This window comes from Peromyscus eremicus, chromosome 11, assembly GCF_949786415.1.
Source record: "Peromyscus eremicus chromosome 11, PerEre_H2_v1, whole genome shotgun sequence".
Lineage (NCBI taxonomy): Eukaryota > Metazoa > Chordata > Mammalia > Rodentia > Cricetidae > Peromyscus > Peromyscus eremicus.
This window is the reverse complement of record NC_081427.1, coordinates 75402936-75475024: the sequence shown is the minus strand read 5'-3', so window position 1 is coordinate 75475024 and position 72089 is coordinate 75402936. Positions and strand designations below refer to the sequence as shown.

Sequence of the window (72089 nt, the reverse complement as noted above, 5' to 3'; positions counted from 1 at the left end):
GTGATATTATTCAGTCACACACAGAATCACAATCAACTGGTTCTAATATCAAGAGATAAGGTGGCAGGAGAAGCACAGTATGAATTAAACCCTACCTCCCACCACTATTTTCTTTGTGTGCTTCACCATCTGTGACCACCACTCTTGAATGTAAATACTCTGACATCCGTCTTGTCTTCCCACTTCATATATTCCCAGCATCCTGACAATATGCAACAAAAGTTGCATCTGAGTGGGCTTAGATCAAGCAGCATTTTGGGGGTTCCACTATTCTTAATCCCATTCAGAAATCAAATGCCAAGTGTTCAAAAAGAGAAGATCTTGGACCACGTGTATGGGCAAATAGATGCCTTTATACTCTGCATGTCAGTATATTCAGGAAATGAGGAAACAGATGTGAAAGTGATGTTCCAAAGCTAGCCACACAACTAGGGGAGTAAAATTATTTCCACACTGAAAATGCTTCTGCAACCACACAATATTTTCTATTCTAGGACCTGAAAAATTCTTGTGTAAAAAAAAAAAAATTATGATGTAATAAAAGATCTATTTCTCAGTAAAAATAATAATTATTTTATTTGCTAGTGCTGAACCAAGGTTATAAGTATACTATGTGTAATAACTCCATCGGGTAATTAACTATTACACCTCACGTTATAAATGAAGAAAGTAAAGCACAGAAGTATTGAAATGATGACTGAATATTGCCAAAAAGGAAGTAACAGAGCTGTAAATCAGACCCTTGTGGTCTGTGCATTTGCTCTTATCCATGTGCCTATTGCTTTTGAAATGGTGTTTAGGTAGAGTTTTGGCAATATTTATTGAATGGTGTCAGCTTTTCTATTGATTCTCACCTGGTTCTGCATACAAAATTATAGCCACTGTCTTTTCTTTGCCTAGAAACAGAGAAAAAGAAAAGAAACTGGATCACCAGCCACTGCATTCCATGTATTCTTCGACATCAGTTTGTTTTTTTCCTGTGTTTCTAATGCCAGTACCTAAATTTCTGCCAGGTGTTGGTACAGTGCCAACCTAGACATCTGGTTGAGGCCAAAGTGCCAGAACATGAGTAGGTATAACATGTCCACTCATTCTGCCTCTTCCCAATCCATGAACAGATCCATCTCTTTCTCATTCATACATTCACCTTAAGTACACTTACTTGTGCTGTAGTGCCTGCTGCTTTTTGTCTCTCTTTCTTGCTGTGAGTAAAGAGCTAAGGCTGCAGTGGCCTGATATGAATAGTATAGGGAAGAGTCTAGAAGTAGCTCCAGGAGATATCTGCATACATAGATGCTCACAGGAGACAAAGGGACAACATTATGAAACAGATAAGTCAAGTATGAAAGAAAAAGTTCTCCATACACTTGATTTTTGCTACTATATTTCTACTTTTGACAGATGAATGTTCCTGAACTTCTACAGTGAGGGAAAAAAGGAAGGTAAACATAACTGAAAAGATTAGCACTATATATCACTGTCTGGACCCCAGTTACAGACCCATATTCTCTAATTTAAAAAAAATCCAGAAAACCAGAATTGTATGTATCTCTCCTTAATTTAAGTATAAACTAACTTAGAATTTCAAAGTTACTGTTCAGTGGATTGACTCAGCCTAGAACTGTTATTTTCTTCATTTAGTTTTCATGATCAGTGAGGCTCAGGAGGGGACAGATGCAAGTGGCTGAGAACCAGCTTGCCTGGGCTGGAGTGTGAGGTAACCATGTTTTCTCCTTAGCAGTAACTGTGGGATTGGTCTCTTCAGGCATCTTACTGGCAGATAACCATCCACTGAGGAGAATCATGAATGGAATATAACATCACTTTGTTTCTCACCTTCCTCTAGTGAATTTTGAAAATAATTGCTTATTGTTTAAATAAATGTTATCCTTGAAAAATTACATTGAAGCAGCTGTAAACAAACTGGGAAGAATGGGCCTTCAGTAACTGCCTCTAATTGTGGTTAAAACAGTGTTCTAACCTTGATACCAGGCATAACAAATAAGAAATACAACCAATAGGAGAAAATCATGAAGGAAAAGATGGTATGTCATGAACACAAATCTTTTCACTTTCTCCCCCAAACCACACTTGGAGAATACTACTTTCCTGTGGCATTTCCAGTGGTCTTGAAAATGATTTTGAAGTTGAAATGTTCTTTTTTAAATAATAACTTTACAGTACATAAACCTGGTCAATATCATCTCAACAAAGTGATCAAATGTAGTATAGCATCACAAGTAATTAGATGTATTGATTTCACATGCCTTCTGAAACAAGGTACCGACAAATAGCATGACATCATTTTTTTTGATGGAACTACTTAGCTCTAACTTGATCATGAGACCATATCAAATTAACCAAAATTGAGGAATGATAACTAATTAATACTTCTCAAAGTTTCAAGGTTCTGAAAGACAAAGAGGAAATGTCTTGGATAAGGGAATACATAACAACAAACTACAATGAGACATATCAACTGATTATCAGATAATAAAATAAGTAGGTAGAACAGTTGGAAACATTGGAAAAGATCTGTAGTTTAATTAACAGTATTACACTCATATTAATGTCCTGTTTCAGCTAATTTTTATGTTAGTCCCATAAAATATACCTTTAGGAAAGCTAAGTGAAAGATATAGAAATGTTCTGGGAACTAATTTTGAAGCTTTTTTGAAAGTCTAAAATCATAGCAAAATAGAGGCCTCAACCCTACACAAAAACTCCAGGTAACTAAAGAATGCTGAGAGTGGGAGAAATAAACTTCCCCAGGTAAGAGCACACCAATTTGTTATTCAATACTAAATGGTCAATTCTAAAAATATATACATACAAGTAACATTTGTTGTGAGATATTTGCACACTGTGTAAAGATGTATTGCTGTGATTGGTGTAAAAAAATGAATGGCCAGTAACTAGGCAGGAGGTATAGGCAGGACTTCCTCACAGGGAGAGATAGGAGGAGGAATCTAGGTGGGTGAGAGAAACACAGATACACATAGGAAGCAGGATGGGTCATATGTAACAGAATATAGATTAATAGAAATGTGTTAATTTAAGTTATAAAAGCTAGTTAAAATCTTTTAAGATTTATGCTACATGTAGTGCTGAATGTGGCACAAATTCATAGAAAAGCCACTTGCCTGTGGCCTTACAGGACCCAGCTCAGTCCTGAGCTGCACATGGACGGGAGTCCCTAACCAGCTGGATCCAAGTGGCTGGGTCTTTCACTTTTTTCTCTCCTGGTGTGTTGTGGGCTCTCCCTGGACCCCCATCTCGAGCTGCTACCACACTAGGTAGCTGCCTTGAAACCCACTTGGTTTTCTACTCTTCTATGCAGTTGACAGAGTTGGTAAGTCAATTAAGATTTCTTAAAGGGAGAAATTAGTTGTTTGATAACATATTAGGTGATCTGAAAATGGAACAACTAAATGAGAGGATAATTAATGTTGATGAGATAGATGTAATGTCAATTATAAATATTATTTGTTTGATCATTTCTATTTTATCATTTAAAAAGTTGGTTAATGTGAGTGCCAAGATAAAAATTTTAGAAATACTTGTTAAAATGGATTATAGAGAAATTCAGACCCAGACAGAGGAATTTAAAGGTGAACCAATCTCAGCATTACATTATATGGTTACAGAAAAACAGCCTTAAGGTTTTCAAATAGCCAACTTTAATCTATTGTACATATAGGAACTGCCAAATGCTCAAGGCTGTGAATGAGCTGATTGGATTCCTGTGCAAATGTTAGATTTGAGACGACACAAAGAAGATTCAAAGAAGTGTTATATGGTATGCATTCTCTGTTTGTGAAGTAAATGTTAAATTGTGGTCAACTTGTAATAGAATTATCCCTCAAGACTGAAAAGATTTGATTACAGTGGTCATAGAGGCTGGTCCCCAGTTACAATGGAGAACCTGGTGGAAAGATGAGGCTAAGACCATTGAACAATGATGTAAAGCTAGAGATATGGAAATTTCCCAAGATCAACTTCTTGGAGAAGGCAATTATGCTGATATACAAAGATAATCTTTATATTATGACCATACCCTAATTCTATGCCATGTGGCAGCCATGAATGCTTGGGATGGAATTGAAGAAGTAGGAAAGAAAATTGAGTTATTTACAAAAGTTATACAGGGCCCAAAAAAAACCTTCATGGATTTCTTACAAAGGCTGTCTTCAACAGTGAGTAGAATGATACCAAATTCAGAAGCTAGACAGATAATAATTGAATCTCTGGCTTTTGAGAATGATAATGCAAAAGGATAATTAGGCTGTTAAAGGCAAGATCAGCACACTTGGAGAAAAGGATCTGAGATACAATTAATATTGAATATCATGACCATGATGATACTTGGATAGGAGAGGTGATTTCCAGAGGTCTGAAGAAAAATAATAGTGTAAGATGCTTTAATTGTGGTAAACAAGGTCACCTAAAAAGAGATTGTAAACAGGGTAATCCTAGATACAATGTTTCTTCAAGAAACAATGGCAATAGGATGCCCTCCCTTCTGGATTATGCAGAAGGTGTGGTAAAGGCAAACGTTGGACTAACAAACGTAGATCATTAAGGGACAGACAAGGTAATTCTTTGCCTTTGCCATTGGTAAACTCCCTGAGAGGCCTCTTGTAGGCCCCCATGACAAATTTGGTTCAGTCCTTTCCTGCCATCATAGAATCTGCAAACGCTTCCCAGAGCAATTAAAGAACCTAATGCCTATTGTAAAAAAAACCATACTGCTTGAGGTGATAGAACAGCTATAGAAGAGAGAACAAAAATTTGGGAGAAACCAGAAAGTAAAATTTTTTTTTGGCAAACTTCTATAAATGAACAAAGACCAAAATTAAAAATATGAATAAACAACATTCTCTTGAAGGTCTTGTAGAAACACGTATGGATGTAACAATAATTGCACCAGAATCTTCGCATCCAAATTGGCCTCTTCAGGAGGAAAACGTTCAGTTTTTAGGGATTGGAACATTATCACAAGTGAAATGGAGCACAAGATGGGTTGAATGTATGGGGCTAGAAGGATAGAGAGGAAAATTAAAGCCATATGTGGCTAATGTAGCTATGAATTTATGGGGTCATGATCTATTGCGACAATGGAATAGCCATATTAACATTCCTTCAACCTCAGAAACAATCCATAAACTAACACATGTTTCTGAGAGAAATATTAGAGGATATTATAAAGAACAGTCACCAACCATCCAGACTGTACAAGAACAGGGCACAACAACTGCTGATCTTCCAAAGATACCAACAGCTCTACCTTTAAAATGGTTAACAGACAAGCCTGTACGGGTTCAGCAATGGCCTTTAACAAAAGAGAAACTACAGGCCTTAGAACAGCTGGTATAAGAGAAGTTAAATGCTCAGCATATTAAAGAATCAACCAGCCTTTGGAATTCTCTTGTATTTGTTATTAAAAAGAAATCTGGTAAGTGGAAAATGGGTAACAGATCTAAGAGGTATTAAGAAGGTAATTTAGCCAATATGATCTCTACAATCTAGAATTCCTTTGACTACTCTGTTACCTAAAGGATGGCCTCTTATAGTTATCAATTTAAAAGACTGTTTCTTCTCAATACAAGAAAAAGATAGAAGAAAATTGCCTTCACAGTACCTACTTATAATAATTCCCAGCCAGTCAGGAGATACCAATGGAAGGTTCTCCCACAGGGAATGCTATAGCCCAACTCTGTGCCAATATTTTGTAGAACATCCATTGGAAGTAATACATTAACAATATCCTAAATCTATAAGTTATCATTACACAGACAATATTTTACTAGCTGATTCAAATGTGGATACTTTAGAAAGACTGTTTGAAGTAGTAAAGAAAATTTTGCCTTGTTGGGGATTACAAATTGATCCTGAAAAGATACAAATAGGAAATTCCATTAATTATTCAGGATATAAAATAGGTCTACAAAAAATTAAACCCCCAAAAGTACAAATCAGGAGAGACTGATTATAGACTCTTAATGACTTTCAAAGATTATTCAAAGATATTTCTAATCTATGGACCACTAATTGGGGTAAAAAAAATGATGAAACGAATAATTTGTTCAAAACCATAAAGGCTGACAAGGACTTAAATAGTTCAAAAGAATTACCAGCTGAAGCTGAAAAGAATTGGCTTTGGTGGAAAATAAAACACAAGATGCACATATGGATCATGTGGATCCAAAGCTTGATTGCATTTTGGTTATTTTACCCTCTAAGCATTCTCCTACAGGAATTTTAATTCAGAAGGAAGATATTATATTGTAATAGATATTTCTACAAAATAAACAGAGTTAAAAATTAAAAATTTATGTGGAAAAGATCTCTGAGTTGATTTTAAGAGGAAAATTAAGACTTTGTCAATTAGCAGGAATAGACCCAGCAGAAATTGTAGTACCTTTAACTAATGATCTAATTGACAAATTATGGGCAGAAAATGAATCTTGGCAAAGAGTTCGCAGTAATTTTTTTTGGTGAGATTAACAACAAATATCCCGAAAGTGATAGAATTCAACTTATAAAGAGAACTATCTGGATATTGCCTCACATTGTATGGGAAACACCAATATCTAAAGCCCCTACATTTTATACAGACATTAACAAACAAGAAAAAGCAGGTTACAAGTCAGAAAATTTAGGTAAAGTGGTTCGAAGTACTTATAATTCTGTCCAAAAATCAGAATTATATGCCATTCTGATTATATTAATGGATTTTTTGGAACATCTCAACGTAATTACTGACTCTAAGTATGCTGAAAAAATGTTCTTACATATTGAAACTGCTGAATTTATCTCTGATGAGTCAGAATTAACTTAACTATTTATTCAGTTACAAGAAATAATCAGGAATAGGAATCATTCCTTATGTATAGCTCACATCTGATCCCATATGGGTCTGACAGGCCCTCTAACACAAGGTCATGAGAAGATTGGTAAACTGTTGAGAGAAAATGTGCTGGAAGCCTCAGAGTTTCATTAAAAAAAATCATGTCAATAGTAAAGATTTAAAAAAGGATTTTTCCATAACTTGGCAACAAGCCAAGGAAATTGTAAGGAAATGTCCTACTTGTTCTTTTTATAAACAGACTCTACTACCAGCAGGATGTAACCCAAAGGGTACTCAGAGGAAAGAAATCTGGCAGATGGATGTGTTTTGTTTTGTAGAACTTGGAAAATTGAAATACGTACATCACACCATTGATACCTATAAAGGATTTCAATGGGCAACTTCTTTGAGTTCCGAGAAGGCTGATTTTGTAATCACACATTTTCTAGAAGTTATGGTCATTATAAGTATAACTGTACAAATTAAAACTAACAGTGCTCCAGCATATGTCTCTGGTAAAATGAAACAGTATTTTTGTTTTTGTTTTTGTTTTTCTTATTACAATATAAAGCATATTACAGGTATACCACACAATCCTATGGGCCAAGCAGTCATAGAAAGTTCAAACCAAATTCTAAAGTATATGCTAAATAAAAAGGAGTAACAAAAAACCCCAGAAATAGATTACATAATATTCTATTAGTTTTGAATTTTCTCATTGCTAATGAGAAAGGAACAACAGCTGGGGAGAGACACTGGATAATAGGAAAAAACTACAGAATTAAATCAGCCTATATACTTTAAAGATGCACTGACCTCAGAATGGAAACCAGGATATGTATTATGTTGGGGATGAGGTTTTGCTTTTGTTTCTACAGGAGAAGAAAAGCTATGGATACCATCAAAATTGATAAAGGTTCAATTTGACTAAGAGAGAACACTTAATTAGAAAAGGTAATAGTTCATCAACCAGCATGACCATTCAGTTTAAACTAACTTATACCACTAACAAATGCTTTTCATTTAATCAGACATAACTTTCCAAAAGGGAACTTCCCCAGAGTTAGGCTTGGGGAAGAGTTTTTGTTTTTGGCTTTCAGGAGAATGAAGGCTAGGGAATCTGAAGAACACTGGGCAAATGAAACATCTGAAAAAAAAAGGACAAATCATCCAGAAAAAAAATGTCCCAAATAAAAGAGTAAATTAGCTAATTGGTATATCATGTATTTAACAGGACAAAATTTCATAAATCTTCCTAAATGTTTGTTGCTGCTGTTCTCTGCAGACATATAATTCAAATGGTCTTTATGTAGTCCTAGTTCAATTAAAAATTAAAGCTGGCTTTAGAGCTGGAGCACGGTTCTCTTTTTCTCTAAATCCAAACATGCTTCTTAAAAGAAAATGCAAAAATCTCTGTATCATGTCAGAAAAGCCACCTGATATAGGACAGAGGAAAAAACAAAATTAAGGGACTATTCTATTGCCACTATTCTCATAATTCTTTGGTTTTATTTTGACTCTTTAACACTTTTCTTAAGGTATAAATTTTATATCAAAATTTATTATATATATATTTTAATATTTGTCATGATGTTAATGGTCATATAGAGTACTAGCTAATCCTAGAAAAAAGGCTTTATCTAGCTTCCTGTACATGATTTTGGGTTTGAATGTCTTTCAGTTTTCTGTAGGGAACCATGACCATGCCTAACAGTGACTTTGAGGTCTCCAAAAATATGATGGGGCCCCACAATGATAATTTCATCAGGATGATGATAATACCACTAAGCTGACAAACATCACCCAAAGCTGGACTATAAACTACTCAGGATAGTTTTGAGATGGCTAGCTGAGATGATTCATCCTCAGAGACTATTTGAGCAGGGATTTGGGACAAGCCCTGCATTTTCCCATTATGTAGAGACTGTACAAAATATGATACAACTACCTCTCCTAGGACTTGACAATTAACCCAAAATTTTTCTTTTCAGGATCTCCTAAACATGCTGTTGCCTTCAGACAACAGGAAGTAATTTTAAGAAAATGATGCCCATGTTCCCAAGAGGTAGGGTGAGTGGTTTTTGGTTATTCAGTGGGTTTATGGATAATTGTCATTGTTTAGGATGGTTGGTTATTGTTAATAGGAAAAAAAGCTAAGCAAGGAGATTAGATTTAGGGTTCTTGTTTGAAAAAAGAAAGAAAAGAAAAAAGAAGATATAAATAAAAGGTAGACTATTGGATCTACTCTAAAAATGTAGAAATGATAGGATGGGGGTAGATTATTGAATCTATACTGAAAAGGGGAGGATATAGATATAAGATAAAAAGGTAGATTATTGAATCTACTTTTAAAAAAGTAATTACTAGTTTTAAATATTTTACATTGAATTGAATTTTTGTATATTTTATATAAATTTTGTACATTGATGCAAATTTGAGATTAATTTTGTTAGAAAATACTATACATACATTTCTAATCTTGTTCAAGATATTGTACCTCTACAGCTCATTTAACAATGTAATGCAAATTGCTCATCCTTGAAAGTTATTACCAACTAATTAGGATATAAGAAATGCATGTTAATAGTCATTACAATCAAACTTGTAGTCATATTAGGTATGTTTTCAAGGTCAAACAGATATATTTCAGATATACAGGTCATCTTCAAACACTTCAGAGATCTACACAATATGTCATTTAAGATGTTTTAATAACATAGATTTTTTTAGACTATGTCTGCTCCTGGCAGCACCAATCTACTTCAGAAAAGATGATGGGCATTGAAGAAACTCCAAATGGAGTTTACTTTCTTTGTGGCAAAAGTTAGCCACTGGGCACGAAAGTACCCTTACTTCAACTGCTGACAGTATGCTCTCCAAAATGGGCAAGAAGGACACAAAAGAAAGGACTGCTGATCCTTGCCAAGACTGAGTGGGAAGGCTCTTTAGAAAATCCTGCTTCACAGAAAAGTCTGTCAGGTATGCTAGGCCTTTAGGCTGAAGATGGATTCCCCAATGTTACAGAGGAACAATTGGTGACTGTCCAGGCAGCCAGCTGTTTCTGTCATTCCTCACATGTCTGTGGGAGTTGAAGATTAAATAGTTATAGATTTTCTTGTTAACAAATTCAGAAAAGGATCTCACTACAGAGGTGTAAAGTGTATAACTTCAAAAGACATCAAAAGATAGTTTTGGATTGATAATGCAAATTAGGATAGAAGGTAAATTAGATACAATCCTTTGGATTCACAAAGATAGGATAGATAATGGAGTATTTTATCTGAATTTGTCAAATGCAAATGGATTATACATTGCTGATGTATTTATTGCCTGTATATATTGTATATATTTATTGTACTTATTGTATATAGTTTTTCTTATATTAGTTATAACCTTTTTTCATTATTTTAGACAAAAAGGGGAAAATATGGTGTTATATTCTGTTCCCCAATAAAATGTACCTAGGGATCAGAGGATAGAGCCAGCCACTAAATTAGACATTGAAGTCAGGCAGTGGTGGTACACAATTTTAATCCTATCACTCAGGAGGCTCAGATCTGTCTGGATCTCTGTGAGTTCATGGCCACACTGGGCTACATGAGGGAAACAGAACCAGGTAGTGGTACACTTTTAATCCTAGGAAGTAATATGGCAGAACACAGAAACGTTTATAAGGTGTGAGTGAAGAAACAGGAACTTGCTTTCTTGAGGCTGAGGTTTTAGTAGAGGTAAGCTAGAGGCTGGCTGTTCTGCTTCTCTGATTTTTCAGCTTTCACTCCAATATCTGGTTCTGGGGTTTTTATTTTAAGACCTTTTAAGATTCATGTTGCAGAGTCCTATACACTAAGTACTCAAATTTCTTCAAGTTTGTCTCAATGTGCCACATTAATATTGTTTTGTAGGTTGAGAAAACCACTAAATGTTGCCTCTAGTATACATTCTCTACCAAAACACCTTCTACTTTAATTATGAACTCAACATGCAATTGTGATTATCCATAGCAAACTGTTATGTCTAAATAATGACTGGGAAATATTAAACTAAGTTATTTCATTGCCATCCCTTTTTATTTGTAAATAACGCCCTATTTTCTACACAGGCTCAGCTGAAGGAATCCTCCCCCCCCCAACATTCTTAATACTTTCTGAAAACCTTGGAATAGTATTATATAAAGCTGGAAATGTTCTTTTTGGTTGTTCAGTTTGCAGTAAATTTTTATGCAATTTGTATAATATTGCACATATTTAATGTTACAGTAATATAAATTTCTAAGGCCAAATAAATGTGGTGGTCTGTACAAACCTATTCTTTCTTTCATACTAACCTTGTTTTTATTATTTTCCCAAACATCTAATAAGTTGTTAACTGAATCATTGGACATTGGGAGCAGTCACAACAAGCATGCCATAATAGAAACACGATTCTGCTCAGTGTCTGAATCATTCCCTTCTTTATAAAAACTAGTAAGATCAAAATGTTATTAAAAAACAATTTTAGGGCTGGAGAGACATCTGATGTGCCACACAAATAAGAACCTGAGTTTAGATCCCAGCAACCATGATAGTGTGTGTGTGTATGTGTGTGTGTGTGTGTGTGTGTGTGTGTGTGTGTATGCCCAGTTTAACCTTGCACTGTGAAGGGCAGAAACCAGAGGATCACTGGGGCTTGCTGACTGCCTGCCTAGCCCCAGACTCAGTGAGAGACTTCATCTCAGGGGAAATAATGCAGAAACGGATAGAGCAGGACACCCAGCATTGAGTTCCAGCCTCTGAGCATACACACAGAAATGCATAAACATGCAGTGCACATGTACCCCACATACACCTTAGCACCACCAAAGCTGCATCCTCCATCAAGTCTTGCCTCCTTTGCTTATAGTGGAGAGAGCATCTCTTGCTTCCTTTCTCTGCTTGTTCTAAAGTATTTTCCTACTATCCTCCCTTTTGTTTCTTCATGCTGCACACACACACAACACACACACACACAACTATACATACAAACATAACACACACACAACACACATTACACACACAACATGCACCCAAACACATAACACACACATACACACACAACACATACACACATAACACACACACGACACACACCATGCACACACACACACACAACACACACATAACATACACACAACACACACACCTTAGGATGTTGAAGAATGTTTTTAAGAAGAAATACACTCTCTCATTTCCTTTTCCTTGAAATTTTAATTTGGGCAGAGTCCAAAGAATTCCCACAAACAAGACGTACACAGTAGGCGTCACGAACCTCATCACACTCCCACTTAGCCCAGCTTCCTGTTTTGTTGTTCGAAGATGGGGAAGATGCAAGTCAAAGAGGAAGCCGCTGAGAGCTGGCCAGGGGCAGCAAAGCAGAGACCGTTTCTGCACAGAAGGCGGAGCACTTCTACAGCATTGTGACTGTCGCTGTCCAGACCTCGGTGCTGAATCTTAAAGGCTGGGCTTGCTTTCGCCAGTTCAATCCCTCCGAATCCACATGTTCTCTTATTCTCTCTCTAAGGAAAAGCTGTCTTTCACAAAGATACACAGTGTATTTAATGTGAACGTAGTGAAACAGCTTCAGGTCAGCGCCCAAAGTGAAATTTCTAAGTGAGGGAAAAATAGAAAAGTTCTGGGGGTTATGAAACTTACTCCTCCCTTTCCTGAGTCAATACAAAAATCTTTGGAGCCTTGAACCTTCTTATTGAAAATTCAATACATTTTTCTATTTTGAAAACTCATGTTGCTAATAAATTACACACACACACACCACAACGTAAATACTGCAATGATGGTGGCGGTGAGCTTCAAATGGTCTCGGGTAGAATTTTAGATATTGCTTTCTTTAGCGGGGCCAGAAACAAGAGAGAAGGAATTACGAGTGATTTAAAACATACTTTGAAAACGTTTTAATACCGTCTTATAGAAGCGCTCATTTTCTTAGATGATTTGGGATAGAAGGAACGCAGCAGGTAGCTTCCCTCCTGAGCTTCAGCCTCTGTCAGATTTGAAAGATCTAACTAAGCTCGAGTCCTGTTTTTTTGTCGGTTTGTTTTAAAGCAAATGCTGATATTCAAGGGCCATTAGAATCCTATCTTCACTCCCCATCCCCAGGCACATAGGAGACAATAAAGTAACACAGAGAAAATAGATGGGGGAGGGTGTGCTTCCTGCCTTACGATCTTGGTAGTTGTATTCAAATGGAGCGCTTCTCTTTGAAGAACGGAGATGTTTCTCGTAGCTACAGTATTTATGGGCAGACAGCAGAATTGACGGATCCCACTAAACAGTCCTTTCCTTTTCTTAATCCTTCCCTGCTTATTTTAGTCGTTTCTCCACCCCGCCGGGAATACCATCCAGTTCTCAGTCCAGGTAGATCTGACGTCAAGAGATGGCTTTCGTAGATTTGACGTGTAAACACTCATTTCTATTCTGGCTGGGAAGGCTGGGGCTCCACTCAGCCGGCAGATTGAAGCGCTTCAGTGAGCGCTCGCTCGCCGCCGCCCAGCCTCTCCCAGAGCGCCTGCTAGCCTTAGCGGAGCAACCCCGAGCCTTGTGTGGTTCAGAGCGGTAGGGTGGAAAGGTCGGGTCTAGCTGGTGTTTCTCCTGTCTGGCTTCTTTTCTCTTTTCTTGCTTGTGTGAGAGCAAGGGTGTGAGACATGGAGCAAAGAGGATGGTCTTTGCACTGTACAGCTTTCGCCCTCTTTTGCGCTTGGTGTGCTCTTAACAGTGTAAAAGCCAAGAGGCAATTTGTCAATGAATGGGCAGCGGAGATCCCCGGAGGGCCAGAGGCTGCCTCTGCCATCGCCGAGGAGCTGGGCTATGACCTCTTGGGTCAGGTAAGAGTTTCCACTTTCGAGAAACTTTGTGGAGCTTGAGGACACTGGTGGGGCTGGAGCAGTCTCCTGAGTGGGATCCGCAGATTGCATTACCCTGCTCTCAGTGTCACAAACAGCTAGGATCATCCCCTTTGCCCCCGCACCCCCTGCGCGCTTTCAGAGGGAAAACGCTTGCATTATTTATTGTTTGGGCTGGGCGCCGCCAAGCAAGTGGAAGCTGTGGCGGCTTAGCAGACCCTGATCTCTCTGTTGTCCGCTCTAGACTTGAAATCCGCACCCACGAGGTTTGGAAAATAAAAACCCAAACGTTTGTTCGGGGAACTTGAGGTGTACACAGGCTCTCGCCTTCTCTGGGAGAGCCAGTGCGCTCGGTCCCCCCCCCCCCGCCCCCACCCCGGACGCAGGCGGCCTGCGTCCAGAGCTGGCGCTTTGCTTCCTTTCAATATGGCAGCACCAGCTCCCAGTCCTGAAGCCAGGGGCCAGGCAGGCTAGGAGATGCCCGCGTGTAGGGGCGCGCCCAGAGCTCGCAGAGAGCGCCAGCTGCTGGGACTAGCGACTCCGGGTTTGGGGTTGGTGTCGGTGGTGCAGAGTGGTGGGGGAAGCTGAAAGGGGACGAGGTAAAGGAAGATGTCCGAGCATCCCTTACGGGGGAGTTTAAGGTTTTATCAATAACTTGTGAAGTCCGAGCTTCCTAACTTTGCATCGCCAATGTCTCAGGGTCTAGCTGCAGAAACGACTGGGGGAAAGATCTCTTTCTGTCTTGTTCCTCGGCCAAGTGCAAAATCATTTCCTAGGGGGTGTCAGATTATGAGATAAACTGGTGTCTGTCCAAACGCGTGCTGAATTAACAGGCAGGCAGGGAGGGGCGCATTAAGTGCGAGCCTGTTTGGCAGAGGGATCCCAAAGGGGAATCCAGAGGGTGTAATTTCTAATCTGAGCTTTCTTTTTCCTTGACGTAGAGTCAAATCCTCGACCCTTGCTGGGAAATAGTCCACAGTTAAGCGGGGGAGGGGGGAGTTGTAAAACATTTTGGCGCGTTTTCTATTCCGGAGGTGGTGATTGAGACTCTGAAGTCACAGATGAGTAATCGGCGTGGGCGGTGTCGATTCCATGCATCAAATCCACTAGGAAATACGCCTTCTCTAGCCAGAGGCTTCCTTCTCTCTCTAATTTTGTGAGGCAAATGGTCTTTGAAAGGCCCAGCATGAAACTCAGTAAATTCCCTGTGCCTTTTTGAACAGTCCCTTAGGGACTGGGGACTAAAAAGGAGGAAAAGACATGCTCTCAGTGGAATTCAGATCTAGAGGACAGTGGATTAGAAATAAATAATGGCACCTGAATGTAATTTGTGTAAGAGAAGTTGCAGTTGGTGGTTTAAGGCAGCATTTTTATTTTTATTTTTATTTTTGATAGAAGGGAGAAAGAGTAAAAGGGTATTTGGGAGGCAGGTAAGAAAGCTACTGAAAATATCTACTATGCAGGGTTGGAAATAAGAGTCAGAGACTGCCTGGAGAACACGTGAGGCTGGAGAAGCACTCCAGCATGGAAAACAGCTTGCAGGGAAACAGAGACACTATAGCTTCAGAATAAGTTTGTTTATTGTGTGCAATTCTTGAGCATTTGGGGACCAAAAGAGAGTATCAGAAGGAATTATTCTGGTGGGTACTATAAGCACAGTGGAAATTTGTTTGTCCTGGGGACGTGGAGGTAGTATTTAGTCAGCTGCTTGGTGTTTTTGATTGGGAAAGAAAACACATAAAACTCTTTTTTCCTCCCTTGCACATAAGCCCCAGACACATATCCAAACCTAGACCACTCTGTATGAAAATAATTTTTCAAAATAAACTAGCTTCCTTCTACTCATTTTAAGTTAAAATGCCGTATTCAGTAACAAAACTTCAGAAAATAATAATTTGCTTTCCTGGTTCTGCTTACATCCCATTTTGTTTAGCATTTCTAAAACCATACTAATTTAAGACAAATATCCTAACATTACAGCCTCATGAAAAAGCTAGGAATAGAGTAGAGACAAGGAGCAAAGCAATTGACAATAGTTTTCTTATGGCTTTTGATATCTCTTCCCAGTTCCATCTACAGCTCACAGTAGATTCACTGCCTGTGGCTCTGTTTTGCAGCTAAGCCTCAGCATTTCCACTAAAAGCAATTGTCTGGGTAATAAGAACCACCAACATAAAGAACATACTTCTTTTGAAACAACACAATTGTTTGTCTCTTAATTTTTTTAAAAATCAGGCATCTAAAGGATTTAGTCAATTCACATTTTGTATTTGTTAATGTAAAAGGACATTAGCTCAAAGAGTGTTAAGCATAGTTCTAAATGATCCAGAGGGTATTGATAGCTACCAAAGAAATATCCTGAGGTGGGGCACATGTCTTAAATGTGTACTGATACTTCATGGAAGCACTGAACTAATGAAGAACTGAACCACCAATGATGTCTGGTAACATTTATCACAATTGATTCTTTATACCTACAATATTTTATTTTAACTGAATGTGGCAGTAATCACTAATAAATCCTAAGGAATTTTCTTGTGTTACATAAATACTGTTTGAGAAATATCTACATATACATTTTGTTTCATCAACAAAATACCAAGTTACTCCTCTAAAATAAAAAGCATCTTATTGCTATGTGAAACAGAAGCATCCCTATTCTTGAGTACTGAGGGTCATCTCAAAACTTCTGTGCCTTCCTCGTGAAGAAAAAGTTAACTTCAGTGGGTTTAATAAAATATATTTTTATTACTAAAAGCCAAGTAACTGTGTTAGTTGATTTTTTAACTAGTCTGTATATACATTCTGAAGAAAGTGGATTGTTGTTTTGATTTTTTTTAATAGATTGGATCACTTGAAAATCACTACTTATTCAAACACAAAAACCATCCTCGAAGGTCTCGAAGAAGTGCTCTTCATATCACTAAGAGGTTATCTGATGATGATCGTGTAAGTGTGCATTTGTCCTAAAACTCACAGTCTGACTAACTGCTCCCTAGATAACTCCCAACAGGAGCAAAAGCATTTTACATTTGATCCTTTTGTCTTATGATCGTGATTGCTTCTCTATATTGCTTATTATTTCTTTCTGTAGAATTATCATTGCTCATAATATGTTTGGATTAGATTAAGCTAACATTAATTTTATGCATAGCTTAGTTATATGTGATAAATATTTATACAGCTAGAGTTGAGTTTTGAGTGTTGAAAATCAAGGGGAAATTTTAACGAAATAATTGACACTGTAGTCAGTCAACAGCCTTTTATATGGTATGTGGCAAATATGAAATGTTCCTTCTTGAAATTCTTGAACTCAGAAAATGTAAAGATAATTTTAATACAAACCCAGTGGTGCCAAAGAAATGTGTAGACCTGGCTTTTAATAACACTTCAGTATAACTGAAAAGCGTTTTACCACTTGCACTGTTAAAATGTATTAGTGTTTATGAGAAAGCTTCTAATCCACTTCTTTATGAGGTAAGTGTTTCTAAGCATGTTATGTTCTTTGTCCCAAACTGTCCCAGCTCTTTCCAACCTTGTTTGTATACCAAGTCATGATCATTTGGCAATAACAAGGAATATCTAGGACCAATATGGATAAACAGTGTGAGGACAATTTGAATGCATATTTAATTATACCTATTGGTTTGTGGATCTATTTTTCAAGGTCAGAAGTTATGCTAACAAAAGGCTGAATTAATACATTAGGGGTACTGAAATACATATACACAATGTTGCCTTCTCTTCTGACCCTGGTGTTCCTAGGGAAATGCATGCTGGTTGGTCTGATGTCTGTATACATGACTGATGTTTCTTAGGACAGACTGAGAGTTACTGTGAGAAACAGAGAGTGTTGTCTCAACTTGGGGAGGGAGGAGAAGCTAAGTGACAGAAAAGTGATAGTAACATACCAGTTGAAAGAAGGAATATAGGAATCCTATGAATTACATTGTGGTTTGGTTTGCTCCTTAATTGATTTCTTTAAAATAAAACAAATTATAAGGAGAAACAATTGTTGGGTCTTAGGCTGCAGGGCTCAAAAGCAGTAGAACGTCCCACATTAATGCTGCTTTATGAGGACCAAGAGCCACAAGCCTACAGCTCATTCTTTGTGTCAATGTATGTCTACATGTGTTAGACCAAATTGGATACCAGCAACCTTGCTTAAAAAGTTTTCTTGCCTAGTGAGATCTTTTCTTATGCTCCCCACCAAAGTAGATGGCTTCTTGTATGTGGGCTCCAAAAAAACAGACCAGCTTCTGGTAACCTGACTAGGCTTAGTCCTTGGGCAAAGCAGGAGAAAGAATTCCTTCTCTTTCTAAATACATGTCCAACATTAATGTGTGAGGAAGTCAAATTGAAATCCCTTCCCATCTTCATGGAAGAAACTGGACAGGTATTCTTACTCGGTGTAGCTGATACAAATGAACAGATGGTTTAATTCTCCTCTTCAACTATCTCAGTAATTTTTAAGGAAATCCCAATTCTGATAACAAAAGGTTAATAATTACTCATTAATGAAAGTTAATTAAAAAGGAATTAATCCCATGAAAAATTAACCTCAGGATAATTTTAGTTTAGGAAATACCCTAAAGTCATAGGAGATTGCAGTGGACAAGATGGTATTTAGTTATCTTCGAAGATCCGAAGTGTTATTTACAGTGAAGTGCATGATAACTATTATACACATAGTAGGAAGGCACTGCCAATATTCTCTATTCCATTTAGTCTGCTCTTCTGGAGATTAAATGCAATTCTAGTTTATGACATTAATCATAGCATGGTTTGCTACAATTGGATGTTTATCTGATCAGATGGCAAAGTGGTTCTTCTCATACGCTAGTCTTAAAAATTGCTCTTGGTTTTTTGGCTGCTCTTCTTTAATTGGGGAAATATTCTTTCAAATAAACCCCATGAAATGTATCATGATGCCTATTTTTACAGACTGATGAAATTCTCAATTTTAAGTGGTCCCCTCCCACAGAGATTTCCATGTATCTCCTAGCACCCAGCTTCCAAAGACCAAGCTAGATGACAGGCAGTGTATTCTAAGTAGTGTGGTATTTTAAGCCAAAATGATTGGATTTGAAAATACAAGCACTTTAAAATAAATTATAGTGACTAATTGCTGGCTCTCCAGTTCCTCCCAGTGTTTCTAACAGGCTTGCAATATACTTTCTAATTGAAAATTCAAGGCATTCCTAGTGGATGTCTTTGGCCTTCAGCTGGAAATTATTTTTCAGTTTCTATTTTTGGATTTCACCCATGGAAATTCTCATTTTAAACATATCCCTCCTCACAGTGAAATGTTACTACATACACAACAGAAAAACTGTGTTTGGAACAGAAAATAGTCATGTTTCCCATCAAAACAAGTATATAGTATTATCTCATAATGATAATACCTACAAGACAGCCCTGCATTCTCTCAGGGCCTCAAGTATAATAAGATTATGCTAGAGATGTGAGCCAGATAATTTTTATACTGTCAGATCTGTTTGCATAATGCATGAGGCTGAATTAATGACAGGTGTGCCTGGCCAGTAATGCTCATTGATCACCTCAGGTCTTGAATCTGTTTCTCATATTACGTACTCCTAGGCAGGAGCTAGAAACACAAGGGAGCCAAAGTGTCAGATTTGCACACACAGCACCACTCTTGCAAACACTTGCAATCTTTACCTTTGGATGTGAAGAGAGAGATGAAGCAGCAAGAGTGTTATAACAACAGTCCCTGAGGACCCATAGATGTTGACTTTTTCTGTGAAAATGGGCAAATTTTCAGTCTCGAGGCCCTGGAACTTCAGTGTGGAAATGTATATTGTGGCCTGATTTCTGATGGCAGCAGCCTGCACTTCTATTCCCACTGTAAACACAGTGTAAATAATCTGAAGGACTCAGTCCTTTACTTACTGCTTCTCCTCCCTCTAAGAGTACTCCTTACTGTAATGCAGGGAACCCTTGCCTCCTCAATGAGCAATCTTTTCTTCTCTCTGGTCTGTGAGTTTCAGCTGTGGTCAGGCAAAAACATCACTGAGCTATGTAAGTTTTGGTGGGAGGGTCTTAGAGGTAGAGCGAAGATGATTATACCCAGGTGGAAGCTTGATTTTGATTTCTTACTATAAAAATATTTGTAGGTGATATGGGCTGAACAACAGTATCAAAAAGAGAGAAGCAAACGCTCAGTTCAAAAAGACTCAGCATTGAACTTCTTCAATGATCCAATGTGGAATCAGCAGTGGTACTTGGTAAGTACTGAAAGGACTGTGTAGGATCTAGGTTCTTACACTGCTACATCATCTACATGGTAGATCTGTCTGTATATGTTTTTATGTGTATTAGTTGAGGTTTCTAAAGGAAAAAACTTACAGAATAAATCTATCTATCATCTATCTATATGTCTATATATAGATGTATAGAAAGGGATTTATTAAAATGACTTATGGGCTGTGGTTCAGATTGTCCAAAAATGGCTGGCTAGCAACAGAAGGTCCAAGAATCCAGTAGCTGTTCAGTCCACAATGTTAGATGTCTCATCTGGTCTTCTGTATATGCTGGAATCTTTAATGCCAGGGAAGAAATGGACTTGCTAGCAAGAGCAAACAGGCAAAGAGAGAGCCAGCTTCCTTCTTCCATTCTTCCATGTCCTTTATATAAGGTGAAAGCAGAAGGTGTGATCTGGATTAAAGGTGGATCTTCCCACCTCCAAAGATCTGGATTAGAAGTGGATCTTCCCACTTCAAATGACTTAATTAAAAAAAAGCCAATCACAAGTGTGCTCTGCCATTTGGGGTTTGATTAATTTCAAATGTGGTCAAGATGATAACCAAGAATAGCCATCACAATATTTAATACAGAATTTGGGAGAAGACAATGCCTTTAGAATGCAGGATTGATAGAACTTTCCTGACATGAACCTTTTGTTTTGCTAAATGTCTAAAAGAAATCCGTCTGTTGATGCTTCTTGTCTTTGTAGATACTTCATAAGTGTAAATGATGTAAATGCAGAAGAATCATGTCCTGGCAGGAAAGAATGATAAGATCACTGTGGTGGAATTTACTCTCTAGAATCCTCTAAGTCATGCATAGACCATAGACAACACAATATGCAGTCCAAACTGACAGTTCTTAGACGTAGAATCTCTGAGTGAGGCAAAAGGAAGGAATGCTAGGAAAGTTTATTTACAAATAACTAGCCTTGTAAATTATTGTTTCTGTAAGATGTTTACTAAGCCTTTATTGGTGTATGGACATGCTGCTGCTTGGCTTGAAGGTGTTCTCTTTGTTGTGATGTCAAGCTTCTATAATAGAGACACAGGCTGCTAATAGAGGAAAGGTGTTGCTGGAAATAGCATAAAAGATAATTTTCCCAAACACAGACTGAGGTTTTTGTTCCTATATTACATAGGGAAGGTCATTAATTCCTCATGCCATTCTTTTAAATTAAGCAATACTTCTGATTCCAGTAGAAGACATGTCCACCAACACCTGTTGTATATTGACTATTTTAAAGAAATCTAAGTTCTATTCTAAGTGTTTGATATTAGTAACTCATTTTATCTCAGAACTAGCTTAAGATAGAATTACTAATTATAACCATTTCACTGATAAAGAAACAGAGGCATTGCCAAGTTGAATAGTTTATTTAAATTGCATGGCCACTAGTGGCAGGGCCATGAATTTAGATCTAAATAAATTGACATTTATGGTCCCACAGGCCATATTCCTTTTTTTTTTAATTCTCTCATACATTACATCCCTACCACAGTTTCCCCTCCCTCCTCTCCTCCCAGTCCCATCCCCCACCTCTCCTCTGTAACCAGCCCCCCATCCAATCCTCCTCTGTTTTATTCAGAAAAGGGCAGGACTCCCATGGATTTTAACAAAACCTGGCATATCAAGTTGCAGTAAGACTAAGCACCTCCCCTCATATTAAGGCTGCACAAGGCAACCCAGTATGAGGAATAGGGTCCCAAACGCCAGCAAAAGAGTTTGAGATAGCCCCTGCTCCCATTGTTAGGAGCCCCACAAGAAGACTGAGCTACACAACTGTAACTTATATGCAGAAGGCCTAGGTCAGTCCCTGGTTGTCTATTCAGTCCTGTGAGCCCAGGTTAGTTGATTCTGTGGATTTTTTTGTGGTATCCTTGACCCCTCTGGCTCCTACAATCCTTTCTATCTCACCTCTTGCAGGATTCCCTGAGCTCTGCCTAATGTTTGGCTATGGGTTTTTGCACCTGTTTCCACCCATTGCTGAATGAAGCCTCTCTGATGACAACTGAGCTAGGCACCAGTCTATGAGTATAGCAGAGTATCATTAGGAATCATTACATTGACTTTTTTTTTGCCAGTCGTGTTTGGTTCTATTCTAGGTCTCTGGGCCATCCAGGCTCTAGGTCCTGGCACTCCAGGCAGTGTCAGGGGTGGGCTCACTCTCACAGCATGGATCTCAGGCTGGAACAGTCATTGCTTGGCACTCCCACAATTTCTGGGCCACTGTACCCGAGTATATCTTGTAGGCAGGAAAAATTGTAGGTCAAAGGTTATGTGGCTAGGTTGGTGTACCAGTCCATCCACTGGAAATCTTGAGAGGCCATATTCTTTTTTTTTAAATTTTATTTTATAATTTAATTTAATTTTACATATCAGCCACGGATTCCCTTGTTCTCCCCCTCCCTGCCTCCCCCCAGCCCACCCCCCATTCCCATCTCCTCCATGGCAAAGACTCCCCTGAGAATTGAGTTCAACTTGGTAGATTCAGTCCAGGCAGGTCCAATCCCCTCCTCCCAGGCTGAGCCAAGTGTCCCTGTATAAGCCCCAGGTTCCAAACAGCCAGCTCATGCACTGAGGACAGGTTCCGGTCCCACTGCCTGGATGCCTCCCAAACAGATCAAGCTCATCAACTGTCTGAGAGGCCATATTCTTAATGACTATACACTATAACTACTCTTGCAACTCACATGGGGGCCTTCTTTTCTACTGTAGGCCATTGAAAAGGTTATGCATTTCCAACTCTTGTGATTCAGCCTCACAATCACCTGGTGAACCTTCCCCCTTACTGCATTTTAATAGGGAGCATCAACAAGGGGACAGCTCATTCATGGCTCTTTATTGTGGTTACTTACATATTGCTTGCTGACTCTATCACCAGGTACCTGCTACTCCTTTACTGCAGTTTTCATCTGCTCAGAAATGTGTTTTGATCTGTGTTACCTTGTTTCCCAGCTCTTCTATACAGCCATACACACTGTAAATATCAGAAAAATTACCCAAAAGGAAAGAAAGTATTCCTTAAATTACATATAAACAGAAAAGGGCTATTAAGTAGCAATTTCTAGTGAGGCTACAGTCTCCTTAGGATTTCCAGGTGCTTATTTTTCTCTTAGGAGAATATTTCTACCATAACCACACATGATGAGAACTCAGTGTGGCAAGGAAGGCTCAGAACTTTGGCAAGATAAAAACACATACCACCAAATAAAGCCTCAGCATGAGGAAAGCTTGAGCTTGTTAATATAACTGGGAAAAGAATATGTGTAGTTAAGAGGCCAAAGATAATTCAGCTCTTGTGATTTTTTTTTTCATTAGGACAACTAGAAGAGTAACATAAACGGGTTATTTGGCTTGTACTCTCAACTTTATGTTTTCATTTTACCCAATTGCCTTCTCTTTATTACCCAAGGAAAAAGAAAAAAATGGCCTTAAGTTCCTGATTAAGCAAGAAAATCATAATTTCACCAATGTTTCTTCGTTTTTTCTTCACTAGCAAGACACCAGGATGACTGCAGCTCTGCCCAAGCTGGATCTTCATGTGATACCAGTTTGGCAAAAGGGCATTACAGGCAAAGGAGTTGTTATTACTGTACTGGATGATGGCTTGGAGTGGAACCACACAGACATATATGCCAATTATGTGAGTCTGAGCTGTCCTGTGTTTGTCACTTGGGGAGCCATCTCTGCAGACATGCAGGGCTTTTCTTTCCTTGAAGAAAGGTGGGTTGCCTGGGTGTCAGTCTCGGGGCCCTGATACTAGCCTGAACCAAGAGGCGTAAGAAGAGTCCAGTAAAATAAAAGATGACTGCTAACAACCTGCGTTAGGAAGTGGGATGAGGGGGACTCACACTAATGGAATTGTTAAAATCCTTCAGACCACAAGCCACTCTGCATGTAGAGCAGTAAAGCTTTAGGATCAAGCTAGCTACCTGCTATAATTTTATTGATGATTTTCTCAAATGCCTTCTGGGTCAGTATTCCTTCTTACATGAATACAATTCCCACTATGCAAAATCAAGGTGAGTACCGCAGTAAAAATGCAAAGCCAAGAAGGGAAAAGAGTTTACTAGAAGTGGAAAGACAAATAATTGTCAATGAAGTTCCTATTAGACCATGGACTCCAGTTATGGATCTATTGCCTTTAGAACAAGATGCTGAATATTTCATCTATCAAATTATCCTTTATCATTTTCTTTTACTTTTCACTCATCTAAAACTCCCCAGCCATAATTCAAAGCTAGGACAGGGACTGTAGGGAAGAGATTTAAAAAATAGCCCAGAGTAGAAATCAAGAATTTTTAAAAGATAGAGAAATAGTAATAGTATTAGTAATAGTAATAGCAATAGACAGAGTATTCAAGTTGGAGATGTCTAAATGCAGCAGTAAGACTGGAAAAGAAAACAGGCAAGTTAAGCTTGCTTGAGTTTCAAGTAAATTTTCAGTAATTAAGTTTCATTACTTCTTACTGTGCCTAGGAAGGCTGAGGGAAAGCATCATAAAAATCAATCCACCCCACAGCTATCTCTTTGCATCTTGGTTATGAAAGGATGCATGTTGCCACATCAATAATTAGCTTGTGGCCTTAATAAGTCACTAACGTCTCTTGGTCTCACTATTTGTTTCTGAAAAATGAGACAGCTTAACCCATGGAATGCTGGCCTTTTACAGCTTTCTAAGCATCTGTGGAATATGAGTTTGGTACAGTCACTGAGTGTCGGGTGCTTCGCTCATCACTGCTGCTGGCTTGTGGGTATAATACATGCTCAGTCAGGCTAGAAGCTCTAAAATTCACTCTTTGGAGCTGTCTGCCAGGATGGAAAAGGTTCCAGAAGTGCTGCCTTTTATGACACTATGTTGCTATTTTCATTGTCTCTTTAGGATCCAGAGGCTAGCTATGATTTTAATGATAATGATCATGATCCATTTCCCCGATATGATCCCACAAATGAAAACAAGTGAGTAAATCTGCGTTTTGGAAGAATAAAGTTATGCACAATGCTTTTATCTTCTTTGAGAGACTTATGTTATAAATTTGGTCCATTTTCAAGTCTTAGTAAATGTTACTACACACTCTCCATACCATATTTCATTGTTTTTTAAAGTAGAAACAAAAACCTGTTTTCATATTCTTTTTAGTTAATAGAAGCATATTTAGTTAAATTTCTTATATTATAAAATTGCCATTCTTATATCATGAAATTAGTCCCTCAAGTGTAGCTGAATATTTGCAGATTTAGGAAGAATGTTAGGAATGTAATCAGTGTAAACTGTATGCTTCCCTTTCCCCTTCATGCTTGATATTAATCATGAAAAAGAAGCATAAAGAAATATATACAGATAAATACCAACACCCAACAACTTTCCATGGTGGTAACAATCATGCTTTCTAAACTAGTTCTACAAGAAGGTCATGGTCAGACAGCAGATAAAAGGAGCTCGGCTGAGATCTGCTTCCTATGTCTGCCTCAGTAACTAAGATATTGAAGCTGTTCAGGAACCTTCAAGGGGAATAAAGGGCAGAGCCTTGACTCTTAGGCTAAGAGCTTCTCTTTGGAGTCTCACAGTATAAGGCAAGCCAAGAACTAGTCAGTTCTTCTAAAGCTAGATGCCAAAGTGTGATCCAGAAGCCAAAGACTGTCAGTCCTCTCCTAACTCTAGAGAAACTTTACTCTAGAGACCTATAGTTTCAAATTATCTATGTCCATGTGACAACTCACCTTTTTTTATACTGATATTTTTTATAGGCTTCAACGAGATGTTCCAACTTTACATTTTCTCCACATAGAAAAGACTTTCACTAAAAGATAAAATCAGGGTCAAAATTGGGGCTTGTTGCTGTGAGGATAGGCATCGTCTTGATAGCTCTTGGTGTGTGAAGCATTCTATATGAAGTATGAAGTGGTTCTCTTTCTTCTGGGGCCTGTCTGCCTTGGGTAGTAATTTTAATTTAAAGTTATTTTTTCTTTGACCTGCCTAAGGAACACATGTCCTGTCCGCCTTCTTGTGACCCTTCTGGTACATTTCCTTCATGTAAGGAACGCCAACTCACATGGTATCCCTTTCCATCTCAACCTTACTTCCAGTGAAAGCTCTTGTTTGCCCCATTCTTGTCTAGGAAACTTAACTCCCTCCCACCTCCACTCGTTCCAACCAGCTCTACTCATCCTCATTACTTGTACTTGGGTACCTGGTCCCTTCTCTAGGCAGACACCAGATTTGGGCAGCAAACCACATCCATCCCCACTCCCTAAGGACCACTCAGTCTCCAAGAAAGGGCACTTGACCCACACTAGTAACTCTACTCACCTCTGAGCTGAGTACCATCCACATGTATTGCACCTGACTTCCACTCCCATACCTCCTCTTCAGGTAGAGATCCCACACATGCACTACCAACTCCATCAGCACCTACTATCTGAGGGAAAGGCCTGAGGACCTCCTCCAGACCACTCAAGATTGAATGAGAATCCTATAAATGTACACAAAGTCTGTTTTTAGGCTACTGAGCTAGGACTACCCCTGACAGTCCCACCTCCAGAAGGACAGCACACACCAAAAAGAGAGGCTGTGCCATATAGACTTAATCGCAACTTCCAAGTGTCTGTTTATTCCTTGAAAAAAAGGGAAGGGGTTTGAGTAAAGGAGCTAACCACAAGTCTAGAACATTCCAGTAACAATACAGTGGAAAGCTAGTGAAGTCTCCCAGAAGGAAAGTGGGAATAACTGAAGAATGACAACAGCGCTCATGGACAAGCTTTTAGACATATTTCTCAGTCAGGAAGTCAGAAACAACAGGAATACAAGTTCTTTTTGGAACACTGCCATGTGGTGTTAGCCTAGCTGGAAGTTGTAGCTTTGCAATTACTAGCAAGGAGTTGGAGTAATCTTAGGGAAATCATTTGCTTCTCAATGCCTCTGCTTTTTTTCTTCTTATCACCTTAAATGGGTGATAAAGTACCTGCTGTCTATATTTCTGAAAGTTCCTGAGAAAATGAGCAATAAATACTTGAGAACAGGCATTACCTTATTAGAATGGTGTAAAAATAACTTTCACTGCACCCCTGGTTTAGACTAAGAGCAATCTGCCTGTGTCCAAATGGTGAGTCTGGGGAGACTTAATGAGAGAAGGAAGTATACCTCCATCCTATATAGAGCTTGGGGTCTGGCTGTATGATACAATATGGGTGATAACTTGGGTGATGATACTCTGCCATTTCTCTGGTCATGAGAAGGACCCAGACCTTATATGAGTCATATATGTGTTACTCTAATAAGTAAAATTAAATCAACTTGAAAAGAGAAAAGGTTTATCTTGACTTACAGTTTTAGAGGATTCAGTCAACAGACAGTTGTCTCTGCTGCTCTTTGGACCTGTGGTGAGATAGTATATCACTGTGGTGGAATAAGCTTCTTACCTCACAGCAGCAGGAAGCAACCAGAGAGGAAGAGACCAACATCTCTCAATCAACATTTTAGGATATGTCCCTAATTACACAAAATTTACCTCTTATTTGTTCCAATACCTACCAATAGGGCCAAGGTAGAGACCAAGCCCTTGACACATGGGCCTTTGGGGGAACATTCCACATCCAAAATGTAGTAAACCTTCTTTTTGCCCCAAGAGGTAGATATGTTACCCTTATAGTAAGTTTCAAAGTCCCATAGTGTTGTTTATGCTTATCCTGAAAACCGTGGATTTTGAAAGCATTGCCCACCAAAGGCCTTCCACATGGTGTGGAGTTAACATGCCATCAGTACAGCAGTTAACAGCAGGCTTAAAGACAGGTTTAGATGAAATCTTAGCTCTTCCACTTACAGTTGAGTCAACAAAATGAGGGTGTTTTTTTGCATTTAGATCTCAACATCTTTGGAAAATGAATGTTTTGTATAACTGCATTATTATGGAGACTATGAAAATATGTATATATGCATATTTATGGCATGGACATTACTATATAAAGATGTAAATAATTGTTTACTGAAATGATTTTAATGATAAGGACAATGATAGTGGTCAAAGTTTCTCACATAGCAACTGAAATAGACTGCATTTCCTTAAGAAATCACCATACCAAGAATGGCATCATTTGATAGGAACAGAAGGAGAAACATATTTTTATTTTCTCAGCCAACTCAGAATCTGTATTTGAAAATAACATGAGAATATTTCTCAGAGCACTCTTGACTATCACCCAGAAAGATCGTATCCCTATCATTAATCAGAAACTACAATAAGAAAAAAAGTTACTTTCTAGTACATTGCCAGACATAACATTCCTTAAGTTTAGAAAATAAGTAGCTCTGTACAGCAATTGGAGACCTGTTGGTTCCCAATTCCATGAGCATTATCTCTCTGAACCATCCCTATCACTGATCTTCATAATTACTACATAAGGAACCACATAGAGCCACATATAAATGCCCTCTGCCAATCAAAAGAGGAGTCACCAAACAATAAATCATAAAATTTCAGGTAACTCTTACTGTTAAGCTGGCATGAATGTATATTCAGTATTTCAACACCAATTACCGATTATGTTTCCAGTCAAATATTAGTGTTACAAGGATGTTATAAGCAAAATAATAGTCATTACCTTTTGAAAAATTTGTAATCAATTTTTAAAATGCCAGTTACTACCATTGTTCTAAGTTAGTAGAAGTTGTTTGTTTGGGTAACCAACCACATTTTGATTAGATTTAAGGCCTATTCTATTAGATGGAACCCATAACTGACATTGCTAAAGTGGCTGAGAGCCTAAGACTAGATAGGTTATGGGCCTAGGAGAAAACCCAGTACTAAAGCAGTGTGACAATAAAATGACTCCTAGTGACATATTGCTATACTCATATTAAGTGCATTACTCAACCCACATTGAGAAGCTCCTTGCAGTGGATGGATGCCAATATTGCACCAGTACATAGTATAGGCAGATTGCTGTTGTAGGTCATAGGGTTTGTAACTGGATGATATTGATGAGTACTTTTCTCCTCCAGTAATGTGCAGAGTACCTATCAACACCATGAATACTAGTCAGTAGAGGGGTGAATTTTCTAGCTGTGCATCAGCTTGATTTCTCTGTGTTTGATGACATAAGTAAGTGGTGTCTTCATCCATTGCAGGGCCTTGCCATCATGCTGTGGAAAGCAGCCAACACAAATGACTGAGTAACACTCAAAAAATGTTCAATATCCTTAGCCATCAGGAAAATACCAGTTAAACTACTTTAATATTCCATCTAACCCCGGTCAGAATGGCTTTCCATATGATTTTCCAAAGGGATGTTATGGAAACCTATTACTGTAGAAACTTCCTTAAGTACATACTATAGGAGGGAAATTTAAATGGAGTCACCATATAATGGGGGAGAGAATCCCTCAACTAGGCATCTTATGACATCAAGTAAAACCTTCAGTGACAGGCATGGATTTCATCTTGTTGAGTCACTGTGCAAGGGATCCAACATAGGCTATTGTAGGTATGTTTTATGTGTTCTGATTTGTACACATTCTATAGAAAGTTTCAGGACAATTTCAGCTGCCTGTGAGATAATGCTAACTCAAAGATAAAATGTAAAATGGGAACTTAAAAATCACTAGCAGATGATCTAGCTTTAGAAGTTGCAAGACACTGCAAATTGCATAATGTATTCCCACAACACCAGCCACTGTTAGTGTGGCTTCCCCATTTAGCTTTATTCTTTGTAGGGTTCTGAATGGCAGCAAGACGCATCTGACTTACCTACTACTTCATGCTGAAGGTTTACAAGGAAGGACAGTATTTTCTTCCCCCAAATTAGCTTCTGTGCTTGAAAGCTGGCTGGGGAAGGTAACTATTATTGAGAGAATCTCAAGGAATCATGGAGAGCCTACTTAATAAAATGGGACCATACTAGCTTACAAACAAAACAAAAGAAAAACAAGCAAACAAACAACAACAAAAAATCCTAAAGCAGACATTTGTAGTAACAGGTAAGCCCCATTATAAAGAAACTGACATTTCTCTGACCTATATTCCTGTCCACTATTAGCATGAGGGAGCAGGAATGTCATTTAGTCAAAAGAGACCAGGGAATCATCTTTGGAACTTCAGAGAAAATAATAAGCAGAACTGTCTTTGTTGGCTCTGAAACTTCAGGAACTTTATATCCTGTGCTAGGATGAATTTCTACAGCTAGTGCAGTACTTTCTAGAAGTAGCTGGTTAGTGTTGCTATTAAAAGGTAACCCTTCTCTATTCCTCTATGTCAGGATCTCTGTCAGTGCCTCCTGTAAGTTATTAGCAGCTTTGTACGATAGCCAGCTGTTTCTGCAATAGAATAAACTCTGGAAATGGATTAACCTTAGCATTCTCGTCAGTCATGGCCTTCCTGAGTCAGGCTGCAGATGAAAGCACTATTATTTTCTCCAGAATTTCAGAATTGATGCTTCAGTGGTAGAAGTCAGTATGCTCTAGGGTTTGGTATATTCCACCAAATATTCTGAATCACCAATTACTCTTTTTGGCTGATTGAAAAACCAATCTTGTTCATGTCTCAACCAGGTTACAAGAATGTCTCATTTCTCAGTTGGTTAGTAATGTCCCCAGAAAATCGCGTGCTCCTCTTGATAACAAAATCATTGGGTATCATAGTATGATGCATGGTCAGAGGCACAGAGAAGGGCTAACAAGGGGGACTCTAGTTTATCATACTTTACTAGGGTTGATTGAAGACTACTTAATGGAAGCCCATTCCTAAAATAGAAAGTGAGCAACTATTTCATCATGAATACTTAATGCAAAGCTAGTCCCAGAATAGAAAGTAAGGAGCCATTTCACTGCCAGTATGTAAGGAACAGAAGATGTGTTGGTGACGTTGTCCCCGGCTGTTGGTTCACTCACAATAGTGTCAGCAGCTATACTGGCTGGGTACTTATTATATGTTCTAAGTGTTCTTCACAAACAACTCATGTAGTTTTCATGGCAATCTTTTGAGGATGTTACTGGCCCAAGACCACACTATTGGTTAGTGGCAGGAACCAGAATTTGAAGTCACATGTTTTGCCCCCACTACCTATATTATTGATCTTGACAAATTTTATTTAACTTCAATAGGGAGGAAGAAAGCTGAAAAAAAAAAGCAGTACATCTAATACCATGAATTCATGTGAAAAACACAGTTGTTATCTTTATTTCTGTTTTATAAGTTTTACTCCTTTATTCTTTAGACATGGAACTAGATGTGCAGGAGAAATTGCCATGCAAGCAAATAATCACAAGTGTGGGGTTGGAGTCGCATACAATTCCAAAGTTGGAGGTAAGGCTGCCCTTTTCCTGTAGTTTGGCATGTTAATTGGAGGTTTGTATTCCCTGTTATAAAATGGGGGGAGGGGGCCTTCTCCAACACAAGGGGAAAAAGAGTTCTTAACAGAATTTGTTGTAGGACTTGAGTGTGACTTGCAGGAAATTAGTGGCTCTGAATTCCTAGAATATAGCCTGTACATCCTTGCAGGAAAAAAAATAATGGCTGTGTTGAATGGCACTTGAGTGAGATCTAATTTACTCTGTTTTGTTTTGGGATTTTTGCTAAGAGAGCAGAAGGGATGGGTAATTTTAAGCAGACTTTCCTTGCTTCTCAATTCTTCGCTTATAAGTAAAAAACAGGTTGTGTTTTTGTTTTTTTTTAAGACAGGGTTTCTCCTGGCTGTCCTGGAACTTACTCTACAGACCAGGCTGGCCTCAAACTCACAGAGATCCACCGCCTCTGCCTCCCAAGTGCTAGGATTAAAGGCATGTGCCACCATACCAGGCTCAAAGAATAGTTTTTAAATGATTTTTTTAAAAATACGTTCTTGTTATATGAAGTAGTCAATGCTATCTTTTGATGTCAAAAAAGGAGAATCATTAGTTGACTTGTTCAGTGTAGGGTAATTGAAGACAGTTGAGGTAATTGAGGCCATTCATATAAATTAGAAGTGACAAACAGGAGGCTGATTGGAATAAGCAGAGGTTGTCACCTCTAGGCTCAAAACATCAAAGGGAAAGAGAGGTCAGAGAAGAGCAGAGAGAGAAGAGAAGTCCACAGCCATAGAGAGCTCCTAGACATGAGCTCTGGCTCCACATCTATGAAAGAAGCCACTTCCAAGTGTATAGGCTATAGATAAAAAAGACTTCACTCACCTGCCATGACCACCCTCCTCTGGGTGACTGTATTTGACTGAAGCCACTGGGGAAGGCAAGACAACCCACTTGTAGAATCCATGTTCCAATGGAGAACAGTGGGGGGCAGATCTGTCGGGATACAGGGAGAAAACAAAAACTGTCTCCTTCCTCACTCCCTACTCCTGGCTTTCACAGTTACGTAGTAAACTTTGAGCTTAATTTTGTTTTCAAAACATAACCACAAAGTGGTCATTTGTAGAACAAATAAATGAAGTCACATTAGACTCTACATGGTTACACTTTGAATTTGGCTATAAATTTCTTTTTAGAAACCAAATAAATACACATTGTGACATGGATATGTCTGATCTCTCACCAGTGTAGGACCCTCGTGTAGATTTTCAAGCGTCACTCTGATTTTTTTTTTTAATACTACCATCTTCAAAATGCTGTTTTAATTTAAAGAAAATGAAGGCAGGTACAGATCATGTAATCAACTTAAAAAAAGATTCACTTTTTAAGTATCTGTCACAAACAGCCATAGTTTGTGAATAAATTATCTGATCCTTCATATTTTGGAAAATTGCCATCAGGTTCTTAAGGTAGCCAGTAGCAGCCAGTGCCATCATCAAACAAAAAATATAAAACTTATGATCCTAAACCTACTGTACTTTTTCATCACTCCTGCCTTTGGTAGTCCAGTCCCAATTTAAAGAACAGTTTAAGGTATTAGACAGCTATTGTACGTCAATCAAATACCATACAGTATATTACAGAACGTGTCCCCTGCAGTAGACAATGTAGACTTTGGCGCCATGCTTTTGGAGTTTGGATCCAGGCTTACTGCTTTCAAGCTGTGTGGTCTTAAAGCCACTGTGTCTCTTAGGCCTCAGTCTGTGGACATATAAAATACAAGAACTACAGCACCCATCTGAAATGGTAGTTGTAAAGAGATGAGTTTCTGTGTGTAATGTGTTGGAACAATGACTGTGTATAATTCAAGTGTGCTGTTATCATCGTCTACATTTTAGAGTTGATGAAAGTGAGGCTTGGAGAGGTGGAATAGTTTCCTCAGTATCAATATGGCTATGAAAAATTAGAGCTATGAAAAAATGTTTTTCTCCCAAATGCATTTAAAGCACTTTGTTATTGTTGTTTTTATTTTCAGACAGGGTCAGTAGCCTGGGCTGGCCTTGAACTCACTGTGTAGCCAAGGATGATCTTGTTTTATGGATCCCCCTGCCTCCACCATCCTCCTGCTGGGATTGCAGATGCTATTGATCATTCTTAGAGAAGCGGTTCTCTAAAAACTACCCGACTTTCACTGATCATGTGAATTATGTATTCTTCTCCCTCTATTCCATAGTAAATACTAGTGTGAAAATATAAGGCTGTGCAGTGCACTGGATCATTAGCCCAAAGCCAGGAGTAGCCAGGTATCGGTCTATCCTGTTCAAATTGCTTTTTCCTTTCTGGCTCTTGAATCTGATGATGGGTGACAGGGTGTTGGAAAGCACTCTCCTGATGAAAAATGATCTGCCTCAGGAGGGAAATCTGTGGCAATGACTTCATCCTTGAGATTATTTAGAAGAAAAGAAAGCATGTTCCTTAAAAAATATCTCTTAGCAAGCATATAAAAGAGTGACCACTATATTACTTTTGTTCTGTACTTAGAAACAACAGTTCCTTCCTTGTGTTAGTTCTTACTGTAGATGGATCTTTTGTGGCTGCAGTTTTCGAGCAGGGCTCCTCTAAAGACAGATTGGGCCACAGTCACATGGTACAATCAGGAGCATGTGTGTTGAGGAAGGGATGTTTGGTTTATTTTTCCTTCTGAAAGCTCGCTGTCATCCGTTGCTCTGTTCGGATGCTAGAAGGAGAGGAGACACTTTGAATGAACAGCAGCCATGGCGTTTCCTCTTGTGCAAGGATGCCACTTCCTTTTGATCTCAGTATTGGGGGAACAGCATAGAGCAGCAAATCACAGCTACTTTATAGTACGTAATATTAACTTTCAAACCCCTTCACAGAGGACGGATTGTGGTTTTGGTGCTGTTAGGAACTGCCTCAGAGGTGTTGCAAACATCCAGTGTCTGCTTTGCTTTTTGTTGTTTTGCTTTTTTTTATTTGTTTGTTTTATTTTGTTTCAGAAAGTCATTTAAGAATGTGATTATTAAGAGTGTTTTATTTTTCTGTATGGACACACTGACATTCCTGTTACATTCTCATTGTGTTGTTTCTTTGTTTTGCTCAGGCATAAGAATGCTAGATGGCATTGTAACTGATGCAATTGAGGCCAGTTCAATTGGATTCAATCCCGGCCATGTGGATATTTACAGTGCAAGCTGGGGCCCTAATGATGATGGGAAAACTGTGGAGGGGCCTGGAAGACTAGCCCAGAAGGCATTTGAATATGGTGTCAAACAGGTGAGATGTTTAATGCACGGACTCACGTGAGACTATTAGGAGAGGAGAACACTTAGGCTAGAGAAAAAGATACAGTGAACTTTGTGGAAAAAACTTTCACAACTTCAGATGCACTTAAATGACTAAATCACTCTTCAGTGGATAGGTGTTCAAGATTAAGAACATTTCCATATTTACGTCCAACATGGCATAGAGAGTCACTACTTTCAGAATATTTACATTTAAAATATTTCTTGGGGCTAGGGCAATAGCTCAGTTGAAAAAGTGATGGTTGTACAACATGGAAACTTTAGTTTGAGTCCCAGCATCTGGTCTGTAAGGCACAAATGACGGTCATGTTTGCATTTCCAGGGCCGAGGCAGTAGAAACGGGCAAAGATCCCTAAAGATAACTGCCTGGCCAACCTTTGATGGGCGACCTTGCCTTAAACAAACAAGATGGATCTTTTTTTTTTTTTTTTCAAAAAACTAGGTAGATAGTGTCTCAAGAATGATAGTCAGGCTGACCTCTGGCCTCCACATACATGCATGTATACCTGCACACACACACACACACACATGTATCTGAACACACACACACACACACACACACACACACACACACACACACACACATATGCACCCACATACATAAATCCACACATATATGCACATGCACATAAACTGTTTTTGGACATCTTTCTCATTTTTCTTCGGAGTTTTGTAGTAGGTAATCTACAAGCTAGACTTCTTCCCGTCGCTGTGAGAATGCATTCCTGAATGTAGCAACACTTTGCCTTCCACACTTCACATGCACCTGGAATCCTCTCACCCGCCATGTGTTGCTTTTTCACTTAAACTGAATGCATTATTGGGCAGATTCTAAGACCTTGAACTATGCAGGACGAGACAAAAGCAGAGGCTTTGGAGAGCACCAATTGAAAAATCACAGAAAAAGTGGCCTTGACAAGTTTCATTCAACCCAGAGTCTTTTTTAAGGCAGCTGCAAGGCAGATCTGAATAATGCCTGATTTTGTCATTCTATCAGTCAGCCAGACGATTCAAGCAGAAATAGAGGAAGTTCAAAGATTCAAGTACAGTGGCACAGTCAAGAGAAGAGTGAAAAGAATTATTCATGTGCTAAAGGCCAGATTATGAATCTACTAATAAAGAATAAAGAAAAAGCCTTGCTGGACCCCACTGCAAAGAGGGCCCTGAAAACTGGAGACTGCAGGGACACTCTTGTCCTGGTCTGAAATATACAATCTGACACTGACACTTGAGCCCCTGAAGTTAAAGACAGATTCCAAAGAATTGTCTCTGAGAACACTGTGCATGTATTTTCCGGTAGTTTTGGTGGGCTTGCCAGTAACTATAATAGGCGATGATGAACTGTCACATATTCTGTCTTTTCTTTCAGGGGAGACAAGGGAAGGGCTCCATCTTTGTTTGGGCTTCCGGGAATGGGGGTCGTCAGGGAGATAATTGTGACTGTGATGGCTACACGGACAGCATTTACACCATCTCTATCAGCAGTGCTTCCCAGCAAGGCCTGTCACCCTGGTATGCAGAGAAGTGTTCCTCCACACTGGCCACCTCCTACAGCAGCGGGGATTACACAGACCAGCGAATAGTAGGTTGCAGATTGCTTTTGTTTCTGTCTCTTAGCTGAGGTAGAGGAGCAAGGCATGCTTTCAGAACAATCCTTTCCCCTGACCTTTGGTGGAATTGATTTGCTTCAGCTTGATGTCTCAGTTGGGGAGACTCGTGCTTACTCACTCGAAAGATTGGCATATATTGGGAAGTTTCTCTCCAGGGATAATGGCACTTCTGCCAAGATGATCTTCCCTGTCATTTTTTAACTCAGCTCAGAGAAGCCATGAAACCTGTCATTACATATAGCATTACATCTCCAGATGCCTTTTCTGCTTGTCTGATGCCTCCTTGGAAACAGCCTAGAGGGAGATTTCGGGATCATACAGCTTCATCACCCTGTGCTTGCTGATCTTCTAATAACAGGGATGTAGCCTGACTTGACCATTAGCAAATGATAAAAATATAGACTATACACCAGTGATATTGCTTAAAAACAGATGACCTATATGAAAAAATAACAGTCTCAATTTCGCCTGGGGTGAACTCAGCTTTCAGAGAAACAGCTCAGGGAGTTATATGCTTCGATCTCCTCCAGCCCACGCAAGCCTGTGCCTTTTCTTCCATGAGTCATGAACAATTATTGGATTTCCCTTCAAGGGCATAATGATGAAGAACTGTTTGGAGGCGTTGAGAACAGAGATGGGCACTTTAAATTTAAACTTTTAAAGCCTCAAATTTAACGCTGGACATAGAATCCAGATAGATAAAGCATGTAGATTCTAACCTCAATAAAACAGCAGGCTGTGACCCAGTTAATAATTACCAGGTTCTGGGGACTGGTTGCCAGTAATCCCAGTAGATTATGATAGAGTGTTATACATCTGTCTGTCTTTTCTTTTAGGGGAGACAAGGGAAGGGCTGCATATTTGTGTGGTCTTCTGGGAATGAGGGTCCTGGAATATATGCACAGTTTTCACTAACAACTCTGAAAAGATAGCCAGCATTAATGTCTGCTTTGCACAGAATCAGTGTTTTATTGCTCTCTTTCTATACCTGCTTTAGGCAACAGAGCTGTGTGGTCTTCACTGAAAGGTGCTGGCCTCTCTCTCATGCCATATGTTCAGTTACTTGAATAATAGACTGTGACATTCTACTCAAAGGTTCTTTATGGTAGGCATACTTTATAGCTTTAGAAAGGGACATATCAGACATCTGTCCATGGGTGTCAGAGCCTCTGGCTGTTGCTATTCCTGCAGCATTCAGAGTTGGCTTCTGTTAAAAGTTGAAATGTTAAAATAGACTCCTCTCAGTTGGTACCCTGTGCACTGAAACAGGGAAGAGATTTCCACTTTTGTAGAGACTCATCTTTAGGTAAACCAGTCCTGGGAGAGACAGATGGTAGATTCTATTTGAGACAGTTGCAATAATGCTTTTTCTTACGTAACCCTTTTCCTCCACATAGTCATCTCTGGGGGCTTATTTGCGTCAACAGGTATAAAGGGCATCTTGACTTCCTCAGCTCTCTGAGAAGCAGAGCCACCATAACTTGAGAAATTCAAGGACACTAAGTGGGAAGCCAAAGGAGGTGATAATAGAACAAATTATTTTTTTACACCTCCCTCCCACACATTGAAGTCTCTAGCTAAAACTAAGACACTGAAGCCTGGGTGGGTGTCTGCTTAGTAATCCCTTGGCCCCACTGCTTATTCAGCCAGCAGACTGACTGCCAGTGATTGTGGTATTTGTGCTTTATCTCAGTAACCTCTTTATTATCCTAAAGTTAGCCTGCACAATTACTTATATACAATAATATTGTTCCCAAATACTTTCACAAAGCAGGCTCTCACTTATGTCTCAGAATGAGTCAAAAAATATATAAATCCCATTCTGCTAATGTGAAGACCACATAATGTAAACATGGGTTACATCTAGTACACAGCAGATTTTATAATCTGAAAACATAACTAAGTGTGAGTTAATCTTTAAATCTAACCATTCCCATCTAAGGGCAGAAGACATGACTCATAGCTCTCCAATCAAGTTTACAGTTAATACAAAATCTATTCCGAGTAAGTTCTGTTCAAAGAGGTCTGATCAAGATGTCATTATATCCCTGTGTTCCAGAGGCAGACAGATGTCAATCTGAAGGCCAGAGGGAATGTTGTTTGAGTTAGAATTTCTAAATATGCCCAACCATGCACAATGGACCTGATGATTAATGGGCTGGCATGATTCACAGTGATTTAGAAACAGTTCCTTTTTTATAGACACATTTCGTTTGGGAATCTCAGAAGAGAAAATACTCATAGTGGGAGTACTTCATCCCCAGAAAAGGCAACTTGCTGCCAGAATTATAGACAAGTCGCATATAGAGGAGGGTGAACTAAAATATCAGCAGATGGCAAACATCCGCTTGCTGGTGCTCGAGAGGAGGAAGTAGAGAATCGAATCTCGAGCTTCCTGGTCACAGCAGATGTAGACCTTGGTCTGGTTGCTCCTCTCATGCTCCTCGTGTCTCTACCTTTCTCTCCTTCTTTCCAGACAAGCGCCGACCTGCATAATGACTGCACAGAGACCCACACAGGCACCTCAGCCTCTGCACCTCTGGCTGCTGGCATCTTCGCTCTGGCATTGGAAGCAAAGTAAGGCCCCCAAATCTGGCCAGCTTTACTAAGACTGCTTCTCATACTGTTTTCTGGATATATGATTATAGGAGAAATTTTGGACAACTGCAAAAATAGCAGCAAAAACAAAATCCAGATAAATCCTGCCACTTTGAAATTATCATTGTTGACACCTTGGTGTAGATTTAAGAAGCATATATCCTATTGCAAATTATTTCCTAATGCTTAAAAATCTATAATATATTAGAAACATTGACTGACATCTCAGTCAATGTTCCTTGGCTTTCTGAATTCATGTTTTTCCCTAGTCCTTCTCCAGGGTACCAAGCCTGTCCTGTCAGGCAGAATTCTATCCAAATCATTTCCTAGGAGAGATGCTCAGAACAAGTATGTTTTCTTCAGATTATAAAACCTTCATTCTGGAACTACTATAGCTCGATAAGACATGATATTAAAACAAGACTTTATCTTTTCACACTACTACAGACTATAAATATAAATTTTGATAAAGCTATCCAACCACGTTTCTATAAATATTAGCATTTCTGACATGTTCCTTAGGACAACCACAGAGAATTGGGACTTCTGAGCCAAAGAGAAAGTGTGTTTTAATGATTTTAATGCATACTGAAAGTTGTTGCCTTGGAAGGCCATATCATGCTATATTCTCACCAGGAGTGGATGTTTGGAAGTGCCAGTTTCTAAAATACTAACAGTATTTACCTTTAAAGTGTTTGTTGTGTGAAGGAAATGGTGTCTTGTTTAATACTTGGGTCATTACTGATAAAGTTCAGAATTTTATGTCTTTTGGCCAGTTGCTCTCTGTTACAGCCTCTTTATGACCCTGGCTTTGTTTTATGACTTTGGTTTCAAAGATCCATTAATACTTTATCAGTTTGACATTTACCTTCAGTTTTACTCACAGATAAGTTAGTGCAATGAAGCTAATAAGTAATCAGCTATGTTTACCGATCTTTCTCTAGAGCTTCTTTTTTTAAAAATTATCATAAACCAAAATTAGATTCAAATTATTTGTGTTTCTTGAATCTCCTTTGCCATGCTTAACTTCTAAATCCCTCTGGCCTTTATTTTAGTACATGATATTAAAACATGAATTTAGTAACATTTTTACTTCATAAGACTTGTTTAGCATTCTAAAACTTAACACAGAAAGGGAAAAAGGCCTATTCACCCCATACCTGCTTCCACAGCTATTTTTCCTTATTCCTGCCTTTTGATGTTTAGTGACAAGAGGTTAACCTAGCTGGAAGAGGGAGTAGCAGCCTCCCACATATTTGTAGACTAGACTCACAGGGACAGAACAGAACATGCTGTCCTCTGAGCCACGTGGAAGAGTGTCGAGCAGCTGAGCCTTTGTCCAGAGGAGTCCAGTGAAGCTCTGGATCCCTGGAGCTCCCTGAAGAGATGAGGGTGGAATTTCTGGGTATCAGCACTGAGACCAGGCATGATCCTTGTCCAGACTCTTACCTAGTGTCTCTGTATTAAGAAGAACTGGAGAGATGTTTGATTAAGCTGGGCTTTTTTATTTCTCTATTCAATATCTGTCAGATGCTACAAATATACTTATACCAGGTCAGGGCCATTTGATTTAGTGACCAATGGAGCAAAGGAATCCACTAAACCAAACTTTATAAAGCCCACTAGAGATAAACAAGATTAATTAGGCTACATCATTCTTAGATAATTTCCCTCCCATGAAGGTATGAAGGTCAGAAATTTTACAAGCCCAGTTCTGGGACTGGAGAGATGACTTCATGGGTTTTGAGTATTTGCTGCTCTTGCAGAGGACCTGAGTTTGATTCCCAGTAGTCAGATCAGGCAGCTCATAGTTGCCTATAGCTCCAGTTCGAGGTTATCTGATGATACCCTCTTCTGACCCATAGAGGGATTGCAGGCATGTAGTGTACACACATGCATACATATAAATAAAAATTAAAATTCCAGTTCTTATGTAAAATTAACACATAAAAACATTTAAATAATGATTGATTTGACAAGAGGGAAACAATGCAGATCACAAAACAATGAAAAGCTTAAGGTCTTGGAGCAGTCTAATGACTAACAGCAATAAACTTTAAAATTATATCAAAATATTTAACTTAGGTAACTTCTTATTCATCAATATTGCTTACATATACTCATCTTTATTATTTTTTGATTATAATATAATTACATGATTTTCTCTTTTCCTTTTCTCCCTCCAAACCCTCCCATATACCTTCATTGCTCTTTAAAATCATGACCTCTTTTTTTTATTAAATATATTTTAATTTATTATTAAAAAATAATTTTTTTCATTTTACTTACTAATCAGAGAGCCCCCTCTTCCCTCCTTCCACCCCTCCAGCCTCCCCTCCCCCCCCCATTCCCTCCTACAAGAAAGTAAGGGAGTAAGCAGAGCCTGGTACATTCAGTAGAGGCAAGTCCTAGCTCCTCTTCCTGACTCAAGGCTGTGTGAGGGGTCCCACCACAGATAAGGGGCTCCAAAAAGCCAGCTCATGCACCAGGGATGAATCCTGATCCTACTGCCAGGGGGCCCCTTAAACAGATCATGCTACACAACTGTCTCACTATGCAGAGGGCCTAGTCCAGTCCTGTGAAGGCTCCACAGTTATTGCATGATCTCTTTTTCTATTAATTGTTGTTACACACACACACACATACACACACACACACACACACACACACACACACACACACACACACACATATTCCTAAATATAGCCTGTCCAGTCTGTACATGCCAACTGTATGCATGTTTTCAAGGCAACTGGTGTACTCTTTCCTGAAAGATCATTTTTCCCACTCTCAGTGCCTGTCATTCTTTGTGTAAGATTGAGGCCTCATAGATTTTCTTTGGTACACTTTGACAGGTCTATTGATGTTGTCCTTGTTCAGCTCACATTTATGTAGTCACATTAGTGAGACTTTATGTGTGTAGCTTAGATATTTTATTATATTCACTTGGTAGATTCATGTGCACATGTATGTGTCACAGAGGACACACATATGGAGGTCAGAGACACCTTGCTGGAGTCAATTCTCTCTCCTTTTACAAAGCAGATGCTGGGGATAGCAGTCAGATCAACAGGCTTGATCTGAGGTTCCCCCACTTGCTGGCCATACTCATGTGTTCTTGTATACTCTTGTGCCTGGCATTCTTCTGTGTGTTTGCTAAGCATCAGGGAATGAGGTAATAAGTTTTTACTCCTTGAGGCTAAATTCTAGCTACAGCAACAGAAAATAAGACACAAAACAAATGAGTTGACCAGTATGTAATAATGTGGAGAAAGAGAAACATCAAATCAAGGTGTGAGCTCCAGGAGCATGTTGGAGGGAGCTGAAAACCTCAATAGGATAGTCAAAGAAGGCCTCAATCTATTGTAATACTTTGAGTCTCCAACTTATACATGTTGTTGACAAATTAATTTTACTAAAACTTCAAATTCTACCATTCTCTTAAACAAAAGTCCAGAACAATTTCCACTACCCAGATGGTCAAATTCAAGCTCACTCTGGCTCAGTTCTCTTCGTTGCCTCTTCCCTGCCCTAACCTACGGATTGGAATCTGGCCCCAGTTGTTCTCCCACATCATGCTGCCTATGCTCTAGTTGCCGTGTTCTTCCTTTGAGAAGTTCTACTAACCCTTCAAAATTCATCTCATATATGTCTTCCCAAAAAAGACATTCTCCAGGCTTTAACAGTACATTGTTATAAATGCAATGTTCAGTATACATAGTTATAGAAAAGGTCTTTTTTAACTGTGCTATAAATTTTTTAAGAACCATAACCACCTCCTTGAATATTCTAACAATATTTAACATAGCTCCATTCAAGAGTAATCTCATGAAGCCAAGAATTTCTTGACAACTTTCATCTCCTGTCATCCCTCAATATCTGCCAAGGATCAGGTTTAGGATCATGTTCTACAATGCTCATGTCTCTTACATGAAATGGTATAGTAATTATAAACAATGTATACACATCTTCTCATATATTTTAAGTAATTTCCAGATTACTTATAATACCTAATACAATATAAATCCTATGTTACACTGGATTGTCTAAGGAATGGTAACAAGGAAAAGTATGTACACATCAGTACAAATGAAAACTTTTTCTTTTGAAATATTTTTTATCCCTGTTTGATTGAATCCTAAATATATGGAACCCAGGAATATGGAACTCTAACTATACCAAAAAAAAGGGCAAGATGTATTAAATGTGTTGAGTAGGTTACAAACCCCTGTCTTTCAAATCTGATTGAAATCCATGACTCAATTTATTTATATTCTAAATAATAGAATTGTAAGTTCTAAATAAAAGAACTAAGTGTTAAGCAACAGAATATGTATTTACAAAAGGCACTTATTAATCCCTAAAAGGAGATGCTTATTTTTAGCACTTTATTTTATTTTTTTAGAGCTTCCTCATGTTTCTTTTTATTTATTTATTTATTTTAATTAAGAAATTTTCCATTCATCCCACATATTAGTCACAGATTCCCCTGTCCTCCCTCCTTCCACCCCCCAACCCCCCTAACCCACCCCCCACTCCCACTTTCCCCAAGGCAAGGTCTCCCATAGGGAATCAGCAGAGCCCAGCACATTCAACTGAGGCAGGTCCAAGCCCCTCCTTCCCACGCCAAGGCCATGCAAAGTGTCTCACCACAGGCACCAGGCTCCAAAAAGCCAGCTCATGTACTAGTGACAAGCCCTAGTCCCACTGCCTGGGGACCCCCCAAACAGTTCAAGCCAAACAACTGTCTCACCTATCCTGAGGGCCCAGTCCAGCACCTTGGAGGCTCCCCAGCCATTGGTCCACAGTTCATGCATCTCCACTAGTTTGGCTAGCTGTCTCTGCACTCCCTCCAATCATGGTCCCGACATCCCCTGCTCACAAAATCCTTCCTCTCTCTGATCAATTGGACTCCTGGAGCTCTGCCTGGGACCAATCTTGGATCTCTGCATCTGGTTCCATCTATCACTGGATGCGGGGTCTGTGATGACAGTTAGGGTATTCAGCCATCCGATCACCAGAGCAGGTTAGCTCAGGCACCCTCTCGACCATTGCCAGTAGTCTATGGTAGAGTCCTCATTGTGGATTCCTGGGGACCTCTCTAGCACTCTGCTTCTTCCTATTCCCATGGTGTCTTCAGTTATCATGATATCTCCTTCCTTGTTCTCCCACTCTGTTCCTGATCCAGCTAGAACCTCCGGCTCTCCTAAGCTCTCTTTTCCCTGACTCTAGTCCTCCATTACCCTCCCCTCACCCCTAGTTTTCTCATGTAGATCTCATCCATTTCTCCTCCATCGCTGGGCAATCCCTGTGTCTTTCCTAGGGTTGTCCTTACTAGCCAGCCTCCCTGGAGCTGTGGGTTGCAGGCTGACTATCCGTTGCTCCCCATCTAGTATCCACTTATGAGTGAGTACATACCGTGTTTGTCTATCTGAGTCTGGGTTACCTCACTCAGGATGATATTTTTTAGTTCCATACATTTGCCTGCGAGCCTCACAATGGCATTGTTTTTCTCTGCTGAGTAGTACTCCATTGTTTTTTGTTTTTTGTTTTTTGTTTTTTTTTGGTTTTTCGAGACAGGGTTTCTCTGTGTAGCTTTGCGCTGTTCCTGGGACTCACTTGGTAGTCCAGGCTGGCCTTGAACTCACAGAGATCCGCCTGGCTCTGCCTCTCGAGTGCTGGGATTAAAGGCATGCGCCACCACCGCCCGGCAGTACTCCATTGTGTATGTACTACATTTTCTTTATCCATTCTTCAGTTGAAGGGCATCTAGGTTGTTTCCAGGTTCTGGCTATTACAAATAATGCTGTTATGAACATAGTTGAACATGTGTCTTTGTATGATTGAGTGTTCCTTGGTTATATGCCCAAGAGTGGTATAGCTGGGTCTTGAGGGAGGTTGATTCCCAATTTTCTGAGAAACTGTCATACTAATTTCCAAAGTGACTGTACAAGTTTGCATTCCCACCAACAGTGGAGGAGTGTTCCACTTGCTCCACATCCTCTCCAACATAAGCTGTCTCCATCCAGTATTTTTGATCTTAGCCATTCTGACAGGTGTAAGATGGTATCTCAGAGTTGTTTTGATTTGTATTTCCCTGGTGACTAAGGATGTCTTTTAGCCATTTGAGCTTCTTCTGTTGAGAATTCTCTGTTTAGCTCTATAGCCCATTTTTTAATTGGACTGTTAGGTATTTTGGTGTCTAGTTTCTTGTTCTTTATATATTCTGGAGATCAGCCCTCTGTCAGATATGGGGTTGGTGAAGATCTTTTCCCATTCTGTAGGCTGTCCTTTTGTCTTATTGACCATGTCTTTTGCCCTACAAAATCTTCTCAGTTTCAGGAGGTCCCATTTATTAATTGTTGCTCTCAGTGTCTGTGCACTGGTGTTATATTTAAGAAGTGATCTCCTGTGCCAATACTTTCAAGACTACTTCCTACTTTCTCTTCTATCAGGTTCAGAGTAACTGGATTTCTGTTGAGGTTTTTGATCCACTTGGACTTAAGTTTTGTAACACTTGATTTTATAAGAATACTTCATTTTGTCCCTAAAAGATGCTTCGGGTCGCTTTCTCTCTAGCCCAAATCTCACCTGGCGAGACATGCAGCATCTGGTTGTCTGGACCTCTGAGTACGACCCATTGGCCAACAACCCGGGTTGGAAGAAGAATGGCGCAGGCCTGATGGTAAACAGCCGGTTTGGATTTGGTTTGCTGAATGCCAAAGCGCTGGTGGATCTGGCTGATCCCAGGACCTGGAGAAGTGTGCCAGAGAAGAGAGAATGTGTTGTAAAAGACAATAACTTTGAGCCTAGGTAAGTGTTCCTGAGAATTTTAAACAACTCCATGCCGAAAGCACAGTTTTATTAAGGAGGTGTCACTTAAGTTTTTCTCATACACTTGGTCTTATGAAACAAATGAGGGTGGAGTTTAACAGTATTTGCTTTGTTGGTGTCTCTACGGGGAGTCATGGAAAAAACAAAGATCTGCTGGTCATGTAAACATATTTGCATTTTCTCCTTGCAGACCACCTACAATGTAGCATTAAGCCTCAGAGGCACCATTGTTTTATATAACATTAAGACAAAACATTCTCAAACCAAGAACAATCAACAACTAGATTTAAGATATTGTCTCAAATAAAAATATTGTTTGTTTTAAAAATGCATTTTAGCATTGATGGAATCCAGTATTGCTAACTATCTAGAGCTTATTTCCAAAGTAGCCCTACTTCATACTGTAGTTCTATGTCACAGATGGATTTTCTTTCAAGTAGGGCCCTTTATGGATTACCTTTGTCTCATTGTGTGTGGTCATGGAAGCAGAATCTGCTATGACTGTTAAGCTGTTTTTATCAAGACAACCATAACGCTAATAAAAACCCACTCACACAAAGTCACAGAGCCTGGAAAGCATGGGAGCATGCCTCAGGAAGGCCTTATACACAAAATTAATTTTTTAATGAGAATCTTATTGATATCTTTGTCATGGACCACTTTTGTTGAAGACAAACCTGTCTGAATTTGATTGTACAGCAATAGCATCTTATTTATACATTTGTATTTCTTATCATTTCCTTATGCATTAAGTTCATCTATAGATAATTCTGAATTGAACTCTAATTCAGATAATTATATAATAGCAATAAGCCTTGCTGACTATCTGATCAAGACATGCATGCACTTGTGCAACTGTCTCAAACGAGCAAAAGGATGGCAGGAGAGACACCTTTCCTTCAACGTTGCTTCTCTGATGTATGTAGAGCCCTGAAAGCTAATGGAGAAGTAATTGTTGAAATACCAACAAGAGCTTGTGAAGGACAAGAAAACACTATCAAGTCCCTGGAACACGTGCAATTTGAAGCAACAATCGAATATTCTCGTAGAGGAGACCTTCATGTCACACTCACTTCTGCTGCTGGTAAACTTCAACTACCAATCAGTAGTTGTACAACTAAGTCTCCTTGTGGGCATTTACAATTCTTAAAAACATGATCTTTTTGTGATGGTAGATTTCTTCTTCCTGCTCATTATCACTGGACCCTAGATAGACAAAGGGTGTGACCTGCTCAAGCATGCTAATTAATAAGCTTTTCTGAAACCACCTGTTTTCAAACTAAGTTCATTTCACCAGGTTAAAAACTGAGCATTCATTTCTCTTAGGTGACAGTGAAATGTTTTTGAATAATTATCAAAACTTATAGATCTGTCTGGATCACTGAAGGAATCAATTGAAAAGTTAAGAATTGTTACCCATAAAGTTGAGAATAGTGATTAAATCTTCACAGCAATATGAATAAGAATATATAATAATACAGACTTTACCCTATTCCTGAGAGAGTCCTACTTAAGATCAGTGAAGGACTGTTGAGCCATAAACCACAATCCAACCAAAAGTTGTCCCAATATATTTAAGTCTGTTGATGGACCTGTGAGATGGGCAGCAGGGAAAGACACCTGCTGCTATTCCTGATAGCCTGAGTCCCATCCCCAGGACCCACATGATAGGAGAGAACTGACTGCCACAAGTTGTCCTCTGAACTCTGCACACGTGCCGTGGCTCACACACATGTGTATGGGTAAGTGCTCAAGCACACACATGAGCACACACACACACACACACACACACACACACATACACACAAATAAATAAAAATATTTCTTACAAAGTATTTTGATAAAATTCAGTCGAATAATTTCAGTTTCCATAAACACTAGACAAGGAAAGATGAGCTGGCTAACTCTATGATCTTTCTAGCATATGAAGTCTTAGAGCTTGGGAGTAGGCTCTATTGAGAGTTATACTTTCTAGATGCCTTAGAGTTTGAATGAACTACTACTAAAATTCCCACACCTTCCCATTGACAGACTATAGTTCATTTAATCTCACCCTTGATTCCCAGTTATTAAATTCTAGAGTGAATCCTATGATCAGACTGTCAGGTTAGGATATTCACTAAATTATGTTTGTTGTATGAAAATAGGAACCAGCACCGTACTGTTGGCTGAAAGGGAACGGGATACATCCCCCAATGGCTTTAAGAATTGGGACTTCATGTCTGTTCACACATGGGGAGAGAATCCTGTAGGCACCTGGACATTGAAAATTACAGACATGGTAAGCATAAATAAGAAGACAAAGAAACCAAGCTCATTTTCAAATACTTTGATGTATTTTAAAATGTTGATGACATCACTTAGTTAGATCATAATGAACTTGACCTGTCTACTTCTTAGCAGAAGAAAGATAGGCAATGATTTTAAGAAACAACTAAACTCAGCATGCTGTAAGGGATGAGAAAAGGTATGCAGCCGCCTATGTGACTGTGGTCCCTGGAATCATCCATAATCACAGACAGCCAGGGTGAGGCCTCCTTTGCTATGATACTTTGCTGTAGTCAAGGAGAGCATCCTTACAACTCTCCTGCTGCTCTCATTGAGTAGCAGCTTCCTGCTTCAGGTTAAGCAAGACATCTTGTTTAATATCTTTTTTCTACTTTTAGTAACAAAAAAAAAACACTAAAGTTTTTTAATTTTTATTTCTAAAGCTCAAATGATACTCAAAAATGTTACAATTTTAGAGCATTACAGACTTTGTTTGGAGAATAGGGATGCTCAGCTGGTAAAACCTATATAAACACTTTAAGACCAGAAAGATTTGGAAATCTGAAGTACTTCTGGTTCCCACCATTTCAGATAATAAATTTGTGCTAAAACTCTTTGACATGCTTTAAAGTATGATGCCACAAGGATGAAGTGGCAGGGCTGTATCTGATGTGAAGCCACAGAGCTGAGTTCTTTGTTTCTGTACCATTTACCATTCCCCTGCTTTCTCTGTAGGTTGAGATGTAAATGCATGGTGTTACACTTTTGAGTTCTGAGAGAAAAGTGTAAGGACCAGCAGTGTAGATCTTTTTCCCTAGATAATTTTTAAAAATAAATCACTTTCAACTTCTAAAGAAGCCAATTAATGCAAATTATATATTTTCTACCTTTTTCTGAGAATAACTTTCTTCTACAGATCGTTGAAGTAGGACCAACAAGATGGCTCAGTAGTTAAGTACATTTGCCATCAAGTTGAGTCTGACTCTTTGAGTTTGATCCCTGGACACTACATTGTTGAAGGAGAGAATCAACTCATATAAGTTGTCTCTGGATTCCACAGTGCTTTGTCACACTGTGCATGCTCACACATATACATGGAATTAATTCATCAATTAATTAATTAATTATAGTTTAGAAAATGAAGACTGTAGTAAGTTCTGTTCTAATAGGAAGAGAGCAGTATTTTTACTTATTAGTGCTATTCTTGAACTTGTCCTCAATTCTTAAAAACAAAAAAGATAATGTATGTGTATGGGTGTGCTGCCTATATGTATGCATGTATGTACATATGCATGTATAACACATTCATATCTAGTACCCAAGGAAGCCAGAAAAGGATGATGGATCCCCTGAATTTGAGTTACAGAGGATTGTGAACTGCCATGTGGGTACTTGGAATTGAACCTGGGTCCTCTGGAAGAGCAGCCAGTGATCTTAACCACTGAGCCACCTTTCCAGCCTCTCCTCAATTCTTTAGCTCCGTTTCAATTCCAGGAAACTAAGTGACTCTGCTTACCAAAATGGATCCACTTCAGTCAAGTCTATACAGCCTGACTCCACAGTTTTAGATATTTGACTTATAGATGTTTCAGCTTTTCAAGAACAGAACCAATGTGACAAAATAGATTTACATGGGGAATTCTTCTTTTAAAACTAGATGCTTGAGTGTGAGGCAATAAATCAGTTTTTTTTTAATGTTGTACTTACATAGTATCAGTTTTTATAAGAGGAGTGGATCCAGTGGTTTCTTTCAAAATAGATCTTTGAACGTGAAATGCACAATACATTAAAATTAAATTTTAACTATGAGATTCTTTTGGCAAGTTGAATGAGTTTGTTTTATATTTGAAACACTGACTAAAATACACGTATGCTTGCTTTTACCAGTCTGGAAGAATGCAAAATGAAGGAAGGATTGTAAACTGGAAGTTGATTTTGCATGGGACCTCTTCTCAGCCAGAGCACATGAAGAAGCCCCGTGTGTATACGTCCTACAACACTGTCCAGAATGACAGGAGAGGAGTGGAGAAGATGGTGAATGTTGTGGAGGTCTGTGTAGCTCTGTTCTTGGCATGTTCTCTCTTGAACAGTAGTAGACAATGAGTGAGTAAAGATGCATCTAATTTTTAAGAAGGGAAGAATTCATGTATTCATAGAGAGAAAGGGCTTGGGAGAGAAAAACTGTTGGTTTCCAACTGAATGAACCTTTGTTTTTTCTTTTGTTCTTAAATCTGGAGTTTATTAATTAAAGTTGATGAACATAAAATTAAATTCCATAACATGAATTTTATCCATGTACAACAGCATATTGCAAATCAAGCTGTGTTTCACATAGTTACATATACCTATTATAATAAATTGTGTAGTATTATATTGCAGTGCAATTATTCAATCTTAGTTGGATGGTGGTGGCATACACCTTTAATCCCAGCACTCAGGAGACAGAGGCAGGTGAATCTCTGAGTTTAATGCCAGCCTGATGTACAAAGTGAGTTCCAGGATGACCAAGGCTACATGTAGAAACCCTGTCTCGAAAAACAAACAAACAAACAAACAAACAAATAAATATGTTCAATCTTATTTTATTTTAACTGTAATCTCTGTAACCTAGACAGAAAAACATTTAAAGGAAGGAGACCAAGGTTAGACAGTCAAATAACGTAAGCTTCTCTTTGCTAATTTCTTTTTAGTAATTGGCACTTAGCTAACATGCTTTGGCATTATTAAGAAGACGTATAAAATCACAATTTCTCTCAGAAAATTTCAGATGGTAGCCAATGTGATCCTGGGTCCTTTGCCCTTTTTAGAAGTCATGAAGAAACGGCATCTGTTTCCCCACATGGCCAGCATCTAACGTAGTGCCTCTGCTGTAGGGAGGATTTTAGGATCTCTGGAATGATCTGTCCTAAATGAGATATCTCTCTGCTGGATGTTTTATGGCATGACATTTACATGAGGAACTTATAAACTAACAGAGAGAACCTCAGCTAAGGTTCTGGCCCCTGTTTGTATTCTACTAAGCAGAGCCCAGGCATGGTTTCTTCACAGCAGCTGAGGAGACCTTATACTGTGAGTGTGTCTCCAAGGTTCCTTTCAAAGTATTGACAGAACTTTTCCTTGTTAAAGTATTGAAATATGATCAGCTCTTCATATGGTGGGTTCTAAATTCTTGTAGTCAACCAAGTATGGATGAAAAATATTTGAACCAACTGCCTCTGTACCAAACATGTACAAACTTACTTTTCTGTATCCATTCCCTTAAATAATGCAGTATAGCAAGTATTTACATTGTATTAAGTATTAAAAATGGTCTAGAGATGATACTGTATACCGGAGGATATGCTTAGGTTATTTAGCAATCTCTTGCAGTCTATGCAAAGGATTTGAGAATCTATTGATTTGTCCTAGAGAACAACTGTATTTCCATAAAGGTTGACAAAGAACCACTTCTCAGATTTCCTAGTTTCTGACCTCTCCTCCCTAGGACCTTCTCAGAATCTAATAGCTACTAACAGGAGCAAGGGTCCTCTACTCAGCTGCATTTGTGCACAGCAACCAACCGATGCCTTATAAGCGAGTTGTTAAATATTTAATATCATTTCCCCAAATGGATTAGATTGTAGCATGCTTGAAAGTGAAGGAATAGAGCACATTAAATACATACTTGCATAGTCTCAATCTCCAAAACCACCAGGCATGGAAGCATTCGGATTTCTACTTTATAGCTAAAATTCTGGGAGACTGAAAAAGCTGCCAACAGTGAATCAGTAAGTGGGAAAATAAGAATTGAAATGTAAACCCATATAACTCCAAACCTTGTGTTCTCTACTCTCCAAATTGCTTCTCATGGGACCTGTAGTGGGCTTGTGTTAGGGCTGCAGCTAGCTTTCCTGACTGTAAATAATAAGCTTTTCCCCTTTGTTGATGGCATGTATTTCAGGAGCAGCCCACACAAAAGAGCCTGAATGACAGTCTCCTGGTGCCCCAAAGCTCCAGCAGCAGCAATGTGGAGGGCAGAAGGGATGAGCTGGCACAAGGGGCTCCTTCAGAGGCAGTGCTGCGGCTCCTACAAAGTGCTTTTAGCAAAAACCCACCTTCAAAGCAATCACCAAAGAAGTCTGCAGGTGCAAAGCTCAGCATCCCTTATGAGAGTTTCTACAAAGCCCTGGAGAAGCTAAACAAACCCTCCCAACTTGAAGACGCTGAGGACAATCTGTACAGCGACTATGTTGATGTTTTCTATAACACAAAACCTTACAAACATAGAGATGATAGGCTGCTGCAAGCTCTAGTGGACATTCTGAATGAGGAAAATTAATAGTGTGGCCCCAAGTTGGAAATATTCATGCATCCACCTTCCCCTTAGACTTTCCTGGGTCTAGAGTTGTGTCACTGATTCCTATGCTTATAATGTCCTTGGTGGTGTTTTTACTTTTTCTCCTCAAACTGTACCTTGGGGTGAGTTCCAAAAGGAAAGCCAACTTCATGAATGGGTCTCAGCGTTTAAGAATGTCTTCCCTATCTGCACAAATAAAGCAACTTCTTTCTAAAGTCACTGTTGACATACCCAGTGGAATGGCTCCTTGAGCACCTCCCCTATTTCATATCTCACAAGAATAGGAAAAGACCGGGAGATCCATTTTAATTTAGAAAAGTTATCTACAAAGGTGGGGGGTACTACAGTTTATCTTGTTCCCTATTTTCAATTGGGTTCTTGGAATTTTGATCATAAGGAAACCTTCATAAAGTATCTAGCGAAAGTTCACAACTAGGTCTGCACCCTAGGCAGCACTATGTGTTGCTCATGCTGAGGCAGATAATCTGACCATTTTAGAGGGAGGCAGAATAAAATGCATTATTGACTTATGAAAACAGATCTTCAATTTTATATTAGATAGAAGAGTTATAGAATATTCCTCTTGATAGATGTACCATGCAGAGATCTCTATGGATCCAAAGATGGCTGTGACTCATGCTGTATATGGCCTGGCCTTCTATTTCCCTTTCTGCCTTGTATGTTTCCTTTCTGAGCCACAAACTCAAAGCTCAAAGAACTAATGCATGCCAATTTGTCAGAACAAAATTATGTTTGAAGTTGGCAAATGCCTAGTCATAGTTTTGTTTAATAACAAGCAGCCACTCAGTGTATAGAGAACCAGTGTACTAACGGAGAAAATAGTGATTAAAGGGGAGAAGCAATGAGACATTTTCACAAGTTGTGTTCCTAGGACAGGTTCTTCTGATTCTCTGTAAATGAGTGTTCATTTCTGGATACCATAGGGTCTTCTCTAATCTCAGAAGACAGTATTCAGATTCTTACCAAATTCCTTCCATGTTTCAAATCAGAAAACAGATGGGCTGCACTTAGGTCTTATTTGTCCTTCCTGTGTGTTATGCAGAATGTCTGGAAAATGCGAAGGACTGTTCAAAGTGTGAGATCTCACATAAAATCTGATTTTCAGACCCATCTTCTATCACTGCAATAGCTGGGAAAAGGCAGCTCCTTCTTAGTATGATTCAAAGTCCAGGCTTCCCCGGCTGGCTTTTTACAATAGCCACTTTATTTGTTACTACTCAGTATCCCATGGGCATTTATCCCTTTTAACTTAAGTGTGTTAATTGAAGAAGATAAGGTTTCATCTTGACATTCTCCTCCAAGTGCTTCATGAACATGGACACTCTCCCCCCTCCATTAACCTCTCTTCTGTTTGTTCCCACTTGTCCTCCTCCTCACAAACGCTCCTGCCTCCAATTCCTGTCTTTGCATTTCATCCAGATTCCACATAGAAGAGAAAAATGTGGTATTTGTCTTTCTACACATGTGATTTTTTTTGCCCACTCCCACACTGAATGAATCTGTATAAAGTGTAAACACGTTAGGAAAAAGATTTCACACAATTACTTCTAGGCGGGCTTTGCCATTAAGAATTGAGTTTGCTGTGACCTAGTTAGTTTGTTGCATTTATAAGTAAAAAGAGTACTTGGAACCCTAAAAATATCTCTGAAGTTTCATTTAATATGAGCACTTAATCTTATCTCATTGGATATTCATTTTTATTATTCATTAACTAGAGACCCCTGCTTCCTTCTCTTAACATGCCAATATAGACTCTAGTTAACTGTACTCTTGCATTCTCCAACTGAGTTTGTTTGTAAATTTTCTACCAAGTCTGAGCATTCTACAGCCACTCCTAGCATTGAATTAGTTCAGAAAGACGGTTCATTTGAGTGTGGTTAGTATGACAAATTTTCACCTTCTGTTTCATCATTTGAATTTATACATAGCAAGGTTCTCTCCAGAGCCATGCCTGTGATGCTTAGAAGGCTTGCAGTAGCCCTCTGTCCTTGAAGGTTTTACATGGTGTTTGTTATAAGGTTTAAATGAAATTTTCACTATTGTAGCACATTAAAACTGAAAAGGACTTAAGAGTTATTACATTAAATTTTAACTAATTAAAAATGGCCTAGAAGAAGATATCACTAATTGTTAACTAGTGATTTAGAACCATGAAAGAGCTGGAGGTCAACACCATCCTTCCCTAGTTCTTATACGAAATATATGAAGATTTTCTTCAGCCCTTTTGAATAGTATCTTTTCCCTGTAAGAACCCCAACCAACTCGTGAGCTATAGCCAAAGGTTCACTCTGGATAAGCTTTAATATTTAGGCAACACCATGTGTGAATGCTTTCAACCTGGAGTATATATTGTTTAGACAAAATATTTTTTGTCAGTTTGTTTTCAGTGCCTATGTGGGTTTTTGTGAAAATGTTAAAAATGATAATTATATAATATTTCCCTTGGAATTTTAAGCTATATTTTCTTTACAGGTATTTATAATGTACCAAATGCTTTTATCAGACAGAATTTTAAAAGGCATATTAAATTATATTAAAGAATCAAAAGCTTTCATGAGAATAAGAATGTTTCATCCAATAAAATATTTTTGAAAGGCATATCCCTCTATGAATGGAAAAGTATATACATATATATGTGTGTGTGTGTGTGTGTGTGTATAAAAGCATATGTATATATATATGTATGTGTGTGTGTATGTGTATGTATGTGTTATGATACTAAAAGTTATGTTTATCTAATATCCTAATAATGTACAACTGAGTCTAACATGGTTTTAGAATTCTTAATGGAACTCCGACATTACACACTTGATGTATTAATCAGAATATGTAAAATATACTTATAAATAAGAATAAATGCTTCCTCACTAAGTCAAAAAGGAAAAGCTCATGTTTCCAATAAAAATAGGTTCTCTCTTTTTCCCAATGTGTTTTCCAAATGGACTCTAGAAAAACTGGAGATTTACAGTAAAATGTTGATTAACTCATTTTTAGGTGGTTTGGCTTTCTTAGAGGCAAATTAAGTACCTACTTGGACAGGCACATTTCATTTTCATACCCAACCTAGGCTTTCATGTTCATGAGAACACAAGGAAGCTGTGTAATTGAACCTTAACTGAGGTGTTGAGGAGGAGAAAAGGCAGGAAAAAAAAAAAGACTCACTGCCTCAGAGAAATCATTTGTGACAATTCGGTTTATAAGCCAAAGTAAAGCAGCCAAGCTTTGGCCCCTTCTTCCAAAATGTCCCCTGATGAAGCCTCCAGTCTCCATTCTCAGGACAGTCTTCCCCCTGCACAAGCTACCACCCCTCAAAATTCTATAGCTCAGAAACAGACCTTTCTGTCCCTAAAGATGGGTTTTCCCTGACAATCAACTTTCCTCTCCTAAGAAAGTAGTCATTTAAACTAAAATAATATTTCAAGTATTCCAGAGGGAATGTTCTAACTTGGCTTTGTCCTCCCAGTCCAGACTTTGTAAGCATTACTCTTGACCAATGCATCAACAAAGAAATGCTATAGGCATGCTATGTGCATCACGTTCATACCATCTTCCAGACAGGTCGAGACCACTTTTATGGTATCTCTACCATGTCTACAACTCACACACAATTTTCCTGGAATGCCACAAAACATTTTGTTTTCCTGCACATGCCCAGTTGGGTATCTATTGAACCTGACAAGGGAACCATAGCTCAAGAAAAGTTCTTGAGTTTTGTTTAGGGATATTTGTACACTGTGTGAAGGTATGTCATTGTGATTGGTTTAATAAAAAGCTGAATGGCCAATAGCTAGGCAGAAAAGTTTAGGCAGGATTTCTGGGCAGAGAGAGGAACTCAGGTAATAAACCTAGTCCCATGACATTAGCTAGCAAGACATGAAGAGGAGAGGTAAAGAGTCACATGGAATAGAAACAGGTTTATATATAATATACATTATAAGAGCTAGTAGAACAAACCTAAGCTAAGACCAAGCTTTCATAATTAATAATAAATCTCTGTGTCAATACTTGGGGATTGGCAGTCCAAAGAAAGTCCAACAAGAAAGACTTACTGCATTTGATGCCCAATGTGGCACATGACCAGACTAACCAAGAAGTCATGCCAGCCAGTGCCTGGACCTCTCTGTGAGCACTCATAACAGTTGGCTGCCACTCATGGGGACTCTAGATAGCAGGTTCAGTAGCTTCCCATAGCTGAGGTAGGTAAACACAGCTTCCAGCTTGTATCTTCAGGGAAATAAGACTTGGCTCTCATGGATCCGAAGGGGTCAGAGCCAGCCACCAGTGCCATGTGCTAGTGGGGCAAGCCTAAGCTAAAGCCAAGCTTTCATAATTAATAATAAGTCTCAGTGTCTTTATTTAGGGGCTGGCGGTCCAAAGAAAGTCTGACAAGAAAGACTCACTACAGGTCTGTCTTTTATTAATTGGATTTGTTATTTGATATTTACCTCCTAGCCCCATCATTGTCCCCTTCTCCCTCCAAATTTCTGACATGCATAACTTTTTATTTTGTTTCATGATCCATTGAGTTTAACCAGAGCTATCTATGTGACCAATTGTTTGAAATTATCCATTGGAACTTGGTGAAGTTAATGACTTCCTCCTCTCCACAATTTTTCAGTAGCCTGTAATTCATCATGGGTGGGTAGGACCTCATGAGCCAATAATAGATTGTTGGCAGGGCCAGTTTTATGCAGACCCAATAGTAGTAACAGCAGCTGCTGTAAGCTCAAGATTCCAATGTCTGTGTTGCACCCAGAGGATGACGTTTCTCAGTCTTTCTCCCTATTTTTCAGCTCTCACATTATTTCTGTCCATAGACATTCTCTGAGCTTAGATTAGGTGGTATAAATGTCTCACTTGTGACTGAGAACTCATTCTGTCACTTATTCTCAGCTCCTTGAAGGAGTATTCACAACAGTTCATTGCAAAAGGAGGCTTCTCATTATGGTTGAGAGTAGTATTTTTTTATGGGTATAAACATAGATATTTAAAGATAGTTTGACATTTTGTAAATTTATCTAAATTAAAATAGTAAGTTCACATAGGTACACTTTTAATTTTAGGGTTGGTTTTTAAATATTTTTATTAATTCCTCTCAAATTTGCCTCTATCTTCTAGTCCTCTAATTTTTTGTATCCTTGTTATTCAATACAAGCTTCAATTTGTATTATCCATATACTTCTGAGTGTAGGGATATCCACTGCTGTAAGATTGATCTAAGAGTATACCCTAAAAGAAAATTGACTCTCCCTCCCCCTGACACCATAGCTCCTCAGGGCTCATGAACTCCTTTTTATTCCATGCTAGAATGTTGATGGCTTTACTTTGTTCAGCTCCTGAACAGGCCACCTATTGGTTTAATTATTAAGGCAACTCCATGTAGTTAAAAGGGAGGTTATTTTGTGGGGTAACTTACAAGTGAAGGGATAGGTAACAGGGTCTGGGAAAGGTGAAGCACAGTCCAGTGGTGTTCTCTGGAGAACTCTGTTTGGTCTAATTCCAGAGTCCAGGATTCAGGAACCAAGAGTGCCAGCCCATTGGGATCTCAGGTCTTCAGGAGTCCTCTCTCAGCTCCGCCTTGTAGGCATGGCAGTTGCCGAAGCCTCAATGGGGGTGGCACTTCCAGGTCAAAGCTGGAACGGCTACCCACTACATCTCCCCCTTTTGTCTAAATAAGAAGGTTCTGACCTAATACAAGACTATATACAATAGAAATGATTATCAATTATTGTCCAGGAGTAATAAGAGATAATGACCTAGATAAGATGGAGCTATAACCAACACAAACAATATCAAACAAGAGACACATACTAAAGTCCAGAGAATTCTGGAGCATAAGTAAATGGCATGTTACAAAGATCATTCCAAAAGGTGTCCTAAACAGAGGTAGAACATACATGCAGTATGACAGATATAAATTTACATTTATATCAATATACAAATATTTCAAATGAGAATAGAAATATATGTACATTATAACAAATATAGTTCTGTATTTGTATCAATATACAAATTATCTTAAACAGGAATATAAAGATAGTTTACATTTGTATCAACATATAAGAATCCATAACAGTGTAAATTATCTAAGGCTGCTATTGGACGCCAGATATTGGTTTAATTATTATTGGCAACTCCACGTAGTTAAAAGGGAGGTTTATTTTGTGGGGTAACTTACAAGTAAAGGGATAGGTGTCAGGGTCTGGGAAACGTGAAGCGCAGTCCAGTGGTGTTCTCTGGAGAACTCTGATCAGTCTACCTCCAGCGTCCAGGATCCAGGAACCAAGAGAGCTGGGCCATCCGGATCTCGGGTCTTCAGGGGTCCTCTCTTGGCTCCGCCTTGTAGGCGTGACAGTTACTGAAGCCTCAATGTGGGTGGCACTTCCAGGTCAAAGCTGGAACAGCTACTCACTATAGACACCACAGTTGATATGAGTCTATGGATACAACAGGCCTTACACTCCAGTCCTCCCCAACATTTGGCCCTTACAATCTTTTTTGTCTTCTCTTCCATGATGGTCCCCAAACCTTGAGGAGAGGGGTTATGATATAGATGTTTCATTTATGGCCAGATATTCCATAGCATTTACTCTCTGCACTTCTGCCCTTCAACCCATTGTGAATTTCTCTGTTAAGTACCCTTCACTACACGAGGATGCTTCTCTGATGAGGGCTCAGAGCTGCACTGCATGTGGGTAGAGAAATGTGAGTTTAAAGGGAGTTTGATAGTATTATGTCTATTTAGCAATACAATAGTAGTTTTTGTGCTATTATAATATTTACTCATAAGGTTGTGAGTTTATGGGTACAGTGGTCCTGTCATGTCCAGAAGACAGTATCTCATTCTAGTCTCACACAACATCTGGCTCTTACAATCTTTCTAACTCCTCTTCCATAATGGCTCTGAATCTTGGGAGGAGAAATATGATATAATTGTTTATTTTGTGGCTTCCCAAAACTTTGGGTTCTTGACCATATTTGCAGTGCAAATTATATATACATTCTCCTGTGAAGCAGACCTTAATCTAATTATAAAGTGGTTGGTTACACTCAAAACATTTGTGCCAACTATTGTACCCAAAGGTGATGATTTAATTTTATAAAGTCATACAAATAGTGTATGAACATGCTGTGGGATGTTCTGTATGGCAAATGTGTTGCTGATTAGTAAATAAATAAAACACTGATTGGCCATTGGCTAGGCAGGAAGTGTAGGCGGGACAAGGAGGAGAATAAAGCTGGGAAGTGGAAGGCTGAGTCAGAGAGACACTGCTAGCCGCCACGATGACAAACAGCATGTGAAGATGCCGGTAAGCCACGAGCCATGTGGCAAGGTATAGATTAATGGAAATGGATTAATTTAAGCTGTAAGAACAGTTAGCAAGAAGCCTGCCACAGCCATACAGTTTGTAAGCAATATAAGTCTCTGTGTTTACTTGGTTGGGTCTGAGCGGCTGTGGGACTGGCAGGTAAGAGAGATTTATCCTGACTGTGGGCCAGGCAGGAAAACTCTAGCTACATGAACACATTATTATCATACAAAATTTAAAATACAGAAGTATGTACAATAAAAATTGATGGGCCATTAGACAGATACAGCCCTGTCCCCAGTCCAAGACACTTCCCAACTATAGCTAGCAGTTTAAGTAAAATTTCTCTACAATAAGTATTACAATAAAATTGAAGTGTACAAAATTCTGTGTAAAAATGAAATGAGGTATATAAATATGGTCTTTACTCTTTAGAAGCTTATTATCCATCAATTTAGATGCCCATCAACTGAAGAATGATAGTGAAAATGTTGTACATATAGACAATGGTATATTAATCAGCTGAAATGAAAACTGAAATCTTGAAATTTTCAGGTGGATAAGGATGGAACTGGAAAAAAATTACACTGATTGAGGTCACTCAGGCCCCTAAGACAAATGCCTGATATTCCTTCTCATATGAGAGTTTCAGCCTCAAATCTTTTGTTTTGTGGATTTAAAATTAACATGGAATAAATATGAAAGGTAGGAAACTAGAAATAAGTACTAACAAAGTGATGCATTCCATGTGACAGGAAATACTAGAATACAGGTGAAATGAAAGTAGAGACCTGGAATATGGGGCAGAAGAGTTCAAACAAGTAGTCCATAACAGGGCTGTGAAACTGAAGGGCCAAGTGAAGGCTTAAACAAAGCATAGGTGTTGAAGCGATGGCTCAGCAGTTAAGAGTGTTTACTTTTGTAGCAGAGGATCAGAATTTGACCTAACACCTACATCAGGCAGTTCACAAATCTCCAAGGAATCTGACACTCCTTATGGCTTCACAGGGTACCTACACACACATGTGTGAATACACACACAAATAACATTAAAAAAAATCTTTAGAAAAATAAAGTTTACATGAAGAAGCTACTTGGGGACTGAGCTCTTGCAAACCAAGTAAAAAAATATAATAATAATGGATAGTAGAACAGATATGATAAGAAAAAGCAGGGGAGAATTCTGGGAATTGGATGAACGGCCACTAGCAAGGTAGGAAAAAGGATACGTGAGATCAAGAAGTAAGAAAGAAGAGGAGAGGAGGAGTCCAGGGGCCAGCTGCCCGGCCACAAAGCCGCCCAGCCACACAGCCAGCCAAAGATTAAGAGTTAAAATAAGATGGATTGGGCCCTCTGAATGGGTGAGACAGTTGATTGGCTTGATCTGTTTTGGGAGGCATCCAGGCAGTGGGACTGGGTCATTGCATGAGTTGGCTGTTTGAAACCTGGGGCCTATGCAGGATCGCTTGGCTCGGCCTGGGAGGAGGGGACTGGACCTGCCTGGACTGAGTCTACCAGGTTGATCTCAGTCCACAGGGGAGGCTTTGCCCTGGAGGAGGTGGAAATGGGGGGTGGGCTGGGGGGAAGATGAGGGGAGCGGGAGGGGAGAGAACAAGGGAATCTGTGGCTGATATGTAGAACTGAATTGTATTGCAAAATAAAAATAAAAAAATTAAAAAAAAGAAAAGAAAAGAAGATATACAGAGGTAAGAGAAAGGAAAAAACCCAGAAGCAAAAGATAGACAGGCTAATTTAAGAAAAGCCAGCTAGAAAGAAGCCAAGCTAAAGCTGGGCATTTGTAATTAAGAATAAGCCCCTGTGTGTGATTTATTTGGGAGCTGGGTGATGGGATCCCAAAAAAAGCCAAAGAGGCAAAGAACAAAAGAGGAAAAGCAACCAGCTACATTAATTGTCTTATCCAATGCTGGACTCTGCATGCAGCAAGACTGTTTATAGGGTAACCAACTACTTTCTTGGTTGGATTTAAGGCATACTGCACAGGGGAATTCATTTCTTGTACTATAAAAATGGTTAAAACCCTTAGCAAGGGAAGTCATAGACCCCAAGAGAGCAATTATTGATTTTGTTTTTATAAATGATCATGTTGTTAAACTGCCTTCTAAATGTTTATGTTTAAATGCATAGATTTGTGCTGCTACTAACCTCAGTCAGAGAAGTGCTTTATTGTAATGGATATGGTTAATGCAGAGGTATGTTAACTGTTCAAAGTGCTGAAAAGAATTGACTGTGAGTGCTCAGCCACAGATGGTGCATCTATATCATCTCCCTCTTCTTAAAGCACAAAGAGCATCATAGAAGAGGGGTGGCAAGAATGAGCCAGAGAATAGGGAAGGATGCTCTGAAGTGCTTTCCTCTGGCCATGTCGTATCTATTGAACACAAACACAGCAGATGTGACAACTGAGACAGTATCTGTTCAAGATCAACCCAGTTAAAACTCCAGAATGGATTGGGGAGGGGGTCCAAAAAGTCCAGCCCTAGCTGAAGATCTATTGGTAATAATGGCTGCTTGGGAAGGAATAGTTACCTTTCTTTGGGATTCGGACCATTGGTAGGCTTCCCATGCCCCTCCCCCATTGATGGTCTCACACCAAAGTGCATGTGGGCAACACTAACTGGACTCAGAGGGTTAAAATAAATCAAGCAATGTAAGTTTTAAATGTTTTATTTTTTTATTAGCACACAAATAAATTGGTTTCCTTGTGATATATAAAAATAAGATAAAAGGTAGATTTTTGGTCTACTCAAAAAAAAGAATATGGATATGAAAGATAAAAAGGGAGATTATTGAATCTACTTTTAAAAAGGAACTGCTTATTTTAAATAGGATAAGTAATAAAAATTTTTTGTCTAAATTTGTCAAATGTTAATGTACTGGACATTGTTAATATATATAATGGAGTTTTTTGTCTGAATCTGTCAAATGTGAATGGACTAGACATTGTTAATGTAATTCTTGACTGTATATATTGTAGATACTTATTGTATATACTTTTTCTTATATTTGTTATAACTTTTTTAATTTTAATCAAAAAAGGGATATGTGGTTGATATATTGTGCACCCCAATAAACTTATCTGGGGGTCAGAGAGAGAACAGCCATTATATTAAACATAGGTTTAGGCAGTGGTAGCACATGCCTTTAAGCCTAGCATTCTGGAAACAAAGATGCCTCCGGATCTCTGTGAGTTCCAAGCCACACTAGAAACAGCCAGGCATGGTGACACATGTCTTTAATCCCGGGAAGTGATGGCAGGAAGAAGAAAGGTGTATAAGGCGTGAGGACCAGGAACTAGAGTCTTTTAAAGCTTTTGGGCTTTTAGCAAGCAGTTCAACTGACATCCATTTGGGTGAGGACTCTGAGGCTTTCAGTCTGAGGAAATAAGATCGGCTGAGAAGCTGGCAAGGTGAGGTTAGCTGTGGCTTGTTCTGTTTCTCTGATCTTTCAGTGTTCACCACAATACCTGGCTTATTAATAGACCTTTTAAAATTCATGCTACAATGGCATTTTCGTACATACTTTGTGTTGGTCAATTCTTTAATGAATTGATAACTCCTTTCTCTAAATCCAAAAAGGATAAAATGTCAGAATGAATGGGAAAAATAGAAATAACTGTAAAGTATCTCTGGCTAGTGTGATATAGTCTTAGGTATTATCATCCCTCTCTGGCCCCGAGGCCATTCTGGCAGCTGTTTCATCATAAGCAATGAAGACTGTACCCCAGTGACAGGGAGCAGGAAGTACAGCGAGTTCCCATGACAAGAAAGCCAGAGGCAGCCGGTAAGGAGAAAGAACACAATGAAGGAAGGAAACAATCTGCTTCATTATCTTTGTGGGAGAGTCACAGTGCCATTTTCAAATATAAAAATTTATAAATCATTACTAACCATGGAGAGCAATAGGTTCTTAACCACAGTTATAGTACAGTGAATTATTTAATTGAATTCTCACAAGAATTGTAAAACATTATGAAACAAATCGTATCATTCCTGGTTTGTCCACTATAAAATTGTGGTATGGGAAGGTATTCTGTTTTGTTCAAGGTCACACAGATGGTGAGTAGTAGAGTTGGATTTTAATGTGGCAGTAGTTATAATCCCAGCACATGCCTCACAATAGCAATACACAGAGGTCATGTATATTTTAAAAGATATTTCTATGATGAGTCAAGTCAGTACCAGGTGATTCAAGCTATTAATTCTTTTCCACTATATGAAATCATACAGCTTTTACTGCTGAATATTTGCTATGATCTAAATATGCAAATCCCATATTTTCATAATAATTGCATGTTTCTTCCTGAGAATAAGTGATAATATTTAAAATATTGGCATTAACTTGCAAGTGTTTTACAAATACAGAAGCTGAGAAAGATTAAGCCACTTAGCACTAATGCGAGAAATCCATGGAGTCTGTTTAAAGGGTAAAGGAATTTATTAGGGAGGAAAACTCACTATAGCACAGGAGATTCATCTTGGGTTCTGGAAAACCAAGTTACAGTCCCATACTGTTCTTCCACCTGCTCTGTCTCAGTATCTAAACCCATGAGGGAGAGCAGAGCAAGGCCTAAGTGCATCTCAGGTCTTAAGGGTAGCCCCAAACCATGCCCCAGAGACAGGTACTTCAAGGTCATAGGTAGATAGGACAGTTATATACTACATCTCTAGGGGCAGTGCTTCAAAGTCATAGACAGAACAGCTATCCACTACATAGCATGGATCACACAGCTAAGCAAGTATTTTTAAATTGATCTATCTGACTCCGTCTTTTTCACTTTCGAGCTTCATTTCTCCATTTTCTCTTGATAAACAATCTCATGACTTCAAAAACAATGAGGCATATTTTTCCTGTTTCATTAATTCAAAAGTTATAAATTCCAGTAAAGCTAAAAGAAAAGTAGATGTTCTGTTACGTCCATCAGAGTGGCCTGTGGGTGTACCTCTGGGGCATTTTCTTAACTGATATAGGAGGACTCAGCCCACTGTTGATCCCTAGGCAGGTGGGCCTGAGATGCACAAAAATGCTAGCTGAGCAAAGCAGTGGGCAGGAGCCAGTAAGCGGTATTCCCTGCTGGTTTCTGCTTCAAGCTCTGCTTTGCCATCAATCAATTATGGACTATAAAATCCTATAAGCCAAAATAAACTTTTTCTCCCAAGTTGCTTTTGGTCTCAGCAGCAGAAAAGCAAACCAGAACAACTTGACTCTATTTGAATTTGTGTGTAATCCACACCCAGGACTGCCAAATCATACTGACATTATGGGGATTCCTTTCTCATTCCTTGACCTCTCTGCCTTGATACCCTGTGTGTGTGTGTGTGTGTGTGTGTGTGTGTGTGTGTGTGTGTGTGTGTATGTACAAATTTTCCAAAGTTTATTCTCCAATATTGTTCAATGATGAGCATGTGAGATATCTTTAAGTTTACAAAATATTTTACGGTCTTGTACATTTGCAGAAAACAATCTTATTTCATTTTTGTTGTTTTTATTTTGGTTCTTATGATTATTTTATGCTTGTTTGTTTTGATTTCACTGCAGGAGTTCTCAGAAGTCCATTTCATATACTAGTGTTCACTATGAACATTTAAGATGGACGTTCCTTGCTCATCTCTCTAGGCAGAGTTATTTTTCCTGAAGCATTTGCCAGGACCAGAATTCTTTCAACTTGAGACATTACTTTCTAGCCAACCTTCTCCAGCTAATAACTCCACAGCTTGATTCTAGGTTCTGAAGAGTGAGTGAAACTTATAATTGCCACATGCCTGGTATCTCTGGGATATTACAGCTCATGCCATTCCTTTGCCTCAGTAAGAAATGATGCAGCACCAGCTGACACAGAGTAGGTGCCAACTGTGGTCAATAAGGGACATGAGTCAGAGCCCCCACCAGGAGTGATCAAGATAGAAGAAACTCACTTTCTGAGGGGAGAGGACTCAATGTGATAAAAAAGAAAGAATCCACTCCATCACATATTTGTGGTAGAGTGGTTATTGTGCCAGTTTGTTGAGAACATCCTTGATTTATTGCTATTGTATTAGGATAATTATGGTTTCATATGTGTCTTGTATGACAATGTACATACTGTTATCATAACAAGGATTGTTTTGCAGATAATAAAACTCTTTTTGAAATTTGTTGTCAATACTACAATCATTGAAATTAGAAAGAATTGCCTATTTTTTTTGAAGTTTCTCACACTTGAGAGAGATGCTACTTACTCATAAGGAGATGCAGACTACAAAACAAGGTTTCTTCCCTGTCTCTTTCACCTTGTATCTATATGTGATGTCAAGAACTTTGACAGCCATTGGGGGACATTACGGAATACAGTAACCATTTCTGAAAGAGCTCCCTAATTTTATGTTTCAAGTCCTATAAAACCTAAATCTTCCTCCTTCTCATCTCTTTGTCTTCAGTCATGAAGTCTAATTGTTCAAGCATTCCAATTTCTCCATCATCAAAGCTACCATTTGGTTCACACTGTGTCTTCAGCATCACTACTGTAGACAAAGTTCTCCCTGATCTCCTTTCATCCTGTGATGTCACCAAACTGTACATTATATTACATTATATTACTCTCTCTTTGAAAATCCACTGAAATTAGAATTAGACCAAATGATTCACCTCTGGCTGCAGTTCATACCTTCTTGCTGACTCACTCTCTGGATTTAGTACACTAATCCTTTTCTAGCTGCTCTAAAGATCATTGTTGGGGCCATGCTATTCTGCCAACATGCCATACTCCACATTTTTATAGTTAATTCTTTTCTATTCATCTTTAGAACTCAGTTTACAAACCCTTATTTGGGAAAACTTTTCTGTCCAGTGGACCAGATTCAGTGAGAACTTCTCATTTATGCTCCAATACAATATGTATTAGAGGTTCAGTCACATACAACTGTTTGCTGTTTATATCTGTGAATGGCATGCCAACTCCATTAACATATCCCATGCTAATTATTGTACCATAAAGAAAAGTATTTTATATAAAAGGGTGAACGCACAACAAACCTTTATGGAATGCTTGCTTAGCACTTGATTAGCTTAACACTGAAAGCTATAATTTGTTTCATTAATTAGAAACTGAAAAGTGAAATTCACCCTTCTCAAGTAGCATGAATCAGTAATTTGAATATTCCTTCCTAGGGATCCAGTACAGATACTGGCTCTGAGTATAAAATTCAATAGGTGTGAATGCATGAGACAGATACTTTCAAACATGGACAGGACCCTTAGACCCCATCAAAACCTAACTGAGAGTCCTGGATGCCAGAGACGGAGAAGAAAATGAGAGAGAAATTCAAAGCTCGGGGGAGGAAATGAGTAACACCAAAAAAGCAGCAGGCAAGTTTCTTTCTCTGTCTCCTGTCATCCAATTGCTTAGTTATCAAATGGAGACTTTGTTCCTTTATGTTTAGATGTCAGACAATAATAGATTCAACTATGTCACGCTTTATGGAGTCTACATTATAGATCATCAGCTGAAGCACTGACTCATGAGAATGCTATGTAATTTTATGTATTTTGATAAAGAAATGCACTTACAACAATTGTAGTCTGCTGATTTTTCCTTGGGCTGATTTCAAAGTGACTTGATAAAGTAACATAATAAAAGGTAAAATGAGAAACAAGCTACATGCCAGATGTACTAAACATAAGGAAGCCACGTAGATGACTAATATTTGAGATCAAAAGCCCATGTCATGTGGCAAAGTAAACAGCTTCCCTGAAAGACCAAGATCTTGGGTCACTGTTTTACATCAGCAGCCAAGAGCAAGGCCAGGTGCAGATGCGTCAAATATCCAGGAAGCCGCTTCGGGCTTTGTTTTCTTTGCAATCTCTTAATCCACTATTTATTTATTAATCATTATTTGTTAGAATGCAGCTTTACATTCAGATCAGGAAGGCATTCTAATCTATTATTAAATGCTTTAACTTGCATGGTGTGGCCTATAATGTCCACATGTAAGATTACCTAAGAGAAATTTATTAGGATAATAGTTTCTAAAATGTTTGAACCTACGGCCTCTGCATTCTTGATGTAATTATTTAGGACCTTAACATGCATTCCTATATGCAGGCTTTGTCTATTCAAACTTTGTGTTTAAAACTCAAGTTGAAAAATTAAATATAAGCCTTTAATCCCAGCACTCGGGAGGCAGATCTCTGAGAGTTCAAGGAACAGAGTGAGTTCCAGGACAGCAAAGGCTACACAGAGAAACCCTGTCTCAAAAAACAAAAACAAAACAAAACAAAACAAAAAACAGAAACAAAAAGCAAACAACAAAAAGGCAATATTTATGTGTAATTATTTATTTGATTATCATAATCAATCAAATTCATATAAAAATAATTATTTATATGAAAATAACTATTTCTCAAATAAAATGTTACTGAGAAAAATGCTGCTTTCATACATTTTTTGCAAATCTCTTTGAGGTCTGGTTAACAGAAGAAAGCTGGACTCTGCTATGTAGCTCAGCCTACCATCAACCTGCCACATGGCAATATTTTGGTATATGCATATCAAGATATAACTGAAAAAGGAAGAAATATAGTTCTGGATATTCTTTGATCCTACAGTAAAACAGTCAAGTTCTATGTCTTCAAGGATACAATATACATTCTTAGAACATATAAAAAAATCTGTGCTTTCTTATATTATAGCCCATCAGCCCATCTTGAAGTAGCATTTATCGATGCATGGTTTTGTAGCATTACATATTGTTACCTAGACAACATTGAAACACTGAGTTATGCCTTTCTGCCAGATGTTTGCACAGTCCATCACAAAATGTTATATTAGTTAATATAATCACTAATTTCAATTAAAATTCTTCAAATATTGGGAAGTTCAAGTTCATAAAAGTAGAAATGAATTTCCCAAAAATTTACATTACTTGAAAGAAAACTTCTACCATGAGCATCAAATACTTTCAGCTGTTTGTTAATTTTCCTGAAGACAACCATATCATTCGGCTAGCAGAAAATCGAATTATGCAAGCTTCTCATTTTGTCATCTGATTGAAAAATCACAAAGTCAAGGCTAAGTTTTGTTCTCTATAGTTTTACCAAAGGTCCTTTGAAAGTAGCTAGCTATTTTATAACTATCAGTGCAGCAGGGCAAAGCCTCCAGTGACCACTAGGAAAGCTTAGTGTCACTGCCTTGGTCCTTGCTCACATCAGAATGACAGTTTCTCACCATTGGTGTGAATGGCAACAAAGAGACGAAGGCAAATTATGTCAGGATTCCCTAAAAAGTAGCTTTGGCTTTGCAAAGTCATTGATGTATTTTGCAAAATTGCTATAATATTAGAAAATTTTCAGTATTGAGCAATATTAGTAAAATATCAGGTAAATTCATGTGATTTAGATGAAAACCAAGAGGTGACACTGAAGGAGAGATGGTCCTGATCAAGCAGTGGCTGGACTGAGACCAGGCTGTTTGTGCTCTACCTGTTAGTCCTACACCCATAAGAAAACTCCCATGTTTGATGAAGAGGTTGGTTAAGAAAAACTGAACTTAAGCAACAAAATCCAACATCTAAATGTAAATGTGTTCTCCAGAAGACAAAAGAATGTTCATCTTAAAATAACTTAAATCTCTAATATAGCTAGGACATTACTATTGTCCCCACATTTGGGAGGGTGAGGCATGAGGATTTTGAGTGTAAGACCCTGACTCAAAACAATAAAAATAAGCAAATAAGAAGTCCAACAAAAACAGCAAAGTCTACCTCATTGTGGTTTTTCTGTTAGGTCCCAATTCTTTCACTCTACAGAGCTAATACCTAGGCCAGTGTCTGGTAGCAGCTCTTTGATCCTAAAAGACTTCATTCCAGTTTCTTCTTAACTGCTCAGCTTTGGTTATTAACTACTTCCTGGACCATCTCAGCTGCTTCCCATTGAGCCAATGCCAATGCAGGGGGAGTTCCTGGTAACAGTAAATCTATCCCCAACATCAATACCATGGATACTTGCAAAATGTTCGTAATTGCTCATTTATAACTCATCAACAATTACTATTTAAAGTGTATTGCTTGGTCAACTCTCTCTTATTGCCAGCTGTTTGCCCTATGACACCATATACGTAAGAAACTATGAAATGTCTTCTCCACAGCGAATGGACTTGCTAAAGCTCATTTCAAATGTCTCCTTCACATTTGTACAAAGAAATACAGAGAGGAGGAGAGACTGAGAGAGAGGATGAAAGAGTGAAGAAGGGAAGGAATGAGAAAAGAGACACTGAAATGAAGGAAGTTGAAAGAGAGACTGAAGAACCCTGTACACAACGTATTCCGTGAATAACTGAAACTTTGTACACTTAACGCACATCTCCATGTTTTCCTCCTTCTGATCTCGGGGAACCCTCTCCTATTCTCTGTTCCTGTGGTTTGACTGTTTCATATTCCAAACAAAAGTGAGACTACAGAGTTTGTATTTCTCTACTTGACTTTTCTGACTTAGCATTCTAACTGCTCATTCATCTATGCTGCTACAAATTTCAGGATTTTCTTTTTTTTAAGGTGAAATAATATCCCATCCAGTTCGTACCCACTTTTTAATTGATGGAAAGCTGCAATCAATCAAAATGCAGTATTGTGGAGCCCAGTCCCAAGGGATATATTTATGGTAAAACTCCTGCATCTAAGGCTCAGGAAGCATTGTGGAACAGAGGATAGAAAGATTACAAGAGCCAGAAGAACAAGGAGTTTTCTGTGAGATTGTGTCTCCTAGGAATGCCATACCCCTAAAGCCACCAACATGACTTCCTAAACATGAGCTGAACAAAAACAATAGACATGCTGATGTGAACCAGGAAAGCCCAAAATGCCTGAACCCTACATACAGAACTATAAACAAATAAGGAATGTTGAGATTGGGAAGAGCATACCAAGTGGTTATCCAGTACCAAATGGTCATCCCTAAAAACATATGTACAGTAACTTTAAGCAGACTGAGCAGGTTGTACTTTTGTATTTAGGAAAAGTGTATGTGTACATATATATGTATGTATGAATGTATGTATGTGTGCATATAATATGTATATTATATATAAATATAATACTATATATACATATATGTATGTAACAACAATTAGTGAAAAGAGGCCATGAATTTAACAAAAGAGTCAAGAGGGTTATATGGGGGGGTGCTGAAGATAAGAAAGGAAAAGGTATAATTATATTATAATCTTAAAAAAACAAAAAGGAGTAATTTTTAAAAAACATTTTATTTTGACTTTTAATTATGTGAGAGGAGAGTGGCTGCGCATGTGTGCAGTTCCTGCAGTGGCCAGAAGAGGACAGCAGAGCCGCTGGAGCTGGAGTTAAAGGCTGTTGTGAGCTGTCTGATACGGATGCTGGAACTGAACCCAGATCCCCTGCAAGATCCATCTCTCCATCTCCTAACCAACCTGTCATATATAATTAAATTTATGAAGCAAATGTATATACATAGTAAAAAAAAAGTAAAACATCCAAAAGAAAATAATTAATTAATAATGAGTTCTTCCAAGTGATGATTCAGAACATTAATTTTCTTCACACAATTTCATAAGCTAAAATCATTCAAGCTTTTTTCCTCAGTGTCTTCTCTTATGTAGCTACGGGGAAAGTTAAAGAGGTGAAATCTGGATTTAAGTGAGACAGGAACTTCCATATGTAAAGAACCCTGAAAACCTTTCAGAACCTTTCAATCTGTGGTCATTTTCTAGTCTTTCATTTCCAAAGCCTTTTCCTGTTCATGAGACCAGGGGTGAGACTGCCTGCCCGTCACTGGTTTTCATTTCCATCATTCTGGCCAGAGCTGTTAGCAGAAAGTTACAGGACATTTACAAACTGAAGCAAAATAGGGTTTATTTGTATTGTAGTAACTTCATCAGAATTTCAAGGCCAGGTAGAGACAGAAGCTTAAATGTTTCCCAGCTAGGAATTAAGCACCCAGGATCAATCTTCACATACTTCAGGGAAAGGGGCCCTGTCTGCTCCTCACTGCCTAATCCTGCTCAGACCTGAACCAAGTGCCTAGACGAGCTCGGGATTATTCACCACCACGCTTGTCAGAATATTGACCTGTCTGCCTCATCCTCCATGACTGCCTTTGCCAGCCGTACCTTGCAGGAGAGCCACTGAACGGAGAAGCCTGCATCCTAGGTGACCCTCCAGCAAGCTAGTCTGATAGTTTGTGTCTTCAACTTTAGCAAGGAAGTGTTCAAGCAGGAGAATCATAAAAATGTGAGTATTTTCTAGAGATTGCACAGGTGCCTCGTGTGCCTGCCAAGATGTGGCTTGGTTAGAGTGACATGGAAGGCAGCACCACCAAGGGCCTCTAGGCAGCCCTCTGTTTACCACTCCTACCCTCCCCACCAGGAGCCTGGAGAACAGAAATCAGAATTTACATTTCAGTCTGGGATTTTATGTCAAAATGTCTGGGACAGGTAGATAAAGTTTTCCTGCTTTTGTTTCAGGAATGCTTTTTTATTTTTTTATTTTTAAGTGGACCA

At 38.7% G+C, this 72089-nt stretch overlaps 1 protein-coding gene across 1 annotated transcript; it reads left to right on the top strand.

Moving 5' to 3' along the window:
- Nucleotides 1-13415: 13415 nt before the first annotated feature.
- Pcsk1 (proprotein convertase subtilisin/kexin type 1) lies at nt 13416-52454 on the top strand. Its single transcript, XM_059276243.1, has 14 exons — nt 13416-13703; nt 16566-16670; nt 19859-19969; nt 23488-23634; nt 24874-24950; nt 31200-31288; nt 34388-34560; nt 35959-36171; nt 38676-38776; nt 45377-45610; nt 46558-46715; nt 47779-47912; nt 49787-49948; nt 51840-52454. The coding sequence occupies exons 1-14, from the start codon at nt 13524-13526 to the stop codon at nt 52215-52217; spliced, it is 2262 nt and encodes a 753-aa protein (XP_059132226.1). The 5' UTR covers nt 13416-13523; the 3' UTR covers nt 52218-52454.
- Nucleotides 52455-72089: the final 19635 nt, after the last annotated feature.

Bases quoted from the DNA above. Each gene is read 5' to 3' on its own strand.
- Pcsk1 (XM_059276243.1), top strand. From the start codon at position 13,524: ATGGAGCAAAGAGGATGGTCTTTGCACTGTACAGCTTTCGCCCTCTTT. The intron at 16,671-19,858 runs GTAAGTGTGCAT...AAATATTTGTAG, and splicing joins GGTTATCTGATGATGATCGT to GTGATATGGGCTGAACAACA. The intron at 49,949-51,839 runs GTCTGTGTAGCT...CATGTATTTCAG, and splicing joins AGATGGTGAATGTTGTGGAG to GAGCAGCCCACACAAAAGAG.